Consider the following 72,089-nt stretch of genomic DNA (forward strand, 5'->3'; position numbering starts at 1 on the left):
TTTCGGAGGATCGGAGCCTCTGGATCGATTGATTCATGCAAAATTTTGTAAAAATTGACGTTTGCTGGCACCGTATGCTACTTAGCACGAGGATCAAATGGAACTTTACTGGGAAAGTATATTTGGATACCATGACGTGCAAGATATTATTCTTGTATATGTAGGATTTCTATACATTTTAATCAATTTACTTTTTTTAATCAATTTAATCCTCATTTTATCAATAAATCCAATTATTTTGCCATCTATCTCTATTACCGACTATCGAATTGTTCGTTGTTCCAAAAATGTGTTGCGCGCAATACTGGGCACTATTAAATAAATTTTCATTTAAATAATTGTTTAAATGTTAAAAGACAGAAATAAATTATTTGCAATTTCAACAAGTTTAGATATATTATTTAAAATAATGAGATTAATTGTTATTTACAAATTTTAGTTTCTATTTATTCTAAAAGAAAGCTAATAAAATCAGAATCTTTGTTTGAAAGTCTTTTTTCACGCAGTAGATAATTCTGTAATAATGTGAAATCACGCTGATTGCTCCATTCTGTTTATCACGGGCTATCCCACCTGCTAACGAAAACTTGTTGTTTTCTCGTTGATGTCACATTGCTTACTTTCTACCTGACTGCGAAATATAAACTTGTTGCGAATAATCTCGATGTAAGACCCAATGAAATTTCAACGTCATTTCTCCAGAAAACGGTTCAATTGCGACTCATAGCTTATTTTGAAAAGTTGGCAAGTTGGTCCTCGCGATGAGTAGACGTTTGTAAAACTGTATCATCCAGAGTTGTAGAATTAGGATGGTCCGGTCAAATAAGTGTATTTTTTATATACTCTGTACATATACAGGCTTTTCCAGAATAATTCCATACCGCCAGACAGGATAAGACGTCAAACAAGAAAAAAAACATTTTTCTTTTCTTCAGCTTATTTTTGCGCGTAAACTTTTTGTATTTAAAGCTAAAGTTTGAAATAGTTGTCGATACTCTGTCACACTGAATGTATTTGATTGTAAGCTAGCTCAAGCAGAAACAAAGCCTTATACAAGAAAACTTCATCCTCTTCCTTTGACTTACTTTTGCATACAGAAAAATCTGCAGTCTAAGTGTGCTATCCTGAGGTTCCTTGATTATACATATCTTTTCTAAATTTTTCGTTTCTGTTAACAAAACTTCCATAAATGATAAAGTGCAGGTATTCCTAAAGGAAAAAAATGTAAAGAAACTAAAATTAACGCCCAAACACCCAAAATTTCAACATTAACCCGCCATATATATATTGTTAAATATGTAAATTCGCACGTTCGTGGGGAGACGCGATCTCGAGGAAGTGCGCCAACGGGAATCGTAAATTCCCGTTACGATTGACTAATCGACGCCACGAATCGTTCAATCCCTTATTTCTTTTGGGATAATGAGGGTAGTTAACATGAAGAGAACGCTGCTATTAACAGATTATTATATATGTCGGAGATGAAAGGAAAACCGGAGCCTTCCCTTTGCAATTTTGAGGAAGCCTTCTAATGCTTTAGCCTAGATTTTATCATAACTGTAATTAAGCAATTGTCATTTGTAATTGTTTGACATTTGTGAAAGCGAAAGTGGGTTCGAGGTGACAACTGGTCGCCGAACGTAGCCACGGTCACGGGATAAACGTTTTGCCTGACGAAGGTGTGGATCGGTTGTATTGTTCTCCCTAGAAATCACATAGAATTGTACTTTGGAGATGCTGATATAATGGGACACACGTTGTATTAGGAATCAATCTCCAGACAGAAACAAGTCGTCCCATATAACGTAATACGTTATACCGTCATACCATATAACGTATTACGTTATAACGTCATACCATTTAACCTAATACGTTATAACGGCATACCATATAATGTATTACGATATAACGTCATCCCATATAACGTAATACTTTATAACGTCATACCATATAACGTATTACGTTATAACGTTATAACATATAACGTAATGCGTTATAACGTTATAACATATAACGTAATACGTTATAACGTCATCTCATATAACGTAATACGTTATAACGTCATACCATATAACGTAATACGTTATAAAGTTATATCATGTAAAGTAATACGTTATAACGTTATACCATATATCGTTACATATGTCACGACCGGCATACTTCAAATCCGACGGACTGGCGATAGAGATAAAGCACTCGGCGACAATGTATATCGCTGAAGTGCCTAATGAACCATCAACATCCCAACGGTCCTTCCACCGAAGGTTCTAGAAGAAAGAGCACGTGGCAACGATCGCGGACGCCTTGCAAATGCATGGACGGTGGGGATGTTGAGGGATGACAAAAGAAAGTAATCGGATCCGATCGAAAGTAAAATCATAAGAGTCAGTCTTAGAAAGTCACGCCTAGAGTTCGGAAGTAGATTGTAAAGTGTATTGATGTTAGAAAAAAAATAGTTTTCTTTTTTTATTTTTTACCTCAAATTCCTTTTTTATTTTGTTATTTTACGTGACACATACATCGACACTCTGTGTTACCACAGATTTTATACGAAATAGTGAAATTGGAAATTGAATACTGTATTCAGAGTTAAAATATAATGCTATATGGAAATGAAATAGCACTTCAAAGACTTGATAGATTTCGTTAATAAAATAAAGCAAAATAAATCTTTAATTCACTCACTACGAATTTATGGTATTGATTAAAATCAATGAATGTAGAGTTACTTCCGATTAAGGGTACAACTGTTATAAATTAAGAGCATAATTACATTGAATTAATGGGAAAATGTTGTTATAAATTATTGGTATAACTGTTAAGAATTAATGATGTAATTGTTTTAGATTAATGGCTTAAATGTTATAAATTAATGGCTTAGAAGGTATAAATGAATAGCTTAAATGTTATAAATTAATAGTTTAAATGTATAAAATAACAGTTTAAATGTTGTACATTATTGGCTTAGATGTTGAAAATTAATAGCTTAAATGTTATAAATTAATGGCTTAAATGTTATAAATGAATAGTTCAAATGTTATAAATTAATGGCTTAAATGTATAAAATAATAGTTCAAATATTGTAAATTAATGGCTAAGATGTTGTAAATTAATAGCCTAAATGTTATAAATTAATAACTTAAATGTATAAAATAACAGTTCAAATGTTGTAAATTAATGGCTTAGATGTTGTAAATTAATAACTTAAATGTTATAAATTAATAGCACAAATGTTGTTGAGAATTGTGGATCTTTGAAGTCGAAATAATGTTATAAGAACACTAAATTTATACTGAGGATTAATTTTAAAATAGTAATATATTTATTTCATGGACGATTTCTTATATATTCATCGATACACACTTGCACGCGTCTCAGCACTTTCTTCTATACCCGACTGTTAACCGACTGAACAGTTTACATTCATCTGTTTTCAAGACGCCGCGCACACACATACATCCACACGCTGATATTCACATACAAGTATCTCTACTACACATTTAACCCAGTCCAACACAGAAAATTATATATATCTCAACAAATGTTATAAATTAATAGTTTAGACGTTATAAATTAATTGCTTATATGTTATATATTAATGGCTTAAATGTTATAAATTAATAGCTTAAATATTATAAATTAATTTCTCAAGTATTGTAAATTAATGGCTTAGACGTTATAAATTACTAGTTACAATGTTGTTATTTGATATTTTTTTTTATTTACCTTATATTTAAATTCTTCTTGGATGTTCACTGTCCGGAATTTCAGGCACGAAAGAGCTCGCGCGCGACTTCCGCGTTCCTTATATATCTTGACAAGGTGTCGAGATGTCAATCAAACGTTAACGATCTCTTGACATAGCAAAGGACGGGTTTTCCATTATAACAAAATCAAATTGAACAATTTCTTAATTTTTATCGTAAATTGGCGCCTTCGACGATTTAATACGCTATCCATTTTTATCATTTTAATAGTTTCTACAAACTAAGACTAAATTCACACCTCCTTGATACTAGTTTTCGACTATCAATTAGTTTGAACAAAAAGGGAAAAGAGCCTAACGGCAGTCGATGACGTTACTGTGAAATATGTTATGGTATTTAAATAATCAGCCAGATAAAATTCATATTAATCATTATATTATATTATCGATATTCGTTCATTTACTCGTGCTAATTACAAAATAAAATGTTCTCTTTTCTTGAATAACACCTACATCACCGTCTGCGATATTTAAATTTCTTATTTAATGCTTATTTAAAAGTCAGATACCTTTTTAATTCCTCTCAAGTTAAACGAGTAAATTTACTTGTTATAGTTGTAACATAAAATGGCTATTTTCTTCAATACCACTTGCATCGCTGTACGTGATACAAATATTAATTATGTATCGAATAATATGTACCAATTGGCTGTAATCGCGGTTAGGTATTTCTTCGTTTAATCTATCAAGAGATCTATTAGGCTATTAGCGAAAGACTTATTGATTCCTCAATGATGTATCTTAACTTAAATCTTAAAGATTAACTAAATGATTATATTTGATTAGTATTCGACAGTGTCTATCATATTCAGCCATCTTCTTTTATAATTGATACTGCTCGGATCAATTATTTTATAATAAATTGCAGATTATGCCACGGTATATTATAAGATATTTGTCTATAGCTCTTTTTTTCTAATTCATTGATTTTATTATTAGTCTCGTTGGTTTTTCCTGTGAGTATCTGCTGTACGTACATTGGAAATACATAATGGATACGTACATTATATATATATTTTAAAATATAAAAATAAAAAATTAACAATACTATTATAAATATTGCTATTATAATTAATTAATAATAATTTAATTAGATAATTAAATTAAAATAATTTATAAATATTTAACGTAATAAAATAAAATTTTTTAATAAAATTGATAAAAATTGAATTATCTTGTATATAAGTATATATTAATATATAATTATTAGTTTTAAATATATTAATTTTAAAATCTTTATACATATATTTAATTTTATAAAAAAATTAAAATATAAATATAAATATTTTAACTTTAAATTGAAAAAATTCATTATATATAATTAAGTATTTATATATAAAAATTAATATAAATTATAAATATTTTATTATCTTGAGATATATAATTAAATTATTATTAATAATAGGTAATATTAATTTATAATTATTTATTTATTTATATATATATATATACGTCGGGTTTACATTAGAATTAGGGTTAGGGGCGTGAAACGAATCTTCGTTTGGGTTACACGTTGTCGTTATGCAATAGAGAAGACATTGACTAGTGCAAATACGATTACCATAGAACCGGACAAGTAACCGTGGTTATTAGATACTCGAGAGACTAATGACAATGATCCTAGGTTCAATAACGAATCCGCGGGCAACGGGACGGTAGTCGTACGCACTCGCAAAAAATCTAAGTCGGATTCTGTGTTAATATTCGCTGACCGTAAGGAGTTAATCCTTTTTTGTCGATGAGACTGCAAGAGAGAGAGACTTTCCGACCCGGTGATACCCCAGAGGAAAAATATGACGGGGTGTGTCTAAGGACACGAGATCATCGGATTCGTCGGGGACATCCTACGTTCGGAAAGTAAGGGAAATTGACGCTGCTGCTAATTGGCCAATCTCCATATCGGTAGTTAGAAAAGGATGCTAGCCGCCCTTGAGGGAGTGTTGCTAGTGGGAGGCGTCGTTCGTGGAAAAATAGGTCTCTCCTGTCTTCCCGTAACTGGGACAAAGACTGTGTATCTGTTGAAGGATTTTAGGTAACTAGATATTAGTGTTTATGACGGTCCTCGGGCTAGCCGATCACGTACTGTGGAGACGCGTCGATATCTGGTAAACATCCTGCCCGGAGAATAGGATCTGCGTGTGGCGAGCTACGGGACAGAAACCGTTGGAATGTTTACTGCCATGTGCCGCTACAAATCTTTCTTTTAAGGAGAGCTATAGGATTACTTAATGCCTTTGTTAGATGGAGAGTTCGTCCCGTTGACCGTGTGACACCAATTACCTCTCAGAGAAAAGACATCGACTCCCGACTGTCGGACGCCAACGCCGCGACGCATCTTAGTCCCCATCAGAGATAAGGCCCCAACCCCGACTTTCGGACTCCTTGGAATCCACACCAAACCCCCCAACATCCCCAAGCCAGGGTGTATATAAGCCGAGACTTCACCCAGCCCGGGGAGTTCTCGTTCTAGTTGCTGTTCTTGTACAACACCCCTTTCTCTGTTCAACGTTATTCTACTGTAAGTGCCAAAGTCATAATAAAGTTCGATAAAAGAGAATTAATAGTTGGGCTACGACTCAGCTTTCTTTTCTCTCGCAACCCAAGTATCCATTTTACGTGACATTTTGGCGATCCGTGCCAGGATCCATCAACTTCAAGAAAACGAAATTACGCATTTCGGATGCGATCGACTGCAGATCAGCTCACTTTGCGTGAAAACGACTTCTACGGAAAGCGGACTACGGTCATCACCAAAACTGAAACTGGTCACGAAAAGAAGAATATTCAGGTAAAGAACTGGATTCTTTTAAATATTATCGTACTCGTCGCAATAGCTTCGCTAGTACAGACTCCAACAACAGTACAATAACCACTATGAGCAAAAAATCAGAAGACACATCTTCTGTTAGCCCTATGGCTACTGGTGTGAATCCAAGTATTCGGGCCATACTAGACGCTATGCAGAAGCAGAACGAAATCAAGTTAAGAAAACTGTTAAAGGAGACTATTAAAGAAGCTACTAGTCGGAGTTATCAGGGTAGTTTAGTTTCTAATAATTTGAACAAAAGCTTGGAGAAAACAGACGTTACTGTAGGAAATGAAGAAATGGTTTTGAAAGAATTTTCAAAAGAATTGCAGTCTAATGTAGAAAATTCTTATGAAAAGAAAGTATCAATTGACACCGCTTCACAGGATTATATTTTCATTAAAACAGACTTAATGTTTGATGTCAATAGCTCGACAGAATACCAGAAAGAGTCTGTGAAACGAAGGAAAGAAGATATTGCAGTATTGTATAATGATTTGTCACCATCTTCGTCACAAGATACTCAAAATTTACAAGAATGGTTTGACAAAAAAAGTAAAAGTTTAGGAGAAGCAGAAAAAGATCATAACAAGAAGGACAATATTTCAATGAGAAATATTTTGGACGGCGATACAAATAAAGAAAACCAAATTGAAACGAAGGAATTAGAAGCAGTTAGTAAATCAATTGCTGAAAATGATACAAAATCAATAGACAACGTTGAACAAAATATATCATTAGAATCCATACAAAAAGCAAGAGATAATGCTTACAATAATGAACATTTGCTTATAGAAGAAGACCAAATGATGACAGCGAAAAATGCGTGTGACACTACAGAATCAAAAACTTCAGCAGATCTTATGTCGAGAAATTTAGATGCTAATACACAAGAGAAGTCTTTAGAGAATAAAGATGACAAGAATCCATCTCCATCTATGTTAGATAGTAGTAAACGGAGCAGTCGTTATAATGTTGCTGCAAAGCCTGCTACTTCGCCAAAATTTGAAGAAATTGTTTATAATCAAACCAGACAATCAAACACAAATAAAATTTTGCGAAGCGCTTTAAAGACGAAATTAATCGAAGACAAGTCTGAAATAATTAATAAACAAAAGGCATCGGAAAATGTAGAAAATAAATTTGCCAAAGAAGAAAAAAGAGGTGTTAAACAAAAATCAATTTCAGATAGTGAAAACGAAACAACTGATACTCGTCAACGAAGGGAAGTTCTTTTAACGAACACAGCTAGTGATAGCGATAGGTATAAATCTGTAGAAAATGATAATGCAGCAACGGGTGTAATAGCAACTGATGAAGCGAAACATAGAGGCAGACCTAGGAGATCGGATAAAGTCGAAGTTAAAAAAGATGAAGATACAAGGAAGATCCTACAAAATGAGAAGTGTGGATTAGAAGAACAAAGAAAACTCGAAGAAGATACAAAAGAAGAAACTGCAGAGACAGAAGTCAATTCAAATTGACTGTATATTAAATAATAAGTGCGATTTACTTGATACCGAAAGAGCTATTGAAATTAATGATACGGTTCAAGATATTAAATTTACTGAAGGTAGAAGCCGCACTCAAAATGATATGGAAGATGTAGTAGAAGATTCACAAGAATTATCTAATAAAACTAAGTTATCAGAAATAAGGATTGCAGTTAACAAAATTGAATATACAAAAACTATTTTACGGAATAAAAAGAATTCATTAGAGAGAGAAAGAGGAGTAAGGAAAAAGAAGAAAATGTACAGACAGAAATTATTTCAAAAAATATATCAGATGATAAATGTGATTTGCTTTAGAAAAAAAAAAAAATATTATCCACAAACTACATTAGGAATTTATCTATTTTAGTGAGGAGAAAGAGAAAGGATAGAAGAGTTGATCAATAGACTGTGGATTTTGAAGCGTTTATGAAAAACTTACAATTTTAATAAAATATTCAATGTAAAGTCTTTGTTATAATATTCAGATAGATAGATGAAAAAAAAACTGAATTTGCATAATTACTCATGGCTTATTGATCAATCATGCGACTCGTTCAGAGGTAACTCGAGTTGTAAAGGCGACAATTTATTAAAAATGGTATATCTGACGTACGATGCATTTGCTCATGTTAAACTATTTAAATAAGTATAAAAATCACGCGAAAAAAAATCTACTGAGAATAATGTTGAACTAGTTAATAATAATAAATCATATAGTGAAACACAAACCTTAAATCAAGATTTTAAGTTCAAAAAAAAAAAAGAAAAAAAAAGAAGAAAGAAGTTGATAAAATGACAGCAACATGTAGCAGCAGGCGAGAGAAAATAAGCCAAATTTCTAAAAGAAGAAACGATGCTCAAGAACTCGAAATTTCTCGAGTGGATATGCTAAACAACGAATTTAATGAACAGTTGAAAGAACGTGAAACAGCAATAGAAGACTTACATCAAATGTTAAAGCATCAATCGGAGATTCATAAAGTTACCTTAAATGAAGCAAGTTTGAAAATAGGAGAACTCTCTGATAAAATTAAATGTTTTAAAGGAAAAGATAGCCAGATACCGAAACGTAATGAATTACTCGAAGAAGAACAGAATAAATGGAGAAATTTAGAAAAAATGATTACAGAAAAACTTGAAGAAGAAAAATCCCGTTAGGAAACAGCTGAAGACGAAGTGAGAAAGCTTTCCAAATATAACGAGCAACTTCTAAAAGATTATCAAGAAATCCATAAAAAAAAAAGAGAGAAAGGAAATACGCTGAGGTTGTTCATCATAATCACAGGTAAAGAATTAAACATGTACCTCAACTGAAAGATAAAATCAATCGACAGGATTTATATGCGAAGAACATAAGAACACAATATATAGAACAGCACAAGATGATCGAAAAATTGAGAGTAAAAGGAAAACGTGTGCATAATAAAGGTAAAGAGAACACATAATGTATCTTCACCAGGGGCGCATGATCCAAAATTAAATAATAAAATAAAAGGTTTTGTTACTGAAAAGTTAGAGAGATTTCATGACAACAAAAGCATTGCCTGTGCAGAGTGCAGTGTATCAATGTGCACTAAAAATGCAAGCAACGTGACGATTACTTTTAGAACACCACAAGCACCACGAAAACACAATCAAGACCAAACAAGATCAAGTTCAAAAGTGAAGTTACGTGAGCTTATTACTGCTAACGACCAAAAATTGAATTACGATCCCGAGCATCAACTCGCTGATCTTCAAGTAGAATGTTCCGACAAAAACAGGACGACACAAGATTTCGAGAAGCACATAGAGGACATGAAGGAGGAAGTGCAAAAATTAGAATTGCAACTCGACGAGTTACAAAAAAAAAACACACACACACACACGCACGTAAAAAGAGTTCAATCTTTTGGAATACAAATTGAAGAACTAACAATAAAATTAGAAGAAATAACATAAGTCACAAATATGAAGTTGACTTGCTGGAACAAAAAAAAAAAGGCCAAACTTAATTCATGTGTTAGTAATTCAATGGAGGAACGTGAAGCTGGAGCTAAAGATGCAAAAGAGATAAAATGTAGTTCTTGAACCACAAGGACAAATAATCTGCCCTTCAATATGAACTAGACGAACTAAAGGGTGAATATGAAAAAGTGGGTGATTTTGGATATAAATATGAAGAAGAAACTAATAAATTGAAACTGGATTTTGAAAAATAAGAAAAATGATCCTTGTCAATGAAAATAAATTTGAAATATTGCGTAGGGTAGAAATTGAGGGTAAAGTAAAAGATATGAACGAACAAAATAATTTTCTTAGAAAAGAACTGGAAAACGTCCAAAAACTTTCCAAAGATGTTAATAATCGCTTACTCGAGGCGAACCAAGAATTAAAAGATTCACATAGAAAACACACTCTTATTTGAAAATTGAAAAAAAAGAAAAAAAACATCAGGAAGAATTAGGTGATATAATAAAACTTCATGATGAAGAAAAATATAAACTGATACAGCATTGGTGTTCTGTAGAATGTCAAACTGCCATAAAGGGTTACATTGATGGAAAAGTGCAGTAAATATTTAAATAACAATCCATGACTTCTTAAGTAATTGTAACAATCTTGATGTTTTACTATGGAACAACTAGATGAAGTGCACAGTGACATTAATAAAGTAGAATCATCGATAAAAGTAGATGTATCTTCTTCATTAATATCAGAATCAACGACTGATATTATAAAGAATGCGCATGATATTCCAGATGATCAAAAAAAAAAAAAAAAAAGTCACAGGAATGTACAGATAATACAATTCAAGATGGTTTAGTAGTAAATAAATGTGATGTAACAGATTTAAATAAAAACAAAAAAAAATTTTTTAAATAAGGAAAGTAGTGAGACAGAGAGCATAAAGAACGCTGCGATTAATGAAGTAGAACAAAAAATAATAAATAAGGACCCACAAATTGATGATCAATATAAAAAAGAAAAAAGATGAGAAATTTCAAGAAGAGCAAGCAGAGAATACAACTGAGATTGGAGATCATTCAAGATATGCAGGTGACACATCTTTAGATAAAGAAAGTACGAACGATGTTGAAATATTTAATACAAATGAGGGTGAACAAAACATTGAGAAACACAACGTTTGTACAGTGTTAAATATAGATACAGTTAGTGTTACTAATGCTCAGTGTCAAGCATTAATTAAAACACTTGGTGAAACTTTTGATGATAAAGCCCAAACATTGCATCTCACGGATACAGACACAGATTTGTCTAAACTAGTTGATAGTAGTTCAGAAGTAATGGTACTGACTGTAGAAACTATTATATATTAATGATATGAATGAAAGTACAGAAGAAAATATTGTTTTAACTGTACATGAAAAGGATGCTGTTGTAAATTCCAATGAAGAAAAAAAAATGTTTCTGCAGAACAAAGACGAATGAAGAACGCTGAAATTGTAAATGAAGAATTTAATTCGATAGGTTAAGCACGAAAAAGTGATGGAACAATTATAGAAGTAATTTCAACAGAAATTGTGGCTCAAGAAGTTTCTGAAAATTGTAGCCAGAAATACAATTATGACATATTAAATCATACAAAGACAAGAAACGATTCTATAACTCCTATTACCTCAGGAGTAATTAGTGATCTAGAAACTGCAGATGACATTGATATTAAAGAAAAGAATAACAAGAAACAACAAATGGAAATGGCAAGATTGATCTTTTGATAGTTCACATAAAATTAATGTAGAAAAGAAAATTATTCATAATAAAATTGTCGTACTTATACATGTTGCTAATACAGAAGGAAGGAATAAATCTATAAGTGAAGCAGATAAAGTGCGCATAACTAACAAAAGAAGTGTCATTCAGGATATCTTTGATGATTGGGGCATTGAAAATGCAGATGACAGTCAGTCGGTATCTAAAGCTCCAGATACTGTGGAAATTGAATTGAAAAGTTTACTAAATGACACAAAAACACGAACTATAGAGGAAAGCACAGTTGTACTGGTTGACGAAGAAATTACATGCATGGAAAAAGAACCAGTTGTAGATGCTGAAAAGGTTTTAGAAGTTGCTAGACAAAACAAAGAAATGCAAGTATCAAAGGAACAACTGGATAACAATCAAACTATAAAGAAACAACAAGATAGTATAAAACCATTACTCAAAGACCACTAACTCATTCTATATCACAGGCTGTTAGAAAGTCTACAAAAGATTCAACACGTGATACTGCGGCATTTCGTCAAACTTAGCAAATTATCCCTATTAATCGTAGTCGAAATTTAACCAGCCAACAACCTTCACAGGTTGAAATAGCAAAAGCATATACCACGACGAAGAAGAACAAGTACAAGTCGAGCCAGTCAGAGTCCAATTCCATCGCTCCATACTGAGGAAACACTAAGATTTTGGAGGACCAAAATCAATCTAAAGAGGGGGGTATGTGACATCAATCACATCTCAACCTACATCAGTGATAATACATCGACACCCGACCTTCGGACACTTTTGGACACATCACCACCTTATCATCATAGCATACACCAAGACTGTGAGGCACCTTAGTCCACATCAGAGATAGGATATGGACCCCCGACCTTTGGACACTTTTGGATACATCACCACCTTATCATCATAGCATACACCAAGGCTGTGATGCACCAAAGTCCACATCAGAGATAGGATATGGACCCCCGACCTTCGGACACTTTTCTACATCATAACCTACACCTATCCCCTCAACATCCTAAAACCAAAACGTATATAAACCGAGACTTCACCCAGCTCGGGCAGTTCTTGTTCCTCTTCTAGTTGCTGTACTCATACAACCCTTATTCTCCGGTTCGGTGTTATTTTGTAAGTGTTTATAATAAAGTTTTATAAAGGAAAATAAGTAGTTGGGTTACGACTCAGCCTTCTTACTACCACCCAAGTACCAACTTTACGTGACAGGAGCCGCCTCGGACCTAAGACTGATAATATAGGACTTGGGTTAAGTAGTAGAAAGGTAGTCGCGATACACTGTGTGGTTTTTAATAGTTCTTACACACGGTGTGTACGCGAACCTTTCCCACCAAACTAGATTAAGAGTGGGGCCGCTCCACTGGGATACGTCGCAAGAGAGGGTAGGAGATCCGACCGGCCTTGGATACAGTATCCGGCCGTGGGAGGGAGGAATCCGTCTTCAATGTCTCTGCCATGTACATAGCTTTGTTTCCCCCTCCTTCCATTGTATCTAAGGCATGAGCCTGCTAGGTAAGCCTTACTGATGAGTCCACTAGCAGGCTCTGGACGAAACACACTTTTTTTCTTCTTTTTCTCCGTCTTCCTTCATATATCCGTGATAATTGTAGCCTGCTGGCTGTAGATGTCGCTTGCCGGGGTGTAGTACTGCTGTATTTCCTTCTTATTTAGATGTCGTGGAAGAAAAATCGGACTTTGGAAGAGTACGAGGCGTCGGGATTTGAACCCGGGATCCGAACGTTTGTACTCTATGGCGCTAACCACTGCGCCGCCGTCGTCCGACACTAGTTGGTTTCGAGTGGTGAGATTTGCGTTCTCGTGTGCCGCCACGAGAGGAAATCTCAGTGTGGGTGTGCTTTCTGAACGAAGAACGCGGATTCGTTGTTCACACTTTTCGTTAGGAAAGTGAGGGTGCCCATTGATTATAGCCAACGTTAATGAATGAAGATAGGAGGAGGAAGCCTCCTACCAACGTGGCTCGTGGGTGACATTGTTTATTGGAAAAATAACTACCCGCTTTCTCCGTTATTTGTAAGAGTGCGCAATAAACCTAAGCATTGTTCTAAGGACCATCCATAAACCGAAAACACTTACAGGGTTAGAGATTCCTTCAAGCTATTAAGATTACGTCAAAGGATTCAGTTTATAGGATATAGTATGTAGTAGATCAGTATATAGTATAAAGTTTCAGACGACGCACGGACCATCGTACGCGCCGTAACAGAGAGAGTTATAAGAATATACATAAAATGTAATTAAACATCGCAAAAGTAACTTAATTAGAAATGACTAGAATGTATGATGTATAATATAATGAATTCAAATTGTCTAAAAAATATTACAAATTTATAGAGATTTTACTATAAAATGTTTTTAACAGAAGCTGATACAGTTATATAGCATTTTCAAGCATTTACGAACATTAATGTACGAATTTGAAATTAGCAATATTGAAGCGCGGTACTCGGAAAGACGAATGTACATGGATAATTGTATGCACTAATCAACGATACGGTTATAATTGCATGCTTGATAGAAAAATATCATCGTAAAATTGATATGATTTCATGGAAACGCGTCTAACTTGGTATCTCGAAAGTATCTTAAGCAAACTAATTAGCGTGCCTGTTATGTCTTTTAAAATGTAAATTAACATGTAACAAAGAAACCTTCATCAATTTGATTCGCTTCAAACTGCGCAAATAAGTAGTATAAATAATATTTGTGATAGATTTGGCATCAATTCCATGTTTCCTTTAATATTTGCCTTTAGAAAGTTCAATTCGTTTCACGATTATACAAATTACTAAAAAAATGTCTATATTAGTAATTTATTTATTTTGCATTAATCGTGACATGTTAGTTGCATTATGTTATATGTAAACTACCACAGAGGAAAAATGATAATCTTTCAGTTATTAGTTTTCTGATTTTAATGTCATTTTATGAGTACTTTAACACGAGGTACTTGTAAATGAAAACAACCAATTAGGTCTAAAAACATAAGCCTGTTACCAAGACTCTTATTAAATTGAACAAGCTTTTCAAAAATCGAACGTGTATATTAACGCGAACTTATTATTTGACTGATTTGACTGACATCCGAAATTGGTGAGATCATATGAAATTTTGCTTTTCGCGGTTCGGTGTATAAGAACGCGTCACCGATTGCTCAACTTTCGATATAAAAAGCGGATCAAGTCTACCGGATTATCCTACAGACACGCATTAATTCGTAAGAGTTAGTCATCATCTGGATAATAATTATCTGAAGAAACTTTCAACGTGAAAATATAAAATTTTCATTGATTACATATTGCGTTCGCCATAATTGAAAAAATGGTAAACCTTCGATCTCATCTTTCTAATACACATTTTCTTTACCTCGTGATAAATAAATTCTTGGAAATTTAGGAAAATTTTCAGTGATCATTTTAAGGAATTTGACAAATTTCCAACGAGACTATGTGACACCGTTAGGTAAAAGTGATTCAAATGTAGTAGCGATATTAAACGAGAAATCTATAAAGGTGTCATTAGAAATTCTAAGAATGTCTCTGCATCTTTCTCTTAGGTATCACGCCAATAGTTTTCATTACCGTGATGTAATATTTATCATGCTTATTTTGTACGTAAAACGAATCGTTGGAATATTCCCGAAGCTAACGAAGCATTTCCCAAAAGTTAAACCGAAGAAATTAACGCGAATAGTTAAGTGAAATTTTTCCATTAACTTGCTGACCAACCGGCAAATAAAAAATCATAAAAATTGTTTCAATGTGTTGAGGTCACGCATAACTTCTTTTTTCATTGACGATTACCAAACAGGTAAAATTTCGAAATTGTACGAAGGCCACGTGACCAGATCGTATTGGAATTTGAAGTGCATGGAAAAAGACAACTCGAAGTACAAACCTTGAGCTGTACTACTCGAAGTACAAACGTGAACTAATGGATGCAGAAAAGCAATTAACGCCAAACATCCGAACAGCATCTTGGAGCCCGTCATTGTTCTGAAATAAAAGAAGTGACGAATTAAAAAGACGCAGGACTAATAATAATAAAGGAAACTTAGTTCGTATTATAAATTGAATTTACATCAGAAAAGAAGCACGATCAAGCGAAACAGATCGTAGAAATGACAAATATCATCGATATACGTTTCAGTGTAATTTCACTTTTGAAAATTATTTAGTTTAATACGATCGTATTCATCGCTCTGAAACTTTCATTGTGCTGCAATTTGTGCTGCGTCTTTTTAATTTCTCTATCTTTCTGTGTTTTCGGAAAAATTACTTGAAAGATTAAGAATTGCTTGCCTTATTTTATTTTCGATTAGTTAGGATTTGATTATTCCAGGTAAGCTTTATTATTTATAACAGGTTTTATCACTTGTTTATTATTTAGGAGTTTGTTATTTTAGGATTAGTACCTTTTAGGATTTCTTATCCTTCGAGTTTCTGTTTCAGATATCTAGGTCTATTTCAAGATGTTTTATTACATTAGGATTATTTATTCGATTAAGATAATTTAAGAGTTTCACAATGTACAAAGAAATAATCGCGTGAAATTTAGATTTATGCTTTAAACGTATTAAACACGCGGTAATTTCAATGTCTATAGCCTCGAACGTGTTCTGATTAGTTGTGTCATTGTTTGTGACATTGAAATCACAAAAATCCATTGCAAGTGTGCTGTCATGCAATGTGGATGTAATTGGGTTTTTTGGGTATTTCCTGTATCGTCTGATTTGTACAGTACTATTTTAACGCAAGGACAGGAAAGTTATTATATATTTCCCGTCCATTATTTGAATTGTTGTGAAGTGTAACGAATTATATTCGATTCGAGGAGATGTTAATGAATTACCCATTTCATATGTCATTACATGGAAATAAAAATCATTGCAAAAATAATTGATCTAATGACAACGGAATTTCCAATATTTTTTTGTTTCGTCACGTCTTTTTCATAATATATCTTTTATAGGTACGTGATTTATTAATCGTTCGAATGCAAATAATTATTCGTATAATATTCAAATGATTCTAGCCATAAAATAAATTAAAACGATACCTGTCAATGATATGCAATCTGCGTATGACGTCAACCTCGATCTATGCTTATACAAGAAATTTTATCAATCAATGACTAGATATACAATAATCAAATATTATAAAATTTCCTGAAAACCTTTAGGTGTTAATATTAAGGTGTTAATATCTTTAATATTTGCAAGTTATTGTTTAGCGCTAATTAGTTAGAATGTAACAAGTGGTGTACCAGAATTGAGATAATTAAGCCACACGAACAATCTTATTTAGATCTTTTTAATTTTTTAATTCTCTTTTGCTCTAATACTTCGTAAAATTAATCTTCATTAGCTACTACACTTCATAGAATAACAAGAGATAATTTTTCTTATATAACGTTTCATTCATAAAATCTATCATTAAAGTATATCTTCATAAAAATATCATTCCATACTAACGGTATATTTGGTGTCATACGAGATAACAGTTACCAGTGATGACATATGTAACTTTATAAAGATATCTCGTTTTATTATATATTAAAAGAATGTACTCATTGCTGCTATATTTCAGATGAAAAAAAGGAGGCAATGATTTTACAGTAAAATCGTTCGTTTACAACTGATTCATTTACATTTCATGATAATACTGTGCATTCTGAATATGCTATGATTTGGTTTAAAATAATAAATAGTCCATTCTTGCATACTATTGCTCCAGCTTTACTTGTATTTTCGATATTGGTATAAATAGAAAGACAATTAATGTCGTTCGAGTCTATTTTCGGATCATTTATATTACGTTTAATCCATATAGTTATTATATGAGACATAGTATCGTAAAATTTGAAAGAATAAAACGTTCGTACAGGAAGTACATTTTATAAGAACTCCAACAAATCTGCGTGTGCACCTAAAATACAAACTGATAGTGATTGTTCATAAGTTTATATACATTATCTAATGTCAATCGAAGGTATCAATTCTTTCTCTCCATAAGAGTACTTTTTCATTTATGTGTGTTCAAAAATACATGTGTTCAACCGTGAAGCATATGTCACCTACAACGAAAAAGAGTTTTCCTATACTTAATATTTCCTTTATATACCTATGAAAGTCTATTCTTCGCGTAGTATGAAATTATGAATAAATCTGGAATATTGTTCAATCTGAAAAGAAAAATAACTTATTGACATCATTCATTGATACGAGATTCAGAATGTTTGTTTTGTCTTGCAGAAAAAGAAGGCAGCCCTTTCTTTTAATGTGAAATAGAAAGCGAAAATTTGAAAACAGATTTTTTGGAAATTTACTTGCAAATATCGTTTTCAATATCGTGATTTTCTTCCCAATGGTACTGTACTTTCAAATTTTCCAGTATCCCTCTAAAAACAAAAAGTCGAACCTCGTTATTATTAACGTAGGCATTATAAGGAAGAGAAGTATTAGAAAGCAGCTCCTTTTTATTATGGATTTCTTTATAATCATGTAAATAAGAAATTCCGGAAATTTTTTCCTCAAGAATTTAATTCTTGTGTTTTGATTGATAATTATTACACTGCATACTAACTTTTCGCATACTGTTCGCGTCTAACAATTTCCTAATAATAACTACTTCAAAATTACATATGTTCTTGCACGAATTCAAAAGTACGTATGATACAATTACAATTGATTCTAAAATAATAATTATTTGAAGATATTAAGATACTAATTAAACGTTTCACTATATTTCAAAATCTGGAACAACAAATTTTTATTTATAAAAAATGAAACTGTGGTTATATATTCTTTGTCATGATGCTATTTCTTATTACCATGTCGACATTTTTTAAAATTCATTTTGTTATCTCTACGCAATATGAAAATTCATATACTGCTTAATATTTTTTACATATTATCCATCCACCGCATGATATCTCCTGAAAAATCAAAATATTAATGTTATATTATTACAATGCTTCTTAAATTTCAATTTTTGACAAATTTGAAATCCAATATATTTTGCACAATTATTATTTATCAAAAAATTCTAAGTTAGTAACTTTCTTTTCAAATGGCAAATAACATATACTTTGACTTACCTGTAACTTTTTGCTCCTAATCATCATTTCCTCTTATAGAACATCATTATTGTTCTTATAATTACTACCAGTGTCATAGATATTGTAGTGGCTACAACTGAATTAATAGAAAATGATAAATAACTGTGTATAACACTAACACATAACTGTGTATAACAATGACACATAACTTTTACTTACATATCAGTCGATAAGGGATTACTGTGATATCCTGTTGATGTTTCTTAAGGCACTTGATTAGGTGTGATACGGTATCATTCCTTATGGTATACTGTAGATAAGTATTTTAGAAAATGACAAGAATAAATCTAAATTATTCAGAGGTTCCAGTTTCGGCTTAGACATAAATACAGGACCATTTGCAAAGAAGAAAGGGTGCGTTTCTACAGCCTCGTTATAGTAACCATGAATACCAATCTCTGAATTACTGGTTAGTAAACATAAATATCCTATAAAATTTAATATATTTCTTTAATTTTTAATACATACATGAGTTAGTAGTTCTAAATTATGAATCATCCTACCTGTGATATTACACTTTTCCTTATAATATCATCACTCAAGTGAACAACATTAAGATCATGTAAACCATGTCATCCTATCTTACTGTGAAGATACTTAGTTATGTTATCTAACATTATAAAAATATCATCAAATTCAAGTCCTTTTATTCACATCACATGGCCACGACGATCTGGTTCTTCGTTATATAATGTTCTAAAATTTGTCGTACATATAGGATGTACAAACCGTGATATCAAGGTATCAGTTCTTCCTTCCCAAGGGACAGTTTCATTAAAATTCTGATAGAATTAAAAATTAATTATTAATATTCTAACAATCATATATGTTAAATACATTATAGTCAACGATATATACCTGAGCGAATGTAGGGGTGATTCCTTGATAATTATAAATGTCATCAGCCCACATCATTGTGCCACTTCTTTGTACTCCAGCCTCTAGATTAACAGCCTAAACAAACATACAAAATTTTATAGAAGCTGTACAAAATATAGTATATACGCGCAATATTGAAGCGTTCAAGGGGATATAAAGGTAATGTACATCACATACACTTGTACTCTCATGCAACAAAATACAATTAGATTTAATAGTATAAGCTCTTTTATTCATCATAATAGATTGGAAATTTAAGTGTCTTACGAGGGTGAGTAAAAAGTTACCCGCTCTGTCGGTGTAGAATTTATTTTAAGCAATTGTCAAAAAAGACATACATCATTTTTTGACATAATCACTCAATTTCTGTATACACTTTGTCCATTTGCTGAAAGACCTTCGTATTTTCTCATTAAAAAATGTTTTGGGCTGAGCTGCGAACCACGAATGCATCGTCGTCTTCACCTTTTCATCAGCTTTTTCGGCATCCATCTCGCACAAACTTTTTAAAACCCAAATCTGTCGTGCACTATTGCATAAGCAGAGCCGTGGCTGATTTGCAAATGATTTGCCACATTATCCAGCTTCACTCGTCTATTCCATAGAGCATAAGTTCATGAGCACGTTCAATGTTGTCATCATGGATGTGGACGGGTTTCCAGCTGTTTTTTCATAACACTTCTGCGATCTTCTTTGAACTTTTGTACCCATTCAAACACACTTCGTGACAAAACACTTTCTCCATAATGTGCATTAAATCTTTGATAAATATAGGCATCAAACATAACCTCCGACCACAAGAAACGAATCACAGCATCCTGCACTGTTTTCCTGCAAATCACCATTGCAAAGCGCCATTACTCGCGCAACGGTCACAAACGAATTGACGTGACACAATGAAACCTACGCAGCAGCAATGAACAGATATTGACGTCATACGAAGAGTGCAGATGTATCAATACGGTGGATAGAAGTTTTAACTATCTGGAGTGCGGATAAATTTTTACCGAGAGTCGTATAGGAATCTATAATCTGTAAGTACACCTTTGGCTGAATGGAAATTTCTCTTACATATAGTCAAAAATGCAGAAACAGTGTATTGAATTGGAAAGTGATAAAAAATAAGTGAAGTTTCGAGGTTGCATGTGATTGCATGAGTACACAGGACGTTTTTAGCGAATAAAAAATAATTTTGAAAGACACGAGACTTATCTTGTATTTCATGTACTCTCTGTGTCCGAATTTCCAGAAGCTCTCTATCTTATGACGTGTTTTAGATTAGCCGGAAAATTTTGTATGTACATACAAGAAGTATACGATCTAAGTGGAATATTCCATTATTCTCTTGATACAACAGAAACGAAATTTACAGAACTTCTCAGAAAGTTGGTTTATTATTACCAAATTAATAGAATTAATATACGTTTATCATCTTTACATACCTAAGTCGTGGAGGTTTATCGTGCGTAAAAAATTAGTGTCGTTTCAAAGTTACATTTCGTACATTTTAAGCCTATAATTTGTAACGTACAAAACAATGTAAATTTGAGCTGTTTCTTATCTCCTCAATAAGAAAATCCAACTTTACGTTTTTTACACAATGATGTTTATGGAACAGTAATATCATATTATTGCATCGCTTGGAGAATGAAGTCAAGGTACGATGTGACCCTAGTGTAAACGCTGGGATACCCAGCTGTGTCGCACTTATAAGCATAAGACACAATACCTATTAAATACGAGGTTCATTCATGTTGTATCAGCAGTGGTCCGCCGCGGTCAGCCTGAAAGGATCGTTAAATTTTTAATCAAAGATACTGAAATATATCGATCGAATTGTATTGAAATTATACTTATATACAGTAATAATCTTCTATTGATTTGTGTATTGAAATACTCCAATTTATAATGTACATGTTATATGTATTTTGAGCAAAACTAAGATTAGAAGGAAATTAGATTAAATACCATAATGAGGTGTGAGAAGTGGGCAAAACTATTGAATTGTGTTTATCTATTATTTCTAATGTTTAAGACGTCGATTTGATGTTAATTCGAATTGACGTGTCTTCAGATACCGTATAGTTTGTAGTAACTCTGTAACTTAATTACCGTACAAGAATCCTCTCTACCCTGAGCATGTTCGGCGCATATTATACCCTCAGTGATATCAGGTGCATTAGGAAATTTGGAATAAGCTATTTTGCATTCGGCATTCTTAATCACTGGCATTTGTACTTCCATTAATGCATTACGTCGTGGTCGTCCTACGAAGAAAATAAGAAAGATATTTAAGACTGGAACTGTTTAATTTTATTATAAAATTGATATCACTTACTATATCTTAATGCTCCTCATCCAGCAACAAGGGGGTTATAGCCGACGAAGTTGCTCTTTCGTAGGGGCTCCTTTGTACAAATGGGATATACGTACCCTGAAAAATAAAAAAATAAATGAAAATGCAGGAAACGAATGACCAAAAGTATAAGAAAGAATTGTACACGCTTTATGACACAATATATGTGTACAGTAAGAAATTTCAGGATATGATACTTCAGTAATACTCAATAGCATATATATATATATATATATATATATATATATATATATATATATATATATATATATATATATATTTGAGGACTTACTCGAAAATGGCACCTCCTCCACCAATCTAAGAATGGCAATATTATGATTGTGTATGTTTTCTATTCCATCCATATGTGCACAATGTGCTGCGGTCAAAACATGCCTAGCCGATATCAGGGAACCTCCGCACTTCCATAGTGGTTTGTCTGGGTTTCGGGGATTACGAAAACCTAATGCAGCGATCCATGGCCAAGCGCCTAAAATGCAATAGTCAGTTGTGAATATACATAATTTTTTCTCACATAATGAGTAACAACGATTATTACCTATTCGATATTCGATCATACAGCAGATGATAAGTACATACGTACAAATACTCTGAAATAGAGATTTGATAAAGACAGAAATTAAATTTTTATTCCAGTGGAATACAAATTATTAAATAATTCTATATAATTTCTATTTGAACTATACCGAACTATAAAGTTCAAACGTGTAATTTCTGCCCTAACAGTTTTTGATCTCTATCCATATTATTACTCCTATATCAATTTTTTATTTCAAGCAAAAAGATACTCTTCCTAACATGAAGTAAAAGAAAGAAATAATTCAAGTTAATAAGTAAAGTTACTACCGATAAAATCATAGCATTATTATTTAGTCTAATTGAAATGTACATTGATGTGCTGTTTAATGCCTTTAAAGTTCATTCTTTGCAGTAAATGGCTTATTATTAATCAGAAAGAAAGACATAAAACGTACCAAGTTCAGCTGGTTTACCATCGACCACCCTGGTATGAGAGACGTTGCTAAAACCACAGTATGGTGGTCGCAAAGCCTTATACTTATACACAGTTTTTATTAAAATTTCTCTCTTCTCTTTGTTTGGATCGTTCGGACAGCAAACGATCGTAACATTGCCCTGGTATCTGCACACTGATCGTCTATAAAAATCGGTGGCTGTACGGTACTGTATCTGCCATATTTCTTGCAGAGGTTTACATTTTCTGTAGTCAAGGCACCTGCCTTCTTGATTGTCCGGTGTGGTACATGCTGGATCAAACAATTTTAAAACATTTATACAGTTCAAAGATGCGTAAGAAAGCGACACCGATTACTCAACTTTCGAAGTAAAAAGCCGATCAAGTCCACCGGATTGCCCTACAGACACGTATTAATCCGTAAGAGTTAGTCATCATGTTGATAATAATTATCTAAAGAAACTCACGTGAAAATATAAAATTTTAATTGTTATATTAATAATTTAATTATAATTTAATAATAATAATTTAATTTAAAATGAGTGAGGGCTAGGAGATCATCTGGATCGGTGGAGATAGGAGTTAGCGGGCGGGAATTGAGGACTGCTTCTATTTCTATGATAAGAATATTACGGTGTTAAGCTCATATGTTTCTGTTTCTCCACTCGCGCTGCGCCATAATATCCTTTGATATTTCCGATCCTCTGGTCGTACGAGGAATTGCCGATACATTTTCTCGATGTCGCCAGTGAGTACGTACTGATGAGCGCGGAATCTAATTAATATACAAAATAAATTGTGAATTGATTCGAGAATATAGGATTTCCCCATTTTCATGATTATCGTAATTTTTGTATAAATATATTTTTTAACATACTAATAATTAGGTACTTATAAATTAGTATTATCAATTATTTTGCATTTATAATTCCGCCTCTAGTATAAGTGTTAATTGAAAACTAACTTTATGTTTCAAAAAGTACTAGCAAAGTCGTTGAGTAACAAGCCACTGATGCTAACACAAATAGCATTGTCGTAATTAAATATTTCTAAATATTCATTTTTCATTTTGAACCTGTAGAAACAATTTATTATATATACTATTAGCTAAGTAATTGCATATTTAATTAAGTCGAAATATAAAACTTAGTTATTTTAATAATTTAAAAAATAAAAAACTGACAAACATTTCAATTTAATTTATGGTTGGAACAAAAGACAGTTATTTTTCATTAATTGAAATATTGCAATGCAGAGTACTTTCCAAAATACGCCGAGAGTATTCCTGGTGGTGAAACGAGCGTTGCTTCATCGAACGCAGCTAAAGAAAACAACATCTATGTAGTTGGTGGTACGATGCCTGAAATAGAGGGCGATAAATTGTACAATACCTGTACTATTTGGGGTCCCGATGGAACTTTGATAGCAAGACACCGAAAGGTAAGTAATATATTCCTTTATGGCTTTGAATTTGAAAATATTGGGGTGAAGAAAGTGACTCTATCTAGGAATAATTTAGGAATATACATATGTACATACGTATACTATAACCAATTCTATAATTTACGGTTTATAAAATACGTTATGATACGGGAAACGCCCATTTTTGTTGTAATGTGTTTGTTGTTGTATAAATTTTTCACATACTTAAAATATTATTATACTTATTTTTTCTCCTTTTTAAACATTATTAAATGATAAGATTTTTTAATAAAAGAAAGTGATAAAAACGCTGTCAGTTATTAAATAAAAAGTAATTGAAGTTTAGGAGTTGGTAACTTTGATATTAAATTACAAAAGTTGCAGCAATAGAATTAGCGACTACATTTTTATGTTATTAGGTACATCTATTCGACATCGACATTCCTAATAAGATTACTTTTCGAGAGAGTGATTCACTCAGTCCTGGTAACTCCCTAACGACGTTCGATGTGGAGGGCTGCAAAATAGGTATTGGCATTTGCTATGATATTAGATTCGAGGAAATGGCACGCATTTATCGGAACAAAGGTACAGTAACTTAATCGATCAATACTTAACTAGCAAAAAATTAAATATCTTTCTTAAATATATTCTATATAAAATTAATATAATCTGTAACTCTGTATAAAAAGAAGCTTAATTTAAAAAACCAGTATATTTGCTGAAAATGAAACAAATAAAAGAATTAAAAGCACAATAAGAGGACTGTCCTCGCATATTCAGAAATGATGGAATGTGAACCGTGCAACTACGAAGTTAATTGGTATTCGGTGGCTTCATATTTCCTGCTTCTCCGGGTTAGGTTGCCAAATGCTGATATATCCAGCGGCATTCAATATGACCACTGGACCACTGCACTGGTCATTACTTCAGCGTTTCAGAGCGAATGATAATCAATTATACGTTGCCTGCATATCACCGGCTCGTGTTCCTTAAGCAAGTTACGTCGCATGGGGACATACACAGTTGACCAATCCCTGGGGAAAGATTCTTTACGATTTGGAAACTCAAGAGAATATGGCAGTCACCGATATCGGTAATTTACAGCTTAAAATTAAAAGCGAGAGATCCATGATGTAATTAATTTGTAGTCTCGTTAATTTATCGATTTAGCCATCTTCCTCTGTATTTGTTGAATTTATTAGTAAGCATTACTTATTACTTCGTATGTTTCTTTTTTCTATCAGATCTAAAAGTTGTTGAGGAAGTAAGGGCTCAGATACCTACATTTTCTCAGAGACGTACAGATTTGTACGACACTGTCTGTAAGAAGGAGTAACTCTACACTAAAACAGAAAATGTTTTTTTATAATATTTCTACTACCATATCCTTTTTTTGTGAATTATTACTAATTTCTTATCATTTGTACTAAATGAATGACTCAATTAAGAAAACCAAAACGTTATAAATAATAATCTGTATATCTTGTGTATCAACATGTAATTGGATATTATAATAATATAGGAATGCTATAATAATATAGGATAATAATATAGGAAAATAATAATATAGAAAAACACACATGCTTTTAAACACCTTTAATATCGATCACATAAATTGTTATAATTCACAATGATTACGCATACATAAAAGACCCCTTGATAGTAAAATTTGCGATCAAAAGGCAATTACGTATCGTTTAACAACATTTAATTTATAACACCTTTTAAACATTTAGACAGATTAACACATAACACTTCTTATATATAAACATCAATTCGAAGTTATCAGCTTGGAGAAATTGGTCGATTAATACCTGTAGATTGTCTGTCTCGATGAAAGACTTAAAGAGAGCAAAAACATGATAATGCCGCTAATATAATATTCCTTCTTTCTTGTATCTGTCTGCCTCTCAGGTCGTTTTACTAATTACAATAAGTAATTTCGACTTCTTTGCGCTCTCTTTTAACGCATTCGAGACCGAAAGAAATTCATATCAGTCAGTAGGCAAGGGTATAATATACATATTTTATATATAACTTATGTTGTTACGCCGCCTAAAACATCTGCACGCCAGCCCGCGCGACCGGACAACAACCGACCTGCGTAACGTCACTTCGACCCTCAATAAACCTAAGGGCCCACCATAACTTTCACTTTCCTGTATTGTTTCGCCATGTGTCGTCAATCCGTTTGTCCTGAAGAATTTCTTAAGCCTAAAAGTATTTTCGACGCACATCTGGTTTTTTAGAGAGGTCCTTGGGTTTATTAGTCGCACTTAAAACACGGAGAAAGCGGGTATGCACCCATGAGGAAAATCCGAATAGCCCTGTAATAGAACAAGCTAGGTTTTCTCACGCACACAGTCATCTATCCACCACGATGGTAGGAGACTCCCTACTCATCCCTTCGAGCAGTAATGCAGGTCATGACCAATCGACACCTCGGTTCGTTACCCTCACTTTTCCTAACGAAATTGGGAACAACGAATCCGCGTTCTTTAGGCACAGGGGCACACCCACGCCGAACTTTTCTTCCGTATTAAAAAAAGAGCGACAGTCAGTCTAAAAACTAACGCCTAACGCGGCAGTCTGCACATAGCGCGAGAGTCGCATACTTCCCGCAAATCTTTGTCGGTTCTCGGTGTGGTCGAACATACATCTTCTCTCCTAAATACATCATAGTGCTAAGTCCATTAATACACTAATTTCCAGTATAAGAGCCCTGCTCTAGCGCACATATCTATCGCATCGTCGTGCGACAAGTTGTTAACTATTTATTTCGGCATCAGTGTAGTCTAAGTGTTGGACATATATAATTTATAACTCTGTGAATCACAGGGTTATACAAACTCAATCACCCCTTATTATCTCAACGGAAATCAGGGGATCGATCAATTCGTGGTGTCGACTGCTACAGTCGTAACGGGGATTTACGACCCCCGTTGACGTCTCTCCTCGCGATTACGTCTCCCCGCAATTGGTCGAAATTACATATGTAGTAACGTATATATCATGTTAATTTCATATTTTCTTCAATATAGAATTATTATATATATATATATATATATATATATATATACATAATACATTACATAATATATGTACATAATACATTATAGAATAACATAGTATATAATTTTATATTTTAAAAATATGAGGCATACTATTTAAGATTGTCATCGATTTAAAATCAAAGTATGAAAAGGATACCCTGGAGAGAGTAAAACACAGAATCATTCCAACTAAACATTCAGATCGTACCGACACCTAGGTATCGTCTTACAATTAAATCTCGGTCTCGAATGGATTAAAATGAAATACATACTTGCAGCTTCAACATCTTCAATATCGAGGAGATTCAAACTTTACAAATAAATGTAAATTGCGATGTAAAACAAAGCGATGTAAAAAGGGAAAAAGGAGGAAAGAAGGAACAGGGAAGCAAAGAGAAGAAACGAATTTTTCATTTTCTCGAAACTGGATCAAGTTTCAGACTGCTCGCCAAAGAGTCTGTAGCTAACGAGACAAGATTAGACAAACCACGCTTTAAAATTCCCACAGAACTATAATAATCCTCGAAATCAATACGATTCGTCGATCCATCGCCTGATTAAAAAATGAGATAGGATGAAGCTCACTAGTCGGCCTTTGAACTTTCAATAGCGCTTACGGCTCGTATACTCTAGTTTGAATGCTACAATGTAAGCCAAGTCAGCTGTAACTAGCGTTCGCGTGATTGTCGCTATCTATTATTCACGCGTTACACGTTCACCAGACAAACGCGTCTACCGGTTGACATTGTTTTCTGTCCTGAGTTTCAAAGCAATTATGTTGCTTCGTGTAATCAAATCTCGCCAAACTAACGATAAGTTCTTGTTTGATCTTACACAGTTATTAAAACTATACAAGTTAAACCAATCTAGCCTAAACAAGTAATGTCGTTATATATTCTTTTTTAAATCTATATATTGTTTAATAAATCGTGGTTAGGATATAGTAGCTGACAAAAATATTCGGACAAATATATTTGTAGAAACATTTTAGGAGTGTATTATGCATAGTGGCACTATTTAATACTGTACTGTGACTATCATGGTCGTGTTGGTATTATTCGAAACTAATCTGAAAATCTGTATGGAATTTGTAAGATATTTAGTACGAGTACTGTGCATTACTGATATGTACACAACCGAGACGAGATAACGAAGGTACTGCTCTCCATCGTTCATCGCTACGCGTTGCTAATAGCAACGTATAATGCATATATATCTCGCAAAGACCATAAAAGTACCCAATGGAACCACGTTTAATATTTGATAATAATGTCCCATTACAGTTTCGTCATTTTCAATTAATTAAACACGACCCTCTCTTTAAAAATTAGAAGATAAAATACGTAATACAAATCTACTCGAAATCTTTTAAACTTTACGGACGACCTTACGGACCTTACTTATGGTCTTTAAAAGTAGCAGGGATTAGCAGAATATTAACTGCGAATTTTTCTTGGACCGCAGCATGCAATATGAAATATGGTTATTAAAATGTACACTGAAAATTTCATATCCATAAGATACTCGTGCTTGTAGGACCTTGAAAATGAATTCTTAACCCAAATAGTCGACCGAGATACTCGAGAAATTTTGTGAAGCTGACGTCAATACCAATATGTACCGTCGTTGTGCTATTATTTCGTGATAAGCCGTATTGATTGCACTTCCATTTCACGGAATTAATTTTTCCACACAAAAAGTGATAACGATAATCGAAAAAAGAAAAATATACTACCACTTTTTGTATCAGCATACACAAGCGCACTCGATTTTACACGAGTATACAATTTGCAAATTCGACGGAACGATCGGATTTAATTATTTTTTCGATATTTCAGGCATCAAGTTTTATTTACACATCGAACGTTGAAATACGGCGAAATACAAAATGTACAAACCACTCTGGACATTAATTAACTTTAAACGTTATTGATTAATTAAAGAAACCAACCATTGTGTTGATTTTTACATTTTGAAAAATTGTTATCCACTTTTGCTTTGTTTAAAAATTGAAAAAAAGATACTTTTATTGTAAGTCACGAGTATCTCTTTTATTTATTTAAACTTTAGATCAAATATTACAATTTATAAATATATCATTTATTTAGATATACTTGTAATATCTGTTTTATAAGTTTGTACAACCATTTATCTATTTATCTATTTTATTTGCACATAATCTTTATAGACTGATTTTGTAAAGAATAAAAAATTGTGATTCTATTTAAAAACGATCGTGTCAGACTCAAGTGATAAGCGATATATATTTCAGCGATATATATATATATATTCAGATTTCACCATCACATAAACGGTGCTATTGGAAACGTTTCACAATAGACGTCTTATAAGCGCCTGCGATGTCCGTCATATGTAAAGCTATACCACTGAATCACGGCCGCCATTTAGTGATTAAGGTCGATCACTTAGAGTTGTTAATCCGACATAATGGCGAGCAATACATCGAAGACATTATTGGAAACACAGTTACAGTTTAATTTCATTGAGCTTATTTGCAAATAAATGTGTACAATATATTTTAGAGGTTTTAAATATTATTGCTGACTAAACTTCGCGTCTGCGCATCATCTTTCTTTAACTTTTTTTGCATTTTCTTATCGACGCATGAAGACGAAATGCGTAAATTTTATTATTTATTTAAACATTACTATATTGTGCTCAATGTAGCGGAATATCGTTCTATTATCAATATATGAAGAACTAAAAGAATTAAAAAAGAATTAAAAGAATATGTAGTTCAATCAATACTTCGTGTATTTTTCTATCTCCACAAGACAATATCCGGACCAGTTACGCTTACAGTATCAACAAAGATTTGTCCAGCCATACGGAATAAGTCGTACTCAGTAGTTTAAAAGTATTAACCGCACGAACTCCAGAAACACTTTTGAAGTAACTTTCGAACCAATAAATCCCCGAACTAAGAACTGTCATATTTCGTCTCTATTTATCGAATATTGTTAGAAAATGCAAAAAAAAGAAGTTAAATAAAAAAAGTACTTGGAAACTTAAAAGAAAAAATCTCGAAAAATCTCTTAATACTTTTTACTGTCGTCTTCAGAAGCACCATATGTTAAGCTTCTTCGTAGTTACAACTTTTATCGCAGATGTAACGAACTGACAAATGCTTCGAATGGCGCGCGCGCGTCAACGCCTACACTTCAATTTTAAATAAATGTTTTTAAATAAATGTTTAAAATAATACATTAAATGTATTAACTTTGTTGCGCAGTTTCATTTAATTTCTTACGATATGGAGGGTTTAATTACGTTTAAGATATCTATTTGAATCTTTTAAATTCGAAGTTTTTTAAAAAATTACCTTAAACTTTATAAAATTAAATCGTCTTTCCACTTTGTTGTATCATAAAACAGTTACTTAAATTCAAACCTTACCGTCGTCTTAAAATATTCTATATTTTCCTCGTCTTAAAAAATCTCCCTACAGAAAGAATAAAGAAGAATAAATTCCCATACGTTAAATTTCGCGTGATTGATGGAATACATAACGATAACGAGAACTAACTAGCGACAACAAGCAACCATTAGCAAGGACAACTGGCGACTATAACTGTCGTCTCTATGATGTATGGTGACTAAGGAGAACAGCCAGCAACTACGGATTACATGTAATAACCAACTGCCCCACTTCTAAAAGGCAACTAACTTGCAAACCCTTTGATGGTTTCTGTAGCGTGATATACCCCTTGAACGTGGTTAAAGAATGGTCGCCGCTGGACGGCGGTTTGACAGCAGAGCGATCTCGCCAATTCAAAGCTTGACATTACAAACTACCGAGAATCATTAGGCTCGTTATCGAGCATCTAGCTTTCAGAAGGTGCTTTATCATATGATATGACTTCACGATATTTTTATAGCAAGAAGAATGGCCAACCTCTAACAAAACAAATTTTTACTAAGTGCTGCATGTGAGCTGCAGGCCGGCCTACTAGGGAAATTTGACGAATGAATAAACTAAAATATATACGAATATATTCGTTATATCATAAAATGCCCGCATTATGTTCTCTAACACCATAGAGGAAACTAAATTTATATATTAAAAAATTGGAATACCTGTTATAAGAGAGTTAATTAAATTCTAACCTATCGATGACTCCATAAAAACCTTTATTTCCTAAAAATGTATATCTTCCAAATTCTCCTTAGAAAGTATCATAGAGAAAATATGAAACCTGAAAAGTACATCACGCTGATGCCTCGATCAACCCTCGTGCTTCGCAGTCCATGTGTCCGAGCGATGAATTCCCTCCAAACAAGGAAAAACCAAAGGAAGGTCTTCTTCGAAGGACGTGAGAGGGTAAGGGAAGCAACGGGAACGATGATCACGCGATATACTGGCGGCGTACGTATAGAACGGCTGTTGCGAGAGAGTTCGCAAGAAACAAGAAGAAAAAAGGAATCGTAGGCCGACGCGACTATACGCTGTCGACGGACAAACAGCGACTGAGCCTAACTGAAACGAACTCTGTCGCAGTATGAGCACGGGCTACGTTTGCGGGTCGATCGAACACGTTCTGCGTCTCTCCTCGGCACCGGCGTCAAAACCACCCCCGACGAGCGCAACGCACTGGTGCACCTGCAATATTAACCACTGGTCTTTCCTTTTTCGCGCGATATTATATCAGCACCTATGATACCATTTCAAAGACCGCAATCAAAACATTAAATACCGCATTAAAGCCATACAATAATTCGCAATATTCATTCGTAAACGTTATTGTATATGTGCTTAATTAATCGTTATTATGTTTCGAATGATTTACTACCTCGTATTCCATAAGCAGATATATGGTTCATTTTCACCTCAAGTACGATATAATTTGTAACAAATATTTATAATTCACAATGTAAAATATTTATAATTCATTGGGAATATTTTTCTATCACGGTATAGTGGTCAAATTTCACATAAATCACAAACATATGGTAGTCAGAAGCTATACTCACGACATGACAAATCATGAAGATGTCATGAAAAATGGAGTCCGTCCATATATATTCAAACGCAACGAACAAGTTCGAACTTTTCGAGAATAAACGATTTGTTCGATAACATCTGTCGCGAGCTTCTCTTCCTTTAACGATAACAATTGACAACTAAAGCTCGAGAGGCTCGTAAGGATGAACAGCGACGAGTATCTAGAAGCTATGTACTCACCTGGGCAAGGAGACTCCAACACCAAGGACGTTGGAAGTTTCGAGAAGCGAAGATGGAAACTGAAGTAGCACGTCAGGTCAACTCCGGCGAAAACTGCTAAAGAAAGAAAAATCCAACTAATTTGTTTCCAACGATAAAATGAAATTAATTTGTTTCACAAATTATTAACTGAATATTATTCAAAAATTATTCAAAATTCGCTTGATTGATTCACGACCCGGGACATTTGGGTCATACCATTTTGGTAATGGACGAAAATGGCAGAAGGAAGAACGACCGTTTTTTTCATATTTCTCTTTCCCCGGGAAACGATGGAATGCCCGAGCACCTTGTTTCATTTCTTCTCGACATCAATTTCAATCTTTTTAAACGAAATATAATCTGAACGATGAAAAGTTCATTCAAATAATGCTCCGCGCCAGACACTCACGAAAATTAAGAAGGAACACGGAAAATTCGCGAATAAAACGGATTTCTTTGTCCCAGTGAGATAATAAACCTCGTTCACGTATTGGTTTTTAAAATCAATATATCCACCAATGTGCACTCGTTTAACAAGGGTGATGGAACGTGCCAAAAATCTCTCAAGAGGGTCTTGGCAACGGAAGAGTCGAAAACGTCACAATTATGAATGAAAAATGCGAATAGTTGCTGATTTTACAGTCGAAACCGATAAAGAACTCCAGATATTCCCCCAATTAATTTACAATAAATTCGCGAAAATGATCGATTGGTGACGTCATTGTATTCTAGAAAGATTGTAAAACGATAAGAATTTATTGAAAAAACTTATATTCGATGATAACACTTCTAATAAGAGTACTAAGAGGAGCGATTCTGTACTCACCTTCCTGCCTCGAAGTACCGAACGCAATTAACCGTCCGCCCAGGATGGAACCGTTCGGAACTTTTGTAAGTCACTGCACGGCCGCTGCTTATGGTGGAAATGTAATAGATATAAGTACAGAGCGCGTGAGCGAACTAAAAACGCGATAGAGAAGTAGAGAGAGGATGTTCCGTCCTTGTCTAATGACGCGCACTTGTACAGGAAATATGTAACAGGGGTATACGAGCAGCGTCAGTGTCCACTAGTGTGCATGCCTGATTAAACAAGGACAGGAAGTATCTATACATGGTGTTCTCTTTCTATTTCCATGTTGCATCCATCTTACTATACAGTACACACACTCAGCTATTCTATCATTATATTTGTGCGTTGCTTATGTGTGAACCAAACATTTCCATGGCAACAAATCGTTTGTCTCTTGTTTGATGCTCGGTTTTCAACGGAGTTGAAAGAATTTTTTAAGAGAAACGTAATGGACGGGTTGTTTTTAAAGTAATAAACGGAAATTCTCGTATCCATTGAGAAACGATAGGCGATTTGAAAGTGTCACTATGAACGGTGATTTATCGATGCAAGGTAGTATGAATAAGATATTTTATAATCTGCGAAAAAGGTAAGGAATATTCTAGATTTTAGATTTTAGAATTTCCACGTCACAGACGAGTGTGTTTTGTTATTTGATTTGTAATATTGCTGCAGTTCTCTTAATAGCTGTTCGTTTCATGCGATACTCGCACATAGTATCTATGACTTTTGCTTCTAACAATTTTTATAATTAGGCTGTATCAAATATTTTTAACGTTCGTGTTTCATGAAAAATCATGTGTAACTCGTTGAATTCGCAAATGTAACAAAAAATTACATGAAAAAACTTATATTATTGTAATGAAAAAATAATTATATTAGGAGGAGAGTCATATTTCGGAACGTCATCGGAACATATTATACCTTGTATGTGATTATTTGGAACACAATGGGTGAGTATATTATAATTAAAATATATTCCTAGTTCCAATTCTCTTGAATAGTGTCAGTGACCAATCGAAATAGAAATCAGTGGACATCGTGGAAAGAGAAGGCGAAACCAAATTTGAAAATTCGACATCCGTAATTCAGTAGTTAAGAATAACTCAATCGATAATGTAGATTAACTAGTTATAAACAAATATATGAAATATAAATTCAAATTATTCTTATCCATCTAAAAATTGGAAATTAAAGAGCAGAAGACAAGAAATTATCTTCGAGGATTTATATAGTAAATACATTCTTTTGCCTGTATTACCTAGAGATAAAACAGTTGTTTGATGGTTATCTTATAGTGTTCAGTCATTGCGAAAAATATTTTTAATCGGTTAAAAACTATAATTAATTAAAAACTACATTTCTTTAGGTATATAGACATTAGCGATGTATTATTCCGGGAAGCTCGTCTATCTCCCGAACATCGGGTCTGCGACAACATCGATTTGGAAATTATCGTTGCAGAGTATGAAAATTATTACAAGATGAAATTTCAAAAATATCCCATATTGTGTAAGAAAATAACTGGAAGGGAAATGACGAGGGAAGTGACAAATGCAAGCAAAACGTAAGAATTTAAATTATTTAACGATATTAAATGGTATTCAACGTATCGTATTCAACGTATCGTATTCAACGTATCGTATTCAACGTATCGTATTCAACGTATCGTATTACAATATGATCCAGTGTTTGTAGAAGTATTGAGACAAAAGCCAAATCTGTTAGTAAACAAGCGAGAAGTGAGCCTGTGAAAGAGACGAATCTACAGCAGAAGATAACTGATGACAATACGAATCATATTAATCTCGGAATGACAGTGACGTCGATATTTCCCAATGAGAGTGATGGACGTTCATCAGAAGAGCTATTTAACGTCCCAATGGAACAATCCATGCAATCGAAGATATTGAAATGCATTGAAAAGCTTTATTCAGATAATCCGGAATTACGAAAGATTGCTGAGGACATCTCATGCGTAAGTTATTTTCGATTAATATACGTATCGTAAAGCTTTTAAACGATAAAATTCCCGTCGATAAACCGTTCAACGTATATCGACGATGACGTGATTTCAGTAACGCTTCAAATACCAAGTTACGTAACACTTACTTAATATAGAGAAGACGCCATTTTATCTTTGTATCGTCACAGGAGATCATAGTAAACAAATTAAATGTACATTGGGATGACGTTATAGGCCTAGAAGAATGTAAAACCGCTGTTAAGGAGGCCGTTGTGTATGCCCTTAAGTATCCTATCTTTTTGATGGCCCGTTTTCCCCCTGGAAAGGTATTTTGCTGTACGGCCCACCTGGTACAGGAAAGATACTCGCATTCTTCTCATTTCTGTACGTGTTTACAAGAAATATACAAAACAGGGAAAACGATGTTAGCGAAGGCAGTCGCGACAGAATGCCATTGCACCTTTTTTAACATAACTGCCAGCTCATTGGTCAGCAAATGGAGAGGCGATTCCGAGAAGTATATACGTGAAAGTTGCTTTGTCTCTGTAAGTTTCTTTGTTCCTTTGTCTATGAAGGAGAGATTCTAGGTATAAAAAGATTTGATTTTATTTTTCGTCATTTATATATAAATAGAATAGTTGTTTGGAAAACGAAATGATATCATATTCGTGATGAGGCAATGAATTTAAGGAATTTCGAATATAATATTTAATGAATAATACATTTGTTAAACTGAACAGGTTTTATTTGAACTTGCCTATAGTCATTCGCCTACAATTATTTTTATCGACGAGATTGACTGGATCGCCACAAATAAAGGAGACTGTATATTGTCTGAACCTGCAAAGAGATTCAGATCAGAACTTCTTTCTAGATTGGATGGATTAGTGTCTAATGAGAATTCTAATGTAGTTCTTCTGGCTACAACTAATTCCCCTTGGTACGTATATCACGTTATTTCAATGTTTTCTAAGTAGAAAATATCGTAATATTTCTCCAAATTCCAAATATGTTATTGTGTTGTTTGAAGTATTCCTTCATTATTATTAGTATAATAGAACGATAATATTTATTGTAAATATGTTATTAGGGACATTGATGCAGCTTTACTCAGGCGTCTCGAAAAGCAAATATACGTATCATTACCCAATGAAGTTGCTCGACTTGGTATATTCAAATTATACCTTAGCAACCACTTATTAGAAAATACAGACATTGTAAACCACATAGTAAAATGTACTGAAAGATATTCTTGTGCAGATATAAAATTGCTTTGTAAGCAAGCGTGGCTACTAGAAATAAGCCCGATATGGAGGAGACTTGAAAAGAAAGAAACACCTGTTACCACTTTGAAATATGAATTAAAAAGTTATGAAATATTAGCAAAATTGTTTAAAAAAATGTCACCTACAGTTATGCAAATAGATAAATATGATACGTGGAACAAATAAATACGCAATCGTAAGGACAGATATTGAAAAATATAAATAAATGGATTATCGTTCGAGAAATCATTCGCATGTGTGTGCATGTGTGTATGCGCGCATGTGTGTGCGCGCATGTGTGTGCGCGCATGTGTGTGCGCGCATGTGTGTCATGTGTGTCATGTGTGTGCGTGTGTGTGCGCGCACGCGCTATAGGCTAAGTTTAAAATATTCAGTTGTATTATATCCTTGTATTATATATGTCGGAGATGAAAGGAAAACCGGAGCCTTCCCTTTGCAATTTTGAGGAAGCCTTCTAATGCTTTAGCCTAGATTTTATCATAACTGTAATTAAGCAATTGTCATTTGTAATTGTTTGATATTTGTGAAAGCGAAAGTGGGTTCGAGGTGACAACTGGTCGCCGAACGTAGCCACGGTCACGGGATAAACGTTTTGCCTGACGAAGGTGTGGATCGGTTGTATTGTTCTCCCTAGAAATCACATAGAATTGTACTTTAGAGATGTCGATATAATGGGACACACGTTGTATTAGGAATCAATCTCCAGACAGAAACTGCCTAGTAACGGCGTTTGAATCTTTCTCGATGTTTCCAAAGAGTATACAACAAACTTTTGACAGAAATTGCCTAGCAACAACGATTGGAACCTTCTCGATGTTTCCAGCGAGCATATAACAAACAAATGCAGTCGTATAGCGAAAAAGATTTTCATCAGATATTCATTCGTGTGATCGCCTTGGAAAGTGATACATCGAGCAATTTACCGAGTGTCTCAGCAATTGTATTTTGTGTTTAAAATTATTCTACACATAGTAAAGAGTTATCCCGTTGACCGTGGATTCGTTTGAACCCCGGAACATTGTTAATAGCGTTAATTAAATTCATTATTCGTGAAACCTATCAATCGTTAATCTCATTATACGTTAAATTCATTATTCGTAAGACATATTATTCGTTCCTCTTATTGTTCGTTAAACTTATTAATCTTTAATCTAATTATTAGTAAAACTTATCGTTTGTTAATCTTATTATTTATTAAACTCATTATTCATAATATTTTGTAAAATCTTGTTTATTCGCGTAAATATATTCTCTGTTTCGTAAAACAATGGCTAATTCAAACGAAGGATCATTACGCGCCTTAAATGCTAATGATAACCCGACATATATATGTGAGTGTATTTTATCAAAAATATGTTTTTTATGTTTTCTTATCTTAGTAATTATTTTTAAAAAAGTCTTAAAGTCTTATATGAAAATAAAGCTGTTCTTTATTTCAAATAATTGAAGTAAATAAATACAATGAGTTTTATATTTTATTATATCTTATATTATTGTTATATTGTTATTGAAAAAATTGATATAATCAACAGTTCTTCCTGTTCTCTTGATTGTTTCTTGCTTGTTTCAAACCATGATAATAACCTACAAAAGAAATAACATAGTCCATTGAAAATTTAATATACAATAAAATACTTATATGAAATAATTACCTGTGTAATATACCATATAACCACTAATATACCATGACATCAACATACTTGAAAGTGCGTCTGTATCATTATCTGGTAATCTAGTACATTTTATTAAAATTTCGTATTTTTTTTCCAAATAAAATGTTAAACTTATTCCAAATTACTTATTAATATTAGAAGTATTCAGCATTCCATTAGAATTTTTAAATTGTACTTACTTGGCCATTAATTGTGGTGGTAAAGGAGGTGCAGGTGGCATTATATCAGTCATCGAATTGAAAGATGGTCCCGGTATGAAGTGATGTTTATACGCATTTGCTTCTTCAGAGTCACAATCCATTTTTTCTACATTATATTTTTTCGAATTTACATTTGTAGAAAAATTAGTCTCACAAGTCTCATCGTTCTCTTCATTGAATTTCTCTTCCAAAGCTTTCTTTCGTTGTGCTATTTGACTTTGCAAACCTTCTGATTCTAAAAGAGAACTCAACTCGACTTTCTCTGTATTACCATAGCCTAAACACAGAGTAAAAAAAATTTTTGTCATTTAATAGAATTACTGAATGCCATTCAGTTACTGTCCTTACAGGCAATGTATTAGAATTTCCCATGCATAAATGTATATGTATAAATGTTTGCCTTGATATATGTAGTAATAATCACTCGTCTAATGAGGAGAATTATATTCCAAGCAGCTAATAATGAACAATAAGTAACATGCATGTTTATGGTTCATGACCCTATATCCCACGGGTCTCCCCATAGACATTGACAGGTACTCCTGCCCAGTTAAGGACCTGCTGAATGACACTGCGATAGACTATGCGAAAGCCTTTACTTCATATATATATATGTATTTTTAGTACATTTCTTAATTGACATAACCATCATGCTAAAGGTATTACCTACAAATTTTACAACACACGTGCCATTGTTTTCGTAAATTTTTGATATTATAGCTTCATAAATTTCTCCATCCTCTGAGTATATTGCACGATAAGGTGCTCCTATGATCCATTTCTATAGAGAAAAGATGTGTATACAAATAAATATAAGTAAATAGCAAAATAAAATAATTTGCTTCTTAATCAATATATTTAATAATATTCTGTATCAAATTTGTAATATTCTATCAAAATCACAACCTTGTGTAATTTACTTGCGTGTTTAGGCTGCTTAAGATTTTGTAGGTCTTCTTTCGGTTGAGAATTTCCAACATCCATTCCCATTCGCTTGATAACTTCTTCTTTTGCTAAATTTATTGCTTTATCATATGCTTCTATTAATGCACTATCATCCCAAACATTATCATTGGCTGTGTCTGTATCCTTTTGAGATAGCAAATTATACGTTATTAATATTGATACAAGTATTTTATTATCAAACTATTGCAAATTATCATATATGTCATTTTTCAAAAATTGACTAAAAGGTAGTGGATACTGTTAATTACGATTATGCCAAAATCTTGTACTAAAAAAATGTTAAAACCATTACGTTTCCATTACCATACATACGTTTCCATTTCCTCGTATAAAAAGAACATTCATATCATCTGCCATTTTAAAATAACATCATTTAAATATTGAATTTGCTTCTGAAATATTAATTTGTCTCATTTCTTTAACTCTAACACATTGTAAACAATGATGACATACCAACTATAATACTAAAAATCTATTCCCCATTCATTCGAAAGATTATTTTTTGAAACAAGGTTAACATTGAATGTTCCCAAACTTCAATAACTGTATTTTACTTTCTTTACAATATCTAACAATATATTAGAATACTATAAAAAAATATTGTATGCACAAGAAACTGTTTATAGCGAAATAGCAAAAGAATTAATCACATATTATAACTAAAACGAGATTGTTAAGTAGATTATATTATACTGCATATGCGTTAGTGTTTCAGCTGGTAAATATAGTTTTTATATCTGAAGATAAATAAGATTTAATTCTATAAAATTGCATAATGAATTATACATCTATCTATTACTATTCGTATTTCCCCTTAGTTGTATGTTGTCAATAGCATCAATCACGAACATATAAATAAATATAGAAGAAACCGTTCGGAAATGGAAAGGGAAAAATGAACATGGAAGACAAGAAAGTTTTCTTCAGGTTTAGCGTATGCGTGATACGCTTTGAATGTCTCAGATAAAGATAAAGATACTCTGCTCATTTCTATTTGTTCCGCAGAACGAGAAATTTGTTGTCTTTCATATTGGTTTTTACGATTCAATTTTTGGGCAGTTTTCCCTAGCGAGTGTCGGTCCCTGTTTGATATAACCAGACCGTAATTTATACAGATATGTATTATAGATATATATTTGTAAAACTGAAATCAGATGAAATAAATGTTGCCTGAGGTTTTAAACGTTTAATAAAAACAATATTTCATTTGGAAAAAATGTAAGATATGTAAAATTACACATTGATCATTTTGCTGGTCTTGTATCATAAAACGTGTGGCCCGAAGAGCATGTCACGACCGGCATACTTCAAATCCGACGGACTGACGATAGAGATAAAGATGTGGCGGCACTCGGCGACAATGTATATCGCTGAACCATCATGAATGAACCATCAACATCCCAACGGTCCTTCCACCGAAGGTTCTAGAAGAAAGAGCACGTGGCAACGATCGCGGACGCCTAGCAAATGCATGGACGGTGGGGATGTTGAGGGATGACAAAAGAAAGTAATCGGATCCGATCGAAAGTAAAATCATAAGAGTCAGTCTTAGAAAGTCGCGCCTGGAGTTCGGACGTAAATTGTAAAGTGTATTGATGTTAGAAAAAAAATAAAGTTTTCTTTTTTTATTTTTTTACCTCAAATTCCTTTTTTATTTTGTTATTTTACGTGACAACACCATCGGCACCTGGATGAACCTTGATAACTCGGCCCAGAGGCCAATGCATGGAGGGAACGTTGTCCTCTCTGAGGATGACGATTGTGCCCTTTTGGATGCTGTGTCCACCCTTGCTCCATTTATTGCGGTTGGTTAGCTCGTTCAAATACTCCTTATGCCAGCGGTTCCAAAAATGTTGTTTAAGCTGTTGGATATGCTGCCATTTGGAGAGTCGGTTCGATGGAATGTCCCTGAAATCTCGATCACGTAAGCACATTAATGAATCGCCAATGAGGAAATGTCCGGGAGTGAGGGCTAGGAGATCATTTGGATCGGTGGAGATAGGAGTTAGCGGGCGGGAATTGAGGACTGCTTCTATTTCTATGATAAGAGTATTACGGTGTTAAGCTCATATGTTTCTGTTTCTCCACTCGCGCTGCGCCATAATATCCTTTGATATTTCCGATCCTCTGGTCGTACGAGGAATTGCCGATACATTTTCTCGATGTCGCCAGTGAGTACGTACTGATGAGCGCGGAATCTGTGGCGGATCGGTATCAACAGGACGCCGACAGGTCGAGGCATCAACGCGGCGCAACACCTCCCGGGCGATCCGCGGGTACCAACCGCCAACACTAGAGGGCTACGACGACAACGAGTCTGTCTATCTAACTCGCTAGCGGTCGAATATACGAGCGATTGATATAAATACCGCACCTAGCGAGACTCCCTCTACGTCTAAGGCAGAGACTACCGGGCATAGCCTTACTGACGAGTCCACCGGTAGTCCCGGGACGAAACGCGCAACTCTCCCTCTCGTTTCATCCGTCATAAATCTAATTAATATACAAAATAAATTGTGAATTGAGTCGAGGATATAGGATTTCCCCATTTTCATGATTATCGTGATTTTTGTATAAATATATTTTTTAAGATACTAATAATTAGGTACTTATAAATTAGTATTATCAATTATTTTGCATTTATAATTCCGCCTCTAGTATAAGTGTTAATTGAAAACTAACTTTATGTTTCAAAAAGTACTAGCAAAGTCGTTGAGTAACAAGCCACTGATGCTAACACAAATAGCATTGTCGTAATTAAATATTTCTAAATATTCATTTTTCACTTTGAACCTGTAGAAACAATTTATTATATATACTATTAGCTAAGTAATTGCATACTTAATTAAGTCGAAATATAAAACTTAGTTATTTTGATAATTTAGAAAATAAAAAACTGACAAACATTTCAATTTAATTTATGGTTGGAACAAAAGACAGTTATTTTTCATTAATTGAAATATTGCAATGCAGAGTACTTTCCAAAATACGCCGAGAGTATTCCTGATGGTGAAACGAGCGTTGCTTCATCGAACGCAGCTAAAGAAAACAACATCTATGTAGTTGGTGGTACGATGCCTGAAATAGAGGGCGATAAATTGTACAATACCTGTACTATTTGGGGTCCCGATGGAACTTTGATAGCAAAACACCGAAAGGTAAGTAATATATTCCTTTATGGCTTTGAATTTGAAAATATTGGGGTGAAGAAAGTGACTCTATCTAGGAATAATTTAGGAATATACATATGTACATACGTATACTATAACCAATTCTATAATTTACGGTTTATAAAATACGTTATGATACGGGAAACGCCCATTTTTGTTGTAATGTGTTTGTTGTTGTATAAATTTTTCACATACGAAAATACTTATTTTTTCTCCTTTTTAAACATTATTAAATGATAAGATTTTTTAATAAAAGAAAGTGATAAAAACGCTGTCAGTTATTAAATAAAAAATAATTAAAGTTTAGGAGTTGGTAACTTTGATATTAAATTACAAAAGTTGCAGTAATAGAATTAGCGACCACATTTTTATGTTATTAGGTACATCTATTCGACATCGACATTCCTAATAAGATTACTTTTCGAGAGAGTGATTCACTCAGTCCTGGTGACTCCCTAACGACGTTCGATGTGAAGGGCTGCAAAATAGGTATTGGCATTTGCTATGATATTAGATTCGAGGAAATGGCACGCATTTATCGGAACAAAGGTACAGTAACTTAATCGATCAATACTTAACTAGCAAAAAATTAAATATCTTTCTTAAATATATTCTATATAAAATTAATATAATCTGTAACTCTGTATAAAAAGAAGCTTAATTTAAAAAACCAGTATATTTGCTGAAAATGAAACAAATAAAAGAATTAAAAGCACAATAAGAGGACTGTCCTCGCATATTCAGAAATGATGGAATGTGAACCGTGCAACTACGAAGTTAATTGGTATTCGGTGGCTTCATATTTCCTGCTTCTCTGGGTTAGGTTGCCAAATGCTGATATATCCAGCGGCATTCAATATGACCACTGGACCATTGCACTGGTCATTACTTCAGCGTTCCAGAGCGAATGATAATCAATTATACGTTGCCTGCATATCACCGGCTCGTGTTCGTTAAGCAAGTTACGTCGCATGCGGACATACACAGTTGACCAATCCATGGGGAAAGAATCTTTACGATTTAGAAACTCAAGAGAATATGGCAGTCACCGATATCAAAAAAAAAAAAAAAAAAACTGGCGAACCGTGTGTTACCACAACGAGACACGCGATGCTATTTGTCGCTTTAAATTGTGCCGCAACTCGTTTTTGAGATCTTTGCCAGGGGAGCGTTAAAATCTGCTGAAAATATATTTCTGGCTTTTCTGGATTTTAACTGAAATATGACAAATAACGTTGTAAAACATATGTACTTATGACTTACAGAGTAATTGAGTGTACAAAATATATAGTATACAAAATAGCCAGCGATTTAGGGCTTTAAAAGATCAAAAGGAAAGAAAAGAAAAGAAAAGAAGAAAGATAATATGTTGTGGCAGTCTAAGTCGATCTAAGAAAATAGATAAAGGGTGGGAGGGGCAAAGCTAGTTAATCTGGAAAGAATCCAAGCGTCAATTTCAAGCATTTACAGAGAATCAAGCGGGCTGGTTAAAGTCGTGAGTTGAGCAATTATCCCGCGTTAGGTTCAATCAGGTTAGTCCCACGCGAAATTGATCCAACCATGCGAAAACGAGTGTATCCTGATTTCTGTCGCAGATACTTCTGGCTAGTGCAGTACCTACACGGTGGTTGTTGAAATAGCCGCTTCTCATCTATTTTCCGCAGCGCGGACATCATCCTTTGATCCTTTACGACTAACGAAGTTTTCGAAGATGTACGGCAGTTTGAGATTCTACTTGAAAATGATCATGATTGCGGTCTGTGTGCCGTCTGCTCTTCTTTTTGTCCTTCCGTTAAAGACTGGTAAGTTGATACTGATTAATTATGCGATCGAAACCCTATATAATTGCTATAAAAATTCCGCTAATATAATATTCCTTCTTTCTTCTATCTGTCTGCCACTCAGGTCGTTTTACTAATTGCAATAAGTAATTTCGACTTCTTTGCGCTCTCTTTTAACGCATTCGAGACCGAAAGAAATTCATATCAGTCAGTAGGCAAGGGTATAATATACATATTTTATATATAACTTATGTAGTAATGTATGTATCATGTTAATTTCATATTTTCTTCAATATAGAATTATTATATATGTCGGGTTTACATTAGAATTAGGGTTAGGGGCGTGAAACGAATCTTCGTTTGGGTTACACGTTGTCGTTATGCAATAGAGAAGACATTGACTAGTGCAAATACGATTATTACAGAACCGGACAAGTAACCGTGGTAGTTAGGTACTCGAGAAACTAATGACAATGATCCTAGGTTCAATAACGAATCCGTGGTCGAAGGGATGATAGATGAACGTACTCACAAAATCGAAGTCGGACGCGTAATATTCACTGATCGTAAAGAGTTACTCCTTTCATCAATGAGATCGCGAGCGAGAATGCCTTTCCCGTCCCGATGATGCCACAGAGGAAAACTATAATGGGGTGTGTCTAAGGATACGAGATCATCGGGTTCGTCGAGAAAAGCCTTCGTTCAGAAAGTAAGGCAAATTGGCGTTGCTGCTAATTGGTCAATCTCCATATCGGTGGTTAGAAAAAGATGCTAGCCGCCCTCGAGGGAAAGTTGCTAGTGGGAGACGCCGCTCGTTGAAAAATATGTCTCCCCTATCTTCCCGTAGTTGGGACAAAGACTGTTTGTCTGTTTGAAGGGCTTTAGTTAACTAAACCTTAAGATTTATAACGGGCCCTCGGGCTAGCCGAACATGTACTGCGGAGACGCATCGACATCTGGCATTCATCTTACTCGAAGAATAGGGTCTGCGTGTGGCGAGCCACGGGACAGAAACCGTTGGAATGTTTACTGTCGCGTGTCGCCACGAATATTTCTTTTAAGGAGAGCTATAGAATTACTCCATACCTTTGTTAAACAAAGCGTTCATCCCGTAACGGCGGCTACGTTCGGCGACTGACTGTCGCCTCGAGCCCAAGCTCATTATCACAACTCTCGAACAATTACAATCGGATTGAATAACTACAATTGTTCAATTACAGACTCCGGTGTTCTTTCATCTCCGACATATATATATGTCGGATCACGATTCGAATTTTGGGCGCGCGACGACTCTTCGTGTGGACTAGCCATCGTTTCACAAAGCCGAGATTTTATTTACACGTATATACAGGTCTATCACTAAGCTCAACAAATAATAAGTACAACTAATAATAAGTCTAACAAACACTAAGCCTAATGAATAATACGATCTACGAATAATTAAATTAAATAATACTATTAGCAATGTTTGAGTTCAAACGAATCCACGGTCACCGGGATAACTCCTTACTAAGCGAAACTAACTTAGACGCAAATGCGATCGTCGAAAATGCTCGATGTATCACTCTCCAAGGCAATCGCAAGAATGCCAGCCTCGTGGAGATTTTTCTCCCTGTACAATTGCATTTTGTTTTCTATACCCGTTTGGAAGCATCGAGAAGGTTCCAAACGCCGTTGCTAGGCACACTCGTTGGAAGCATCGAGAAAGTTCCAAACGCCGTTGCTAGGCAGTTTCTGCCTGGAGTTTTGATTACTAATACAATGTATGTCCCATTGCATCGGCACCTCCGAGGCAACATCACACGTGGCTAGGCCCGCTCTCGAGGCCGCATGCCGCCACAACCACATTTCTCGGAAAACACATACAACCACTCCAAACCTCCGTTAGATAAAACATCCATCCCGTGACCGTGGCTACGTTCAGCGACCGATTGTCACCTGGAACCCAATCTCGCTTATTACAAATCTTAAGCAATTACAACTATAATAAAATCTAGGCTAAGGTACTAGAGGATGTTCCCAAAATTTCCAAGGAAAGGCTTCGGCTTTCCTTTCATCTCCGACATATATTTTTTACATTTGTAGTTGCGCACAGATTTTATTAAAGAAAAGTGTTAACAATGTGTTTTCATGATTTATTTCTCGCGACTGACTTCCATTAATCCCTAATATTCCAGTCGCCATAAGCGTGTAAATCTAACATGGCTGCTCATAAATGTCATCAGTAAAGTTGTGGTGACGGGTCTTTAGTTTTGCTTGATATCGAAGTAATTTTCCGTCTGCCGCTCGTTTTTCCTTATTCTACCGCAATTAGAACATTTATTTATTAATATTGTTTTAAAGTGACAAAAGTATTGTTCGTGTGAATATACGTATAAATATATATATATATATATATATATATATATATTTATGTTGTGTGTCATTTTAATATGGCTAATGTTTTGTAATTCTTCGATTGCGTTATTTATTGTTTTGAGTAGTTTATTTTATAGAGTATTCGATAATATAAAACATACGCGCACACGTACATATATATATATATATATATATATACGTATTCATATGCATATTTCTCCTGGCAGTGTAGTATTCATACGAAATGAAATGTCAATTATTTATTTATCCTTTACCGGAATGTAGGCTAGTTTTAAGTATGTATCTTAGATTATCGATTTGAATCAATAATGTAGAATGCGCATACATTAATAGTAGTTTAGTTTAGAATATAATTTACATATTTATATATAGACATGCATGTTCCGTAATATAGTTCTTATTTTATAATTCTTTACCGGAATGTAGGCTAGTTTAAAGTATGTATCTTAGATTATCGGTTTGATAGAATTCGCACCTATATATATATTTCTGACAATGTAACCTTCATTTCTTTAATAATACAATATTGTATGTTTTATGTATTCGTTAAACTATTAGTTTTTGACTTCATGTATACTTATATTTCATAAATTGATAATATTGTATTTATTGCATAGTATTGGAAGCACTGTCTCTAATATTTACTAGGTTATTACATGTTCGGCATATATGTTTATACTTATATGTAACTCTCCAAATTGATTGATTGAAATATATTTATATATATATATATATTCCTGGCGTTTCAATTATTTTCCCCTTTTGTAGTTATTCTTATTTCCTGGTTTATTTAGAATTGTGTGTATATGTATTTTGTTTATTGGTTGGATCCGTTAATCGCCCTCGTTTTGTTAATCCTTCCTTTCGTTTCGTAGTGCCGTGTGTTCGTTTGTGCATTCAAATCCTTATTCGCGTGTTTTGTATAGAATGGTTTTCTTGTTCTTGTTACGGCGCGTGCGGAGCGCGGACGTGACACCCCCGCCCTTGGAGTTCAAATTTCCAAAGGAAATTTGACTGATGGTATCTCTGAGTTCGCTCAAGGCGGACGTAGATGTCGTTGGTAGTTGAGTAACTACCGGTGTTATCGATATCCCTTGAGGTTGTGCTGTTTGATCATCGATATTTCGTCTTCTTTTGAGGTATAGTAGCGGGTGGGTGACTGAGCCGCATATTGCTCCTAATAGGGCGATTCCGCATTCGTAAGTTTCACGTAACTGGTATCCGTGTGCGGCTATATATATTATTGTCTTGATTAGTTTAAATATTGCCAGTAATCCAAATATTGCTGCACTGACAGTTCCAAATTCCATAAAACCAGTCCATAAGCTTGATACGGTATTTTTCGCTATTGTCGTTAATGTGTTTTGTCCATCATTCCCAGGATGTTTACTGTTCCAGGGACGATTGTTTTTCCTGTTGCTCCTCTGGCCAATGCGTTCAAGACTGCAGATTTTCTGCCGGGAACATGACGTGGTCCCGTAGTGCATCGAGGTCTTTTGGGTATACATTCCGCTCGTGGCCAACGACGATGGTGCTGAATATCGCCACGTTTGGCGCACGTCCGGGCGGAGTTCCTGTGGTGCGATTCCTTTGCCAAACGGGTAGTTCCGAGTAGCATTTTGTTGTATGTCGTACCTTTACTTGTACCGGAATGCATTTGACTATATGGACCGCTTCTCCTGCGATCAATGTTGAGAAATGTTAAGTTGGTATGATCGCTGCTTACTACAAGCTAAGTTGGTACGACTTCTAACGACGCTCTTTTGTCTTAGAAGTCGACCACGTTGTTCTATTGACTTGGAGATTCCTGTGTGGTAAGACGTGTGAAATATATTGGAGAAAACGAATCTAAGTGAATCGTTACTTTATAAACCCAAAACCTTATTAAATAACAATCAAAGCCATGTGTCCTGGGTTTTGGTTATGGTGTATGCAAATTCGTCGGGCGGTAAGTTTGCCAAGCTTAAGGCGTTCTCTATTAGTTTCTTCTGTGTGGTGTATCTTTGCGTCAGTGTATCATGGTATAATGTTTTCATTTCTCGAGTTTATCAGAAATAGGAATAACCTTTTATAGAAAAAGAAAATTTTGTATTTATATATATTATATTTTTTCTTTCCTTTTTTTCTTCTTTTTTTTTCTTCTTCCCCTTTTTCTTTTTTTTTGTTTTTTTTTATTGTTAAAACCTTTGTTTTATTTTAGGTTTTACGTACTTGTTATCAGTGAAAATAAATATTATGAATACTACTTGGATTGGAATTATATACATATATGCGTACAAAATCCATTTCTACATGTTAGATATAATAATATAACAATACTACGTAGATTAATACATAATAAAATATCCTTTTACTTCGGTTATATTTATTACTAACTCTCAATTAATCTATCTTAATTATTTTCTAACCACTTTCTATATTTATCAGCTATTTTATTTCTTCTTGTTAATCTGCGAAATCCATGCATGTACACTTCCTTGTATGGTGATTGATTGTTCACGAGGTAAGTTGCACTTTCACTGTTTTCGTTATTCGTTGAACTAACACGTTTTACATTCAAACAGTAATTGGAACACTCGTAATAAACTTCTTTTCTTTTTCCAAGTTTCCGCTATCTGTGTCATTCGACAAACAGTGCCATGCCTCCACAGCACCGTTATAACATTTAGCGATGCTGCTCTTTGCATTAAGGCAATTGAAGTTAATTCGTTCGTTTATTTTCAGCTGGTACATGGTGTTCCGCAAGCAGGGAGCCATAACCTATTTTGCATGTAGACCTTCTTGTATGATGATTACTTGTTTACAAGGTAATTTTCACTTCCCCTCTTTTAATTATTTATTGAATCGACATGTTGTATATTCAAACAATAATTGGAGTACACATAATAATTTTCCCTTTTTCTTTTTAGGTTTTCGCTATCTGTATTATTCGACGAACAGTGTTACACCTCCTTTTGATTTATCCATAATATAGTTATAACATTTAGTAACCTTGTATTTTGCACCGAGACAATTGAAACTAATTTATTCACTTATTTTAGGTAGCTGTCATACATTGTGTTCCACGAACAACGATCCATAACCTATACTTGCACGTACACTTTCTTGTATGTTGATCACTTGTTCACAAGGTAACTTTCACTTTCACTAGTTAATTGTTCATTGAGTTAACACGTTTTATATTTAAGCAATAATTGAAACACGTATAATAATTTTCCTTTTTCCTTTTAGGTGTTCGATATCTGTATTATTCGACGAACAGCACTATAACATATACTACCGCACTACGTTGCCCACTGAAATCGCTTTATTCATTGCTTATTTCGATTATGCGCTAGTTTTAACTTGTTTAAATGCACCGTTCGCCGAATCCCTTTTACTTCGATCTTGACGTTTTGGTTCTGCAAGATTTCTAGCACTTTGTATGGTCCAGTATATTGATCGGAGAATTTTCCTTTACTGGGTTCTTTTAGTAAATATATCGAATCTCCTATTTTAAAATCTTGGGGGTTGATTCGTCGGTCGTAATATTCTTTTGATCTTAGTTTGGATTTTATCAAATTTTCTCTTGCCATTCGTTGTACGGTGTTAATTTTATCGAACAGATCTTCGAGATATTCTGCGTAAGTTGGTTCCATGTTCTCTTCGATTATTACTTCACCAGTAGGTTCTCTGGCTAGATGTCCAAAAACTAATTCGTGCGGGGAGAATTTCGTTCCTTCGTGTACAGAGGTATTATAGGAAAACATAGCTAATTCTACCCATTCGTCCCAATTTTTGGAATTTTCAATGTATAATTTGAGATATTCTATCAGCACGTGGTGAGATCTTTCGATTGAACCGTTACTTTGTGGATGATATGCCGTCGTGGTATATTGTTTGATGCGGAATCTCTTTGCTACTTTCTTCATTAATGAGGATGTAAAGTTCGTTCCTTGATCAGTGAGAATAGCTCTCGGTGACCCGAAACGACAAATAAATCGCTTTACAAAAACGTCCGCTATCTCGGCTGAAGAGATTCCTCCTAGTGGAATCCCAATTGAGTATTTTGTTAATAAGTCTTGGATAGTTAATATATATTCGTTTCCCTTTTGGGTTTTTGGTAATGGACCTATAATATCCATACTAACCTTATCGAACGCTTTACCTGGTGTGTCTGTAAGTACCATTGGTTGCTTTGCTTTTATTCTTGTGAGTTTCTTCAATTGACATTCCTTACATGTTCTTACGTAATCTTGAATTTCCTTTTTCATATTTTCCCAATAGTAATGTTGTCGTATTCTTTGATAAGTTTTTGTTATTCCTTTGTGTCCTGCTACGCTTGATTCATGTTTTTCTCGTATTATGTTGTTCCGCGCTTCCACAGATGGGGTAATTACTTCCCCAGTGCAAATGGTGATGGTTAAGGTTTTTTCCATAAATATTTCCTTTAATTTTCTGATTGTATATCGCCAGGGTATTTCCTCCAAGTTTCCTTTGCTAATGCTGAACGAAGTTAACTGTTTTTCATTTACTGCGTCTAATAGAGATCTTAGCGAGTTTAATAAATTTTCTGGTGTTATTGGAATATTTCTATTTTCCTTTATCGGTAGGAATACAATGTATTTTCCAGAATCGTAATTCAATCTTGCTTTTTCTAACATTAAATCTTCATAACGAGGTAATTTTCCCGTTTTCTTCATTTCTAAGGCTCCTTTATCTATCGGATTGCCATGTATATCTATAAATACTACTTTATGGTCATTTACTCTCGCAATTGAGTCTCGGGTTTCTGAAATTCTTAGTTCCGCAATTATCGTAGGTCTCGTGTCCTTTTCTCGTTGTTGAATTAGTTCTGGAATTACAGTGGAGGTCTCTTTTTCGCTTGTTGTATCCATGCCTTCTTTTTCTCGATTGGTTATTTCTCTATCTGTACTTACATCGATTTCTGCTAATGCTTGGTCTAAATATTTTATGGGGGTTTCTTCTATTGTAAAATGTTTTTGGGGTAAAACCCTTTTCTTGATTTTTAGAATCACTGTATTGAGGCAAGACGTGTGGTTTAGCTTCGAATATGGGAGAGTCTTCGGTTGACATATCTATTTCGAATCTTTTTGAGACAGGATAGCGAATCGGTGAGACTTCCTCTCTCTTTCTGATTGGTAAACAAACTTCCGGAGGGTTCCTAGATAATGCGTATGCGTTTGCGTTCGCCCTGCCTTCTTTGTATACAATGTCAAATTCGATGTCCGATAACTTTAATTTCCATTTCCAAATTCTTGTAGTAGGATCTTTGATAGAATGCATCCACACTAAAGGTTTATGATCGGTTACGATGGTAAACTTTCTTCCGTAAAGATACGGTCGGAAGTGCATTGCGCTGTAAACAATTGCCAGACACTCCTTTTCTATGGTAGAGTAGTTTTGTTCGGCGGGATTTAATAGCCTTGAGGCATACGCAATCGGCAAATCCTTTCCGATTGGCCCTTGACTCAGTAAACCGCTTATTGCATATCCTGATGCGTCTGTAGTAAGGTTAAAGGGTTTAGAAAAGTCTGGATATTGCAGGATGGGTTTCGTCACTAACGCTGTCTTTAAATTATTGAATGCGTTTTCTTGATTTTCTGTCCATTTAAAGGGAGTGTCTTTCTTTAATAGTTGTGTCAATGGTTTCGCGACCTTGGGGAAATCGGGGTATAAATCTTCTGTAATATCCTGCTAGTCCCAGAAATTGTTTGATATTTTTCGCCCTCTTTGGTCGTGGAAATTTTGATACGGCTTCGACTTTCTTTGGGTCGGGTTTCACGCCATCCTCACTAATTACATGTCCTAAATAATTCACCTCGTGTCGTAAAAATTCGCACTTATCAGGTTGTAATCGTAATTTAGCTTTCCTCAGTCTTTCCATTAATTTATTAAATTTAATTTCGTGTTCTTGGAGAGACGCGGAATAAATCACTATGTCATCCAGATAGACGAATAGTTCTATTCCTTGCAGACCAGATAATATTGAATTCATCAAACGTTGAAATGTTGCTGGGGCATCTTTTAATCCAAAGGGCATTCTTTTGAATTGAAAATGCCCGTATGGTGTCGAAAATGCAGTTTTGTGGGCATCTTCCTGTGACATACGGATCTGGTGAAAGCCCGATGCCAAGTCAAACGTGGAAAAATATTTTGCACTTCCTAATTGATCCAATATTTCTGTAATGTTGGGTAGTGGGAAGGCATCGCCAATCGTTTTATCGTTCAATTTTCTATAATCGATGACTAATCTCCAGCGCTTATTTCCTTGCGAATCGGGTTTTTGGGCACAATCCATAACGGGGAGTTATATGGAGATATTGATGGTTCCACTACGTCCGTATCTAGTAGTTCTTGGACCTGTCGATTTATTTCTTCTCGATGTATTGGTGGATATCGATACTGTTTAGTATTGATGGGTATATTATCCGTTGTAATTATCCTATGTTCCAGAACTTCGGTTGCTTCCAATGTATCTCCTGGAATATGAAACCTATCTTGATTATTACGAATCAATTTTTTAGCATTTTCCTTTTCTTCTTCGTTCAAATGTTCGAGTCGTAGTAACTCATTTATTTTATCGTATCTACTTTCCTCCGATCTTAGAACTGTATTGCACGCTGTCCTAGGAAGCGGGTGGCGGGGGGGGGGGGGATTTTCAAATTCTTTAATTACCATCGTTGGTGTTGTAAATACGTAATCTCTCGAAGTAGTATTTATTACTCTTATGTAACCTTTTCCTTTATGATTCCTCACAACTGCATTACCAAAATAGATTCCCTTGTTCGGCTCGATTCTTGGAATAAATCCCTCTTTTATCTCTGGATTAGCGATATTAATCGAACACGTTATTGAACTTCGCTTCGGTATAATTATTTTTTCTTTAGTATCGAAGGGAATATAAATATTTCCCCACTTGATATGTTTTTCCTCATAATCTAAACGAGCTTTACAACCTGCAAAAAATTCGGATCCTAGGATTCCGTCTTGATCGATTAGCAATGAATCATCGACTACATGAAAAACAACCGGATGGCCCGCAACCTGTATTACCGTCTGCCCTAAGAAGACCAGGCTCGTTGCCGTAACTCCTCGCACTTCGATTGATTCCTTTTCGTCGATGATGGCTGAATCGAGTATAGCAGGTTTCTTGATAATGTTGATTTCCGATCCAGAGTCTAATAATAAACTCGTCTTAGTCTTTAGATCTGGGGAAACTATTCGTGCAGTTGGGGTCGTTGGGGAATCGTTAAATTTTACTGAAATAATTCGGAGAGGTCGCCTTCCGAATCTGAATTCAACTCCTGATGATTTTCCTTCGCCGGTTGCTTGTGCTTCACTCTTTTCCTTTTGCCTTGAGATTCTGGATTCTCTGTCTGTGACCTCGTTTGGTTGTGGGATGACTCCCCCACAATATTTAGTGGTTGTTCGTTCGATCTTATGGTCGGCATTGCGTTCGCTCTGTCTCTCGTTATGGGTGGTGGAGTCGATCTCGCGGGGGTGGCTGTCCTTGTTGTGTTTGTTGCCGTCGGCGCCGGTCGCCTGGTTGCCGCCTGTACTCTTGGGCGATTCGGCGTATCGTTCCTTCGTGGCTCGCCCCATTCTCCCGAAGGACGTGTTTGGTTTCCCGATGGTCTCGAAGCATAGGGTACGATTAATCCGGCATCTACTCGGGCTTTAAATTTGTAACAGTCTTTCACTAGATGCCCGGGTTTTTTGCAATAGTTACACGTGATATTTTGTCTTGTAGAATTCAAAAAATTCTGCGATGGAGGTAGCGATCTTCGATCTTGGTGGTTGTTCCTGATATTGTTGTTAGTGTTCGAAGGATGTGCGTTGTCGCGTCTGTAATAGTTCGAGGGTGTCGGTCGTTGGGGTCGCGTTCTATCGGTTATTTGTTTCAATTCGTGTGTTGCTTTGACGGCTTGACGATACGCATCTTCTAAAGTATGGTACCCTGCTATTTTTATTCGCATATATACCTCGTTCGGAAGTCCTTTAACGAAAGCTTCTTTCGTTTCCCAATCTATAGTATCTTGGATATCGGGGGATATGATGCCGTAGTCGCCTCTTTCTCCGTCCATTATTGCCAATCTAAGATTTCTAACGCGATCCATATAATGTAATATGTCTTCCCCGGGTCGTTGAAATATCGTTCCTAATTCCCCTTTATATTCGTTAAGAGATTTCTTTGGGCCGAATAGATCCTTTAATTTGTTTCCGAAATCGTTTAGACTCATTAATTCTGTGTCTTCGATGTCGAGGAGCGCGTGTCCACGGAGCTTATTTACTAACAATTTTACCAATTGAGGTTCTTGATATCTGGGAACCATATTTCGCGCGCGCTCACAAGCTCTTAAAAAGTGGAATACCGATGGTCGATATCCGTCAAACACTGGCACCGATTCGATCGCATCTTTTAGCTTAATTGGCTGGGTATGTCCACTCGGCTGGACCGTCTCTTGTTGCGTTGTCGGCGGCGATACGGGTGTTTTAGGTTCTTGTTTTAAGTTCGAATAAGCCGCTTTGTAATTCGGCGAGTTTTGCACTCATATCGCGAAAGTTCGCATCCCATGCTTTAAGCTTTTCCGACAATGTCAAAACCATTTCTTCGTCCAACGATTCCACTACACTCGCCATTGTTTCTTAAATATTTGTTAAATATATATATTAATCAAGATAGACTAACTAAATATTAACGACAAGACATGACTGAACTCGGTGCAAAGGAATGAAGTTATGCTACACGAAATAACTGGTAACACAATGCACAAAACATTAACTAAATTAAACGAGACTTACATAAATGCAAGTCACGTATAATCGAAACAATGACTATTGAAATTCGGTAACAATACAATCCATGCTATCGCATTAAAGTAGCACACGGTATTGACACACACAATATCACGAAACACAAAACAATATTACAAAACACTACTAAATAAAATTATAGTGATTAACAATTAATTAGTTATTTCAACAACACGTTACTGTTGACATTAAACCAACGCCATACCAAAGAGACACGCGAGCGACCATGTTGAAAAATTCGTCGCGCGCACATACAAATAACAGCCAATGCAATACAATACAGCATCATAATAGCAATGTTAGGTACTAAAAAAAAAAAAAAAAAAAACAAGAAAAAGGGGCAGAGAGTTAAGGAAAATATATATAATAAATAACAACTAACATAATTATAACATATTATATATATTATATTATATACAGGGATACAGTATTCGTACAAAGGAACAGATCCAAACGAAAATTATATATATAAAAAAAAATAAATAATATATATATGTAATATTGTGATATAATATATTTACAAGGAATGGATGATACAGATGTTAATCGGACAGAAAAAGACGATTGTTGTTCAACCTGAACTATTCACACCAAACGTACAGAAGATCACGTGGCCAAGATCACGTAGGTCTCCTCTTTCCAAAACTACGCGACCAAAAAACAAACGCCTCGGCTCTCGCGACATTCCACGCGGTTCACCCGCCAACTCCCAGACCTCTCACTCACGATACTACACTCGGCCATCCTGCAATAACATCTGCCCTCAGATGTTGCCTTCTATCTCGCTGTCATCAGATGCGTCACTTTCGGCGTTTATGACCCAAGGTTTCAGAAAATCAGCAGTAGTTGATGACCGTTTTGGCCCCTCATGCTCTCCTACCTTCTCCGCAATGTAGCGATCATTCCGCATTGCTCGCACAATCCGGTACGGACCCAAAAATCTTCCTCCCAGTTTTAATCCTGGGCCAAACTGCGTTCTCTTTATGGCCACCAACTCTCCACTTAGGTACTGTTTCGCACCTTTTCTTCTTTTGTTGTAGTGCCTCCGATTTTCCTCTTGAGTAGCAGCAATTTTCTTTTTCGCGTCCTCACGCAGTTCACGACGTTGCTCTTCGAATTCCACCACCCATTCTTCTTCAACCAATTTTCGGATCTGTGGGTCTTCTTTAGTTTGCATCTCGACCCCGACAAGTAGCTGGAAAGGAGTTTTTCCCGTGCTCCTGTTTAATGTAAAATTCAGGTATTTCTGTACTTGGTCGACATGTTTATACCAATCATCGGGTTTAGGGGCAGTCAGTTTAGTTAGTAAAGGTATGAGTGTCCTGTTTACCCTCTCTACCTGCCCGTTCCCCCTCGGCGCCCCCGTCGTGACTAATAAATGCTTTATATTTTCTTCTTCGCAATACTCTTGGAACGCGTTGGATGTGAACGCTGTTCCCCGATCAGAGATAATTCGTCGTGGGTTCCCAAAAACAGCCGCTTGCTTCTTCAGTCGATCGATAACATCCGCGGTATCAGTAGATCTAGTAGGATAAAGCCACGTAAACTTCGTGAACGCATCCACTACTACAAAGATGTGTGCGTATCTTTTCTTTGTAGCTGTCATAGGGCCCACATGGTCAATATGGTAAGTGTCTAACGGTGTGTCACCTTTGTCTAACGGATTTAGATATCCCTCTTGCTTGCCCAATTTTCGTTCGGCTAGGATACAATCGAGACAGTTAGATACCACATGCTCGACCTTTTCACGTAGCCCCTTAAACCAAAAGTCCTTCTTGACTATAGCTTCTGTTTTGGTGACCCCAAAATGCCCACGCTCGTGCGCCTGCCTGACTACCTGAACCTGCATAGCCTTCGGTACTACTATTAACACATCATCCTTACACTCTTTATACAAAATATTGTTCCGTATTACATACCCATCGACCTGATTGCACGTTGCGGCGTCTAAAATCCTACGGACTTCAACGTCCTTGTTCTGTGCACTTCTCAACCGTGCAATCAGCCCGTCTTCACTTTCCGTTACATACATAGTGCTCGGCAGGGGGTTTCTACTCAGAGCATCCACATGCTGCATGCTTTTACCTGGCCTATGACACACCTGATACTTATACTCGTCTAGTAACAAGGCCCATCTGGCTACACGCACACACAAATCTTTCTTTTTCATTGTCATAGCAAACGCTTGGCAATCCGTGACGATAGTAAACGGCATACCTAACAGATATATTCTAAACTTGTTCAACGCTTTTACAATTGCTATTACTTCCAGTTCGTAACTGGTGTACTTTGCCTCGGCGGGAGTTGTTTTTCCGCTGGCAAAGTAGACCGGATGGAATTTTCCATCGTCCAGATCTAGTTGCATTAAAATTGCTCCGTAACCCTCTGCGGACGCGTCTGTATGCAACTCAGTCTCCGCGCCCATTCTATACAACTTTAACACTGGTTCGTTGACAAGCGCTGTTTTCAAGATTTCAAAGGCCTCTACTTCTCGATCGCCGAACTGAAATTTTACCTCCTTTTTCAACAAATCCGTCAAAGGCTTAGCAATCTTCGCGTATCCCCTAATAAATTTTCGAAAGTACCCCGTAAGTCCCAAAAAACTCTGAACCTTTTTAACAGATGTTGGCTTGGGAAAGTTTGCTACTGCCCTAGTTTTATGTGTAGACGGCCTTATGGTATTTTTTGAGACTATATACCCCAAATATTCAATTTCCTGCTGCAGAAAACGACATTTTCCCCAGTTTATAATTAGCCCATACTGCTCAGCTAACTCTATGACCATTTGCAAACGTTCCCACGCCTCCTCTAAATTCTTTGCAAGAATAATAATGTCATCCATATACACGATAACAATACCTTTACCTACTAGTTCCTTAAAGATCATCGAAATATACTTCTGAAACACAATGGGTGAAATCTTTAAACCAAACGGCAACTTCAAAAATTCATATTGCCCCGATGGCGTAACGAAAGATGTATATTTTCGGCTGTCTTTGTCTAAACACACGTGAAAAAAACCATTCTTTAAATCCAACGTTGTGAAAAACTGAGTACCTTGCAATGCATCTAAAATATCATCAATTAAAGGCAATGGGAAATGTGGACACTCAATAAGTTCATTAAGCTCGCGAAAAGCAACACAGACTCTGATAGAACCATCTTTCTTTCTAACTACAACTATGGGACTTGCATATTCTGAGTTTGACGGTTTTATTATGCCTTCATTTGTCCATAATTCCATCAACTCATCCACCTCTTTTTTCTCCGAAGGCGCCAATCTTCGCGGCCTTCGAACCACAGGTTTGTCACTCTTTAAAACGATTTTTGCCGTTATCCCAACGTCCCGCTTTTTCTCCGGCCTATACCCCCTAACGATATCGCGAATCGCTTCACGATAATGCGGTTCCCGTACGTGTGTTAGGTCTGTTTCGTCGGTCTGTTCTACCACGTTAACTCTAAACACATCCGGCACGTCTTTGGTCGTCTGTTCGTCAAGCCGCAAGAAAGTCACTTCGCCTCGTTTAACCCGTAACTCTACCTGATCCAGAAAATCAGTGCCTAACAACAGGCCGTGCTTCGTCAATATTTTGTTTGAAACAACGTGCAAAGTGATTGGCAGTTTACACCCATCAACCGTCATTACCTTGGTGAATTCACCCCAGGTCTCATTGCCAGCGGAACCAACACCGTCGAACTTAAGCGTGCATTTACCTAGCGGTGGTGACCCTAACCTCGCATACTCGCCTGATCGAATGAACGTGAGATCACTACCCGTATCCACTAGTGCCACAAACCTACAATCATCTATCGCCACTTCCTTCACATACTTCCCCTTTTCGGATCTTGACACTACGCAAGTCTCTTTCGGTCGTGCCGTACACCTCGCTGCAATATGTCCAAATCCGCTGCACTCGGAACACCTAACACCTTCTCCCCTCTCCGGACACTTAACACTTAGATGATCCTCACTACCGCAAATGAAGCATCTTCTTTTCTTCATTGCATCTACAGATTGACTGGGCTTCCCGTTCTTCTGGGTTTTAGCCGGCTTCACAATCGACTTTACTCTGCGACTCTTCTGCTCTGCGTACATCACTAACCTCTTCCTCAACTCTTTGATTGACGTAGCGCCGTACAATATAGCCTTATTGTTCTCGTCGTCTATTATTCCATCCACTATGTATTCCACCTTTGCTTCCTCCTCTATGTCCACATGGTTGGCTATTTCGAGCATGCGGTACATGTAAGCCAAACATGCTTCATCACTCTCCTTTTTTGTTTCTTCAAGTTTCTGATGTACTTGCCTACTGTTGACTTTCCTCGAAAATTCTTTCACTAGCCCCCTCTTCAACTCATGCCAAGTCCTGGCATGACACTCGAAGCTCGCAAATATTTTCGCTGATCCCTTCAGCAGCTTCCTCGCGTAGACTGCCTTCTGCCCATCCGACCACATGCACGTATCAGCGACTTCCTCGAACGACTCGAACCATCGTTCGACATTTTCACCTTTGTTGCCACTAAACGAGTCTAATGCATCTTCGACGTCTCTAAAACTCAGTGTCGAACCAACACATGCCCTTCGACAATATTCATCACGGTCCTGATACATCCTTCGCGTACCTCTCTTGTATCCTCTTGCGTTTTTTTTGTCATCTTCATACTCACTTTCGTCGTCGCTTTCTTCTTCCGACGATATGTCATTACCATCCATGGCCGCTTGTAGCCGTGCGCGTAATTCTACTTTTCTTCCCGTCGTTTTTAAACCCAAACTAGCGAGGCACTCCTTCAACTCCTTCGTATTCATTTTCTCAAAATTTTCATCTTCGTTACAATCACGCTCAGCTCTCTGTACATTTCCTAAATCTCGTTGACCGGTTAGCTCTTCACCGCCCGTCGATCCTATAGGATACGATTGTCCAGCCCTACACGCCCGATTCAGCCTTGCAATCAGCACTGACCTCGCACCAGATATAGGGAGGTTCATTCGCGCGAGCTTACTCCTCAGCTACTCCAGCGTCGAACCCTCTTCACCCGACAATCGTTCGTCCCCAACGTTTGCCATTTTTCACACTACACAAACTTAAACAGTCAACGATATCGTCTTTTATCGCACCGCGTACCGGTAAATTCACAACTAGCTCGAATAGCTCTGTTAAACCGTTTCGTTTTCTGTCTTGTCCAATCCCGGACGAGCCCCCAAAAATGTAATATCGTGATATAATATATTTACAAGGAATGGATGATACAGATGTTAATCGGACAGAAAAAGACGATTGTTGTTCAACCCGAACTATTCACACCAATCGTACAGAAAACAGCACAACTAAATAATTAGATAACGACTCGACTTTCACAAAATGCAATCAACACTCTCTCGGCAACGCCACTCGCAAACTCTGTTTGTTGATTCCTTTTTTCCCGTCCCTTGGCAACCGCTCGTGGCCAAGATCACGTAGGTCTCCTCTTTCCAAAACTACGCGATCAAAAACAAACGCCTCGGCTCTCGCAACATTCCACGCGGTTCACCCGCCAACTCCCAGGCCTCTCACTCACGATACTACATATATACATTAACTATTTTTATATGTGTGTACAGAACTGATGGCGAACTCATCAACCATTTTCTGAACGACGGATGGAAGAACATGAATAGCAATCCACACAGTGGAACTGTAAAGTATTTGTACGCCACTCACGAAACCAAATACTGATGCTATCCACCTGTAAACAAACAACATTTATAACTATGCATATAATTTTCACTTATGTTCACCACTATATATATATACACGCATGTTGTAAAGTAGGCGATATTTATAACATTCACTTCCATTGATAATGCAGGTGACTCATAAAAATAAGCCGTCATATTTACCATTGCACGCACATATATATATATATATATACTCGAAAACAAGGTACATTTGTGATATTTATTCCTATTGATGATATATACTTATATATTTATAACAATAAAACAAATCTCATTTATACTACTTACCAATACGTACGCATATATGTATATAATTACAATCCAAGTAGTATTCATAACATTTATTTTCACTGATAACAAGTACGTAAAACCTAAAATAAAACAAAGGTTTTAACAATAAAAAAAACAAAAAAAAGAAAAAGGGGAAGAAGAAAAAAAAAGAAGAAAAAAAAAGGAAAGAAAAAAATATAATATATATAAATATAAAATTTTCTTTTTCTATAAAAGGTTATTCCTATTTCTGATAAACTCGAGAAATGAAAACATTATACCATGATACACTGACGCAAAGATACACCACACAGAAGAAACTAATAGAGAACGCTTTAAGCTTGGCAAACTTACCGCCCGACGAATTTGCATACACCATAACCAAAACCCAGGACACATGGCTTTGATCGCAGGAGAAGCGGTCCATATAGTCAAATGCATTCCGGTACAAGTAAAGGTACGACATACAACAAAATGCTACTCGGAACTACCCGTTTGGCAAAGGAATCGCACCACAGGAACTCCGCCCGGACGTGCACCAAACGTGGCGATATTCAGCACCATCGTCGTTGGCCACGAGCGGAATGTATACCCAAAAGACCTCGATGCACTACGGGACCACGTCATGTTCCCGGCAGAAAATCTGCAGTCTTGAACGCATTGGCCAGAGGAGCAACAGGAAAAACAATCGTCCCTGGAACAGTAAACATCCTGGGAATGATGGACAAAACACATTAACGACAATAGCGAAAAATACCGTATCAAGCTTATGGACTGGTTTTATGGAATTCGGAACTGTCAGTGCAGCAATATTTGGAATACTCGCAATATTTAAACTAATCAAAACAATAATAGATATAGCCGCACACGGATACCAGTTACGTGAAACTTACGAATGTAGAATCGCCCTATTAGGAGCAATATGCGGCTCAGTCACCCACCCGCTACTATACCTCAAAAGAAGACGAAATATCGATGATCAAACAGCACAACCTCAAGGGATATCGATAACACCGGTAGTTACTCAACTACCAACGACATCTACGTCCGCCTTGAGCGAACTCAGAGATACCATCAGTCAAATTTCCTTTGGAAATTTGAACTCCAAGGGCGGGGATGTCACGTCCCGCGCTCCGCACGCGCCGTAACAAGAACAAGAAAACCATTCTATACAAAACACGCGAATAAGGATTTGAATGCACAAACGAACACACGGCACTACGAAACGAAAGGAAGGATTAACAAAACGAGGGCGATTAACGGATCCAACCAATAAACAAAATACATATACACACAATTCTAAATAAACCAGGAAATAAGAATAACTACAAAAGGGGAAAATAATTGAAACGCCAGGAATATATATATATATATAAATATATTTCAATCAATCAATTTGGAGAGTTACATATAAGTATAAACATATATGCCGAACATGTAATAACCTAGTAAATATTAGAGACAGTGCTTCCAATACTATGCAATAAATACAATATTATCAATTTATGAAATATAAGTATACATGAAGTCAAAAACTAATAGTTTAACGAATACATAAAACATACAATATTGTATTATTAAAGAAATGAAGGTTACATTGTCAGAAATATATATATAGGTGCGAATTCTATCAAACCGATAATCTAAGATACATACTTTAAACTAGCCTACATTCCGGTAAAGAATTATAAAATAAGAACTATATTACGGAACATGCATGTCTATATATAAATATGTAAATTATATTCTAAACTAAACTACTATTAATGTATGCGCATTCTACATTATTGATTCAAATCGATAATCTAAGATACATACTTAAAACTAGCCTACATTCCGGTAAAGGATAAATAAATAATTGACATTTCATTTCGTATGAATACTACACTGCCAGGAGAAATATGCATATGAATACGTATATATATATATATATATATATATATATATGTACGTGTGCGCGTATGTTTTATATTATCGAATACTCTATAAAATAAACTACTCAAAACAATAAATAACGCAATCGAAGAATTACAAAACATTAGCCATATTAAAATGACACACAACATAAATAAATAAATAAATATATATATATATATATATATATATATATTTATACGTATATTCACACGAACAATACTTTTGTCACTTTAAAACAATATTAATAAATAAATGTTCTAATTGCGGTAGAATAATGAAAAACGAGCGGCAGACGGAAAATTACTTCGATATCAAGCAAAACTAAAGACCCGTCACTATAACTTTACTGATGACATTTATGAGCAGCCATGTTAGATTTACACGCGTATGGCGACTGGAATATTAGGGATTAATGGAAGTCAGTCGCGAGAAATAAATCATGAAAACACATTGTTAACACTTTTCTTTAATAAAATCTGTGCGCAACTACAAATGTAAAAAATATATATATGTCGGAGATGAAAGAACACCGGAGTCTGTAATTGAACAATTGTAGTTATTCAATCCGATTGTAATTGTTCGAGAGTTGTGATAATGAGCTTGGGCTCGAGGCGACAGTCAGTCGCCGAACGTAGCCGCCGTTACGGGATGAACGCTTTGTTTAACAAAGGTATGGAGTAATTCTATAGCTCTCCTTAAAAGAAATATTCGTGGCGACACGCGACAGTAAACATTCCAACGGTTTCTGTCCCGTGGCTCGCCACACGCAGACCCTATTCTTCGAGTAAGATGATTCACGCCCCTAACCCTAATTCTAATGTAAACCCGACACATATATATATATATATATATATATATATATATATATATATATAATTAATTAAAAAGGGGGAAATATAAAATTAAAAATACATATATTTAACAAACATAAAATAGATATCACATTTAAAAAATATATATATATATCATACATAAAAGCAAAAGACATTTAAAAGGAAAAAAATAATAATAATAAGGAACCTCTGATGGAAATGCCTCCGCAAACATTGTTCGAACGTCGATCACTGAAACCTAGGGAAACAACAAGAAAGGGAAAAACATCAAAATCGCAAAAACAATCATAAGCGTACCCCCAGCGGACCACCACCCCGTGGGGGATGGCATAAATAAGCAAAGCAACGTAGAGCAGGGCTCATTATTATTCCGGTGAACATTCTTATTACGTCCATTGCTCATTATTATTCTGGTGAACATTCTTATTACGTTCATTGCTCATTATTATTCCGGTGAACATTCTTATTACGTTCATTATTCTTCGTTCATTATTCTTCGCTCATTATTATAGTGATCATTGTTATTACCGTTCATTATTCTTTGTTCATTATTATTGCGATCTTCGTTATTACGGTTCATAATTATTTTGTTCACTCTTTGTGTTCATTGTTACTACGTTCGTTATTGCGCTTATCTTTAGAAATTTTGTATAGTATTTTGCGCTTCGGTGTCTTTAGTTTTTCGGTCAAGAAAAGAGAGCCGCGACTAAGTAAAAAGAAAATTTTATCTTTGAACGCGCATTGTAATTGCGGTATTAATCCAGTTAGGATTAAACGCAGGTTTAAGAATCGAAGACCACATGATGGCGCGTTTCATCTTAGCCGGCCTCGTGGCGGACCCAAACTACACGACATATCTTAGGACGGTAAGACTCGATAAGAATCTAACCTCGAGGGTCGTGAAATCCGATCTCCTACTTGAGGAAAGGAGAATGGAAGCGGCCATGGGTTCCTCCGAGAAGAACAGTGCAATGGCGGCTTGCAAACAATCGAAGACCAAGCCCCAACAAAATCAAGATGGCGCTAAGAAAAAGCACAAAAACCCAAAGGATAAAAAATGCTATAAATGTGGAAAACGAGGCCACATATCGTACAACTACCATGAGGGAAAAGAAGACGAGGAAGAGAAAGACCCAGAAAGCAAAGTGGAGGAAGGATCGGAAGATAAACCGAGATCCAAGGGACTTATCTCCACACTGGCTTTATCATCTATCAACCACGTGGAAAGGGACAGGATCAGCTATCTTGACTCGGGAGCCTCAAACCATATGACCCCGGATAGGTATCGGTTCGTGGACTTCGTGCCTGCGACTGAACAGATCCGGATTGGTAAGGGGTACCTGGAAGTCAAGGGAAAAGGCACGATCGTCGTGAAGATGACCAAAGCCTGTGGCGGGTGGAGTCTATCCTTGTCGAACGCCCTGTGGGTGCCTGAATTAGATGTAAATCTAATCTCGATCAGGCAATTGGCAGTGAAAGGCGTCACCACAGTGTGTACGAAGGATGAGGCCGTCGGCACACATGATGATGGGGATGTGGTATTTAACTCAAAGGTAGGAGACAACGTGTACTACCTAGAGACAATACCACCTGAGAGGCATGTAGCAAACGTTTCCATGGAGAACGATCAAGAAGAACCTGGAAATGATGACGACCACGCCGAGGTTATTGAAGCTAAGGCGTACAAAGGTATCGTGTCATGGCATGAGAGGTTAGGTCATCTACATGGGGACGCGATGAGAAAGATCCCTGTGAGGAACGTGAAGGAGGGCTCTAGGATACATGAGGAACCATGCGGGGTCTGCGTGAAAGGGAAAATGACAAAAGTACCATTTCCGAAGACAGCCCACCACATGTGTGAACGTCCTTTAGAAATAGTTCACAGCGATATTACTGGCAGAACGCAATGCAAGTCGCTTGGTGGAGGTAATTATTTCGTAACGTTCACAGATGATTTTTCTCGTTTCATGCACGTCAGAATCATCAGTAGGAAGAATGAAGTACTCAAGTGCTTCAAGGAGTACCAGGCGGAGGTGGAGGCTTTACACCAATCCAAGATAAGTGCCCTTCAAACAGATAACGGGGGTGAGTACACAGGAGAAAACTTCGAGAACTACCTGAAGGAGAAAGGCATCTTACACAGGAAAACTGTTCCTAGAAACCCTGAACAAAATGGGGTCTCCGAACGAGCGAACAGAACCCTGGTCGAGATGTCCAGATGTTTACTCATCCAATCTGGACTCCCTGACTATCTGTGGGGGGAGGCTGTGAACACGGCATGCCACATAAGAAACCTATGCCCATCCGCTGCCATCGGAGACAAGATCCCACTGGAATTATGGAAGGGTAAGGGATGTGACCTCCAAGGGCAGATAAACAGACTGAGAGTGTTTGGATGCAGAGTCTGGTATCTAAAGAGTCCAAGCGGAGGAAAATTCGAGAGCAGAGCGGATGAGAGGATATTTGTGGGACATGACAGACAGGTCAAAGGTTATAGAATTTACCTACCGAAGATCCAAAAGGTGATAATATCCTGTCATGTCAGGTTCGAGGAGAACACGTTTCCCTACAAGAGCGCTAAGGCGGAAACGAACCATATAAAGGATAAGTCCTCGGAATGGATATGGGATGTAGAAACCTTTGAACATAGGGGAGAAGCCGGTCAAACTGACGTCGAGACACAGAGTGACGGAGAAAACGACGAAGGGGAAACCGACTACTTTATGGACAGTTTAACGTGTGAGGACAATCCAGTGAATACTGTGAGTGTACCGTTTGTGCCGAGGAGGTCGGCAAGACTACACAAACCAAGAATATGTGATTGTTGTGCTCACACTGCGACTGTTTGTAAAGCTCAAAACGTGTGTGTACCTGTGAATGTGTATGAAGCCCTGAGGGGGCCAGACGCTCAAAAATGGACTGATGCAATAAGGAAGGAACTAGACAATCTAAAAAGTAAAGATGTGTGGGACATTGTGCAAAGACCCTTAAATAAAAACGTTATAGACTGTAAGTGGGTGCTTGTGATAAAGAGAGACCCTGATAGGTATAAGGCTAGGCTAGTAGCTCGGGGATTCTGGCAGAGGCCTGGAGTAGATTATTCAGAAACCTTTAGTCCAATAGTAAAAGGCAGAACTCTAAGAATTCTGCTTGCTCTATGTGCGGAAAATGAGTGGGTTTACGAGCACATCGATGTGGAATGTGCGTATCTCAACAGCCCTCTGGATGAGGATATATACATGGAGCAACCAGAACTCTTTAGAGTTCCAGGTAAAGACAGAACTAAATTTGTGTGTAAGCTCAAAAAGAGCCTGTATGGACTGAAGCAAGCTGGAAGAATGTGGTTTAGACACATCGATAGCATTTTAAGAGGTATGAGTCTGAACCCATGCGTGAGTGGTCCATGTGTGTATGTGGATGCGTCTAAAAAATTTATTGTAGCTGTGTATGTGGACGACATCCTTGTGTTTGGGACGAATGAGTGGATTGAGATATTCAAAACTAGGATTAAGGACAAATTAGATGTTAGAATGCTAGGTGTAGACACTCAATTTCTGTCCATCCACCTGAGTAAGCCAAACAGCACCACTGTAGTATTCGATCAATCTGTACAGATAGGTCAAATGCTGGATCTGTTTGACATTACTCGTGAGGTTGGGGTGGTGGGAGTGTCGACACCGCTAGCTAGAGAATGTGAGGCTGGTTTTGATATTGAACGTGATGAGCCTTTCGACAGTAAATTATATGAACAAGCTGTGGGGCACATAATGTATGTAGCTACTGTAAGTCGTCCTGATGTTGCGTGTGCAATAGGGAAACTAAGCCAAAGATGCGCGAATCCGACTGTATCCGATTGGAAAGCAGTGAAGCGGGTATTCAGATATTTACTAAAGACCAAAGACTTGAAGTTAGTATACCAAAGGACCGGGCAACCTCTGAAGGTGTTTTGCGGGTTGTACGGTAGACAGGAAATCCAGGAGCGGGTATGTGTTCATACTCGCTGGTGGTGCGATATCCTGGCTATCCAAAAAACAACCGATTATAGCTCAATCGACGTGCGAAGCGGAATTTGTGGCAATGCAGGAAGCAGCAAGGGAAACAGTGTGGATTTCTTTACTGTTAAAGGAATTGGGTCAACTGTCATATTGCCCTCGCCCCTGCAAGATATTCTGCGATAATATCGGAGCTATTTCATGGTCAAAGGACGAAATAGTTGCTGAGAGTTCTAAGCACGTCCAAGTGCGTTACTTTTACGTTAAGAACTGCGTATCGAGGGGGATACTAGATTATACTTATGTACCTAGTCCTGACAATGTGGCTGACATTCTCACCAAAGGCCTAAATAGGATTAAGACTCAGCAATTTACCAAAGCTATGGGGCTTGTAGAAACTAGCGATCAAAGGGGAGTGTTGAGAAATGTTAAGTTGGTACGATCGCTGCTTACTACAAGCTAAGTTGGTACGACTTCTAACGACGCTCTTTTGTCTTAGAAGTCGACCACGTTGTTCTATTGACTTGGAGATTCCTGTGTGGTAAGACGTGTTATAAGACTGAAATATATTGGAGAAAACGAATCTAAGTGAATCGTTATTTTATAAACCCAAAACCTTATTAAATAACAATCAAAGCCATGTGTCCTGGGTTCTGGTTATGGTGTATGCAAATTCGTCGGGCGGTAAGTTTGCCAAGCTTAAGGCGTTCTCTATTAGTTTCTTCTGTGTGGTGTATCTTTGCGTCAGTGTATCATGGTATAATGTTTTCATTTCTCGAGTTTATCAGAAATAGGAATAACCTTTTATAGAAAAAGAAAATTTTGTATTTATATATATTATATTTTTTCTTTCCTTTTTTTCTTCTTTTTTTTTCTTCTTCCCCTTTTTCTTTTTTTTTGTTTTTTTTTATTGTTAAAACCTTTGTTTTATTTTAGGTTTTACGTACTTGTTATCAGTGAAAATAAATATTATGAATACTACTTGGATTGGAATTATATACATATATGCGTACAAAATCCATTTCTACATGTTAGATATAATAATATAACAATACTACGTAGATTAATACATAATAAAATATCCTTTTACTTCGGTTATATTTATTACTAACTCTCAATTAATCTATCTTAATTATTTTCTAACCACTTTCTATATTTATCAGCTATTTTATTTCTTCTTGTTAATCTGCGAAATCCATGCATGTACACTTCCTTGTATGGTGATTGATTGTTCACGAGGTAAGTTGCACTTTCACTGTTTTCGTTATTCGTTGAACTAACACGTTTTACATTCAAACAGTAATTGGAACACTCGTAATAAACTTCTTTTCTTTTTCCAAGTTTCCGCTATCTGTGTCATTCGACAAACAGTGCCACGCCTCCACAGCACCGTTATAACATTTAGCGATGCTGCTCTTTGCATTAAGGCAATTGAAGTTAATTCGTTCGTTTATTTTCAGCTGGTACATGGTGTTCCGCAAGCAGGGAGCCATAACCTATTTTGCATGTAGACCTTCTTGTATGATGATTACTTGTTTACAAGGTAACTTTCACTTCCCCTCTTTTAATTATTTATTGAATCGACATGTTGTATATTCAAACAATAATTGGAGTACACATAATAATTTTCCCTTTTTCTTTTTAGGTTTTCGCTATCTGTATTATTCGACGAACAGTGTTACACCTCCTTTTGATTTATCCATAATATAGTCATAACATTTAGTAACCTTGTATTTTGCACCGAGACAATTGAAACTAATTTATTCACTTATTTTAGGTAGCTGTCATACATTGTGTTCCACGAACAACGATCCATAACCTATACTTGTACGTACACTTTCTTGTATGTTGATCACTTGTTCACAAGGTAACTTTCACTTTCACTAGTTAATTGTTCATTGAGTTAACACGTTTTATATTTAAGCAATAATTGAAACACGTATAATAATTTTCCTTTTTCCTTTTAGGTGTTCGATATCTGTATTATTCGACGAACAGCACTATAACATATACTACCGCACTACGTTGCCCACTGAAGTCGCTTTATTCATTGCTTATTTCGATTATGCGCTAGTTTTAACTTGTTTAAATGCACCGTTCGCCGAATCCCTTTTACTTCGATCTTGACGTTTTGGTTCTGCAAGATTTCTAGCACTTTGTATGGTCCAGTATATTGATCGGAGAATTTTCCTTTACTGGGTTCTTTTAGTAAATATATCGAATCTCCTATTTTAAAATCTTGGGGGTTGATTCGTCGGTCGTAATATTCTTTTGATCTTAGTTTGGATTTTATCAAATTTTCTCTTGCCATTCGTTGTACGGTGTTAATTTTATCGAACAGATCTTCGAGATATTCTGCGTAAGTTGGTTCCATGTTCTCTTCGATTATTACTTCACCAGTAGGATCTCTGGCTAGATGTCCAAAAACTAATTCGTGCGGGGAGAATTTCGTTCCTTCGTGTACAGAGGTATTATAGGAAAACATAGCTAATTCTACCCATTCGTCCCAATTTTTGGAATTTTCAATGTATAATTTGAGATATTCTATCAGCACGTGGTGAGATCTTTCGATTGAACCGTTACTTTGTGGATGATATGCCGTCGTGGTATATTGTTTGATGCGGAATCTCTTTGCTACTTTCTTCATTAATGAGGATGTAAAGTTCGTTCCTTGATCAGTGAGAATAGCTCTCGGTGACCCGAAACGACAAATAAATCGCTTTACAAAAACGTCCGCTATCTCGGCTGAAGAGATTCCTCCTAGTGGAATCCCAATTGAGTATTTTGTTAATAAGTCTTGGATAGTTAATATATATTCGTTTCCCTTTTGGGTTTTTGGTAATGGACCTATAATATCCATACTAACCTTATCGAACGCTTTACCTGGTGTGTCTGTAAATACCATTGGTTGCTTTGCTTTTATTCTTGTGAGTTTCTTCAATTGACATTCGTTACATGTTCTTACGTAATCTTGAATTTCCTTTTTCATATTTTCCCAATAGTAATGTTGTCGTATTCTTTGATAAGTTTTTGCTATTCCTTTGTGTCCTGCTACGCTTGATTCATGTTTTTCTCGTATTATGTTGTTCCGCGCTTCCACAGATGGGGTAATTACTTCCCCAGTGCAAATGGTGATGGTTAAGGTTTTTTCCATAAATATTTCCTTTAATTTTCTGATTGTATATCGCCAGGGTATTTCCTCCAAGTTTCCTTTGCTAATGCTGAACGAAGTTAACTGTTTTTCATTTACTGCGTCTAATAGAGATCTTAGCGAGTTTAATAAATTTTCTGGTGTTATTGGAATATTTCTATTTTCCTTTATCGGTAGGAATACAATGTATTTTCCAGAATCGTAATTCAATCTTGCTTTTTCTAACATTAAATCTTCATAAC

The 72,089-nt window shown here is 35.6% G+C and overlaps 3 protein-coding genes and 3 long non-coding RNA genes across 17 annotated transcripts in view; 3 read left to right on the top strand and 3 right to left on the bottom strand.

Moving 5' to 3' along the window:
- Window positions 1–18,289: 18,289 nt before the first annotated feature.
- LOC143305000 (venom serine protease Bi-VSP-like) lies at window positions 18,290–23,952 on the bottom strand. Of its 5 annotated transcripts, none has more exons than XM_076627553.1 (9): window positions 23,180–23,952; window positions 22,744–22,795; window positions 22,477–22,674; window positions 21,941–22,262; window positions 19,808–21,612; window positions 19,453–19,731; window positions 19,109–19,377; window positions 18,929–19,025; window positions 18,290–18,766 (listed from the first exon to the last, which is right to left on the bottom strand). In XM_076627553.1, exons 1-4 carry the CDS (start codon window positions 23,198–23,200, stop codon window positions 22,183–22,185), a joined length of 351 nt encoding a protein of 116 aa, XP_076483668.1. In that variant the 5' UTR covers window positions 23,201–23,952; the 3' UTR covers window positions 18,290–18,766; window positions 18,929–19,025; window positions 19,109–19,377; window positions 19,453–19,731; window positions 19,808–21,612; window positions 21,941–22,182. The 5 variants fall into 5 exon arrangements, with proteins under 5 accessions (XP_076483668.1, XP_076483665.1, XP_076483667.1 ...); XM_076627550.1 differs by having other exon boundaries at window positions 21,941–22,095; window positions 22,167–22,262; window positions 22,477–22,795; XM_076627552.1 differs by having other exon boundaries at window positions 19,808–19,903; window positions 20,116–21,612; window positions 22,477–22,795.
- Window positions 23,953–24,920: 968 nt separating this feature from the next.
- On the top strand, window positions 24,921–26,289 carry LOC143305001 (uncharacterized). Its single transcript, XR_013061676.1, has 2 exons — window positions 24,921–25,696; window positions 25,848–26,289. It is a non-coding gene; the product is annotated as an uncharacterized LOC143305001 (long non-coding RNA).
- A 2,791-nt stretch (window positions 26,290–29,080) lies between these two features.
- On the bottom strand, window positions 29,081–34,279 carry LOC143305004 (uncharacterized). 2 transcript variants are annotated; one of them, XR_013061677.1, is made up of 3 exons: window positions 33,707–34,279; window positions 32,860–32,952; window positions 29,081–32,277 (listed from the first exon to the last, which is right to left on the bottom strand). It is a non-coding gene; the product is annotated as an uncharacterized LOC143305004 (long non-coding RNA). The 2 variants fall into 2 exon arrangements; XR_013061678.1 differs by having other exon boundaries at window positions 32,860–32,955.
- A 351-nt stretch (window positions 34,280–34,630) lies between these two features.
- Window positions 34,631–38,041, top strand: LOC143305002 (katanin p60 ATPase-containing subunit A-like 2). The gene is made up of 6 exons (XM_076627554.1): window positions 34,631–34,683; window positions 35,100–35,297; window positions 35,420–35,708; window positions 35,885–36,241; window positions 36,437–36,636; window positions 36,787–38,041. Exons 2-6 carry the CDS (start codon window positions 35,215–35,217, stop codon window positions 37,145–37,147), a joined length of 1,290 nt encoding a protein of 429 aa, XP_076483669.1. The 5' UTR covers window positions 34,631–34,683; window positions 35,100–35,214; the 3' UTR covers window positions 37,148–38,041.
- A 409-nt stretch (window positions 38,042–38,450) lies between these two features.
- Window positions 38,451–41,103, bottom strand: LOC143305003 (survival motor neuron protein-like). Of its 6 annotated transcripts, none has more exons than XM_076627557.1 (6): window positions 41,059–41,103; window positions 39,762–39,944; window positions 39,522–39,636; window positions 38,835–39,132; window positions 38,635–38,714; window positions 38,451–38,566 (listed from the first exon to the last, which is right to left on the bottom strand). In XM_076627557.1, the coding sequence occupies exons 1-6, from the start codon at window positions 41,086–41,088 to the stop codon at window positions 38,508–38,510; spliced, it is 765 nt and encodes a 254-aa protein (XP_076483672.1). In that variant the 5' UTR covers window positions 41,089–41,103; the 3' UTR covers window positions 38,451–38,507. The 6 variants fall into 6 exon arrangements, with proteins under 6 accessions (XP_076483672.1, XP_076483674.1, XP_076483675.1 ...); XM_076627559.1 differs by lacking the exon at window positions 41,059–41,103 and adding an exon at window positions 40,621–41,047; XM_076627560.1 differs by lacking the exon at window positions 41,059–41,103 and adding an exon at window positions 40,608–41,047.
- Window positions 41,104–68,523: 27,420 nt separating this feature from the next.
- LOC143305005 (uncharacterized) overlaps window positions 68,524–72,089 on the top strand; it is a 4,698-nt gene continuing 1,132 nt past the window's right edge. Inside the window, exons 1-4 of one of the 2 annotated variants that reach the window (XR_013061679.1) lie at window positions 68,524–69,380; window positions 70,157–70,239; window positions 70,342–70,563; window positions 70,664–72,089. The exon at window positions 70,664–72,089 is cut by the window's right edge and continues 1,132 nt beyond it. This is a non-coding gene — a long non-coding RNA (uncharacterized LOC143305005). The remainder of the gene's footprint in view (window positions 69,381–70,156; window positions 70,240–70,341; window positions 70,564–70,663) is intronic. The other variant, XR_013061680.1, reaches the window with a different exon arrangement.

This window comes from Bombus vancouverensis, unplaced genomic scaffold, assembly GCF_051014615.1.
Source record: "Bombus vancouverensis nearcticus unplaced genomic scaffold, iyBomVanc1_principal scaffold0073, whole genome shotgun sequence".
In the NCBI taxonomy this organism is placed as follows: domain Eukaryota; kingdom Metazoa; phylum Arthropoda; class Insecta; order Hymenoptera; family Apidae; genus Bombus; species Bombus vancouverensis.

What these genes read in the sequence shown, in the direction of transcription:
- LOC143305000 (XM_076627550.1), bottom strand. Translation starts at nt 23,200, where the DNA reads ATGGTAAACCAGCTGAACTTG. An exon ending in TGGTAAACCAGCTGAACTTG is followed by an intron (nt 22,796 to 23,179) that starts GTACGTTTTATG and finishes TCTCTATTTCAG; the next exon opens with AGTATTTGTACGTATGTACT. An exon ending in GGAGGAGGTGCCATTTTCGA is followed by an intron (nt 22,263 to 22,476) that starts GTAAGTCCTCAA and finishes TTTATTTTTCAG; the next exon opens with GGTACGTATATCCCATTTGT.
- LOC143305003 (XM_076627555.1), bottom strand. Translation starts at nt 40,178, where the DNA reads ATGGCAGATGATATGAATGTTCTTTTTATACGAGGAAATGGAAACGTA. An exon ending in GAAATGGAAACGTATGTATG is followed by an intron (nt 39,945 to 40,124) that starts GTAATGGAAACG and finishes CTATCTCAAAAG; the next exon opens with GATACAGACACAGCCAATGA. An exon ending in CCACCACAATTAATGGCCAA is followed by an intron (nt 38,715 to 38,834) that starts GTAAGTACAATT and finishes AAAATGTACTAG; the next exon opens with ATTACCAGATAATGATACAG.
- LOC143305002 (XM_076627554.1), top strand. Translation starts at nt 35,215, where the DNA reads ATGAAATTTCAAAAATATCCCATATTGTGTAAGAAAATAACTGGAAGG. An exon ending in GTGACAAATGCAAGCAAAAC is followed by an intron (nt 35,298 to 35,419) that starts GTAAGAATTTAA and finishes AATATGATCCAG; the next exon opens with TGTTTGTAGAAGTATTGAGA. An exon ending in GCTACAACTAATTCCCCTTG is followed by an intron (nt 36,637 to 36,786) that starts GTACGTATATCA and finishes ATATGTTATTAG; the next exon opens with GGACATTGATGCAGCTTTAC.